Source organism: Xenopus tropicalis, chromosome 1 (genome assembly GCF_000004195.4).
Source record: "Xenopus tropicalis strain Nigerian chromosome 1, UCB_Xtro_10.0, whole genome shotgun sequence".
Taxonomy (NCBI): domain Eukaryota; kingdom Metazoa; phylum Chordata; class Amphibia; order Anura; family Pipidae; genus Xenopus; species Xenopus tropicalis.
The window spans coordinates 5,321,863-5,393,951 of record NC_030677.2 but is presented as its reverse complement, the minus strand read 5'-3'; the positions used below and the strand labels follow the sequence as shown (position 1 = coordinate 5,393,951).

Here is a 72,089-nt window from a genome sequence, read left to right as displayed (position 1 = left end):
TATAGTGTGCTCAGGTAGTGGAGTTAGTTTTGCTTTACCCATAACAAATCCAATGTGGCACTGTCCTTTGCAATCTACAGTCTTAAGGTAAGCAACGGCAGCTATCGCTTTGATTGAAGCATCAGAAAATATACAAAGCTTCCTTTCTTTTATTCCTGCAGCAGGAGTACAAGTGTATTGCCTTGGAATTTGAATGCTAGACAATGCTCCTAAAGAGTCTCTCCATTCTATCCAGACTTGTTCCTTTGCTGCTGGGAGAGGGGAATCCCAGTCACAAGATTCCACTGTTAGTTCTCGTAGTAGAGCTTTGCCTTGAACAGTTACTGGAGCTGCAAATCCTAGAGGGTCATACAAACTATTTACTGTAGATAAGACTCCTCTGCGAGTGAAGGGTTTCTCATCCTTGTTCACTTGAAATGTAAATGTGTCAGATTTCAAGTCCCAGTTTAGGCCAAGGCTGCGTTGTACAGGTAAAGTGTCTGTACCCAAATCTAGGTCTCTTAAATCATTAGCATGGTCTTGGGAAGGGAAGGCTTTCATTACCTCTATGCTGTTGGAGGCTAGTTTGTGCAGTCTGAGGTTGGAACAGGCTAGCATGTCTTGTGTTCTCTTAAGCAGACTGATTGCTGTCTCCTCAGAGGGTGATGACTTCAGACCATCATCTACATAAAAGTCTCTTTCTTGTGTGACATCTCTGCCATAGTCAACTTCTCCTTCCTGGGCAGACCGTCTGAGCCCATATATGGCCACTGCAGGGGAAGGGCTGTTTCCAAACACATGAACTTTCATGCGGAACTCTAGGACATCTTTTGCTGGATCGTTGTCTCTGAACCAGAAGAATCTCAAGAAGTTCCTATGATCTTCTCTCACAAGAAAGCTGTGGAACATTTGCTGGATGTCTGCTATAAAGGCAATAGGATCTTTGCGGAAACGTATGAGTACCCCCAAGAGTTTGTTGTTGAGGTCTGGACCTGTTAAAAGTACATCATTTAGGGAAACACCGTCATATTTGGAACTGGAATCAAACACAACTCTGATCTGACCTGGCTTCTTTGGGTGGTATACTCCAAAGATTGGCAAGTACCAGCATTCTTCTTTCCTTGTAATACTAGGAGCAGTTTCTGCATGACCATTCTCAAATATTTTTCCCATGAATGTAAAGAAATGTTCTCTCATCTCTGGTTTCCTTTGGAATGTGCGAGTGAGGGAAGTGAAACGTTTGAATGCCTCTTCTCTGTTATTAGGAAGGGAACGTCTATGTGGTTTGAAAGGAAGTGGAGCTACCTAGCTGTTAGCATTGTCTTAACACATACCTTGATCCATGATTTCCAGGAAGATTTTGTCTTCTATGGAAAGGGAAAGCTGATTGTCATTTTTGGATCTCTGGAACACGTTGCAACCCAAATGATCGTCATCCTTAGAGCAGGGATAGCTCTCTCCTAAGAGGTTGGTTAGATAAGTGTTATTCTGAATCTCTTTAATCAGAAAGCGATTTGGACATGGTTGAAAAAGAGAAGGGCGGCCATTCTCTAATGTGTTAGTATACAGAGTGTGGATGTTGGTTGGCCTGTGTACATCTCCCAGGCATACATCACCTATGATGACCCATCCAAGGTCTAGCTTCTGAGCATAAGGTGCATTGTGAGGACCATTTATCTGGTCCCTTGCTTTGTGGACCCATAGGATATCTCTTCCAAGAAGAAGCATTATCTGGGCCTTAGGGTCAAGTTCAGGGATTAAGTGCGTTATACATTTCAAGTGTGCATGGTGCAGTGCTGCATCTGGTGTAGGGATCTCAGTCCTATTATCTGGTATCCAACTGCACTCAGTTATAGGTGGCAAAGGCAAGCATATTTGTCCATCTATGGACTCTACTTGGTAGCCAGATGCCTTCCTCCCTGCTGTCTCAATAACTCCTGCACAAGTCTTTAAGGAGTAAGGAATGCTTGGGCCTTTGATATTGAATAAATCAAAGAAAGCTGGACAGGCTAGAGATCCATTACTCTGATCGTCCATGATTGCATAAAGTCTAATAGCTTTATCCCTTTGTCCTTTTGGGTATACTTTGACTAAGCAGATTTTGGAGCAGGATCTGCCACCTATGGCTCCTTTGCAGACTTCTGTACATTGTGAAGTGACCTCTGGTGTAGTTATAGCAGTGTCACCTTCCTCCCCGCCATGCTCGCTAGCACCCTTGTTGTGAGGTAATGTCCACGGGGCTGGCCCAGGGTGTAATGCTGTATTGTGGTGTGTGCTGTCACATTCTGTGCATTTTACACTGACCTTACAGTCCTTGGCAAGGTGAGATGTTGATGAGCAGCACTTGTAGCAGATGTGGTTTTCCTTTAGGAAGGCTTTGCGGTCATCTATGGACTTTCCTCTGAAGGCTCTGCATTTCAGAAGAGGGTGAGGCCTTTGGTGTAAGGGGCACTGCTTACCAGGGTCTTTGGTCTTTGTCTCCTCCTGAGAGCTGTCAGCAGATCTGTGGAAAGAACCTGAGGAGGAAACATTAGTTTTGTGAACTGTTACTGCTTTACGAGTATTAGGTACTGAAGGGGTGGCATGTGCCAGAGTGAGATCAAAACTGGGGTCATTCCTCATCTTGGCTTGCTGGTATACAAAGTCCACAAACACAGTGAAGGGGGGAAATGTGACATTGTATGTTTGTTTGAATTTAGACCCATGTACCATCCACCGTTCTTGCAAGTTGTAGGGTAGCTTTTGCACTATGGGGTTAACACATCTGGCTGTGCCAAGGAATGCAAGTCCTGGTAAGTCTCCTTCGGCTTTAGCAACCTGAAGTTCCATTAACAGGTCACTTAGTTCCCTAAGTTTCTGATAACCTTTATTGGATATTTTAGGGAAATCATCAATTCTTTTGAAGAGTGCATTCTCTACTACCTCTGCTGAGCCATAACACTCATTAAGTCTGTGCCAGATCATTTTGAGACCAGTCTCTGGGTGGTTTATGTTGATCACCCTGATCCTTTTGGCATGCTCTGCAGACTCAGTGCCTAAGTATTTGATAAGGAGGTCTATCTCCTCACTGTATGATAGGTCTAAGTCTCTGATAGTGTTTTGGAAAGAGGATCGCCAGGCTCTGAAGCCTTCTGGGCGGTCATTAAACTTTACAAGTCCTTTGGTGATTAACTCACGTCGGGCAAAGAACTTGGCAAAGTCCATTGTGGCCTGGTTGGCACCATGGTAGGTAGGTGGATGAGTGTTACAGTGAGAAGGTGTTGTGTAATCATACCTGTCTGGAGGTTCTTCTTTAGGCTGACTTGTGACATACCGCCTTAACATATCAGAGGAAGTAGTTGTAAAGTTACCCGTAGGCTTGGGTACCCAGCTGATGTGGGTGCCATAAGCAGGATCATTTTGCTCTGCGTTACCTCTCTGGTGCACTTGTGACTTGCTGCTGACTTCTTGAGTCGTATAGCGTTGTCGGTCTGGCTCTCGGGTAGCGTGTTGACCTGGTTCTTGTGCTGAAAGAGAATCTGTGTTTTGTTTGGAGTGCTGCTGGACATACTCAGAGGTGCGCTGCAGTGGGTCTTGACCTTCAATCTCTAGATCTGGTGCCCTGCTGTGTCTTTCGCTGTCAGGGTATACGATTGCCTCTAGAGCTTCTGCTTCAGCTATGGCTGCTGCAGCTTCCCTCTCTATGGCCAGCTTTCCTAAAGATGCTTCTAAGCGTGCATTCTCTGCATCTAGGCATGCTTTTTCTGCATCTAGGCGTGATTTCTCTATTTTTGCTTCCATCTCCCTTTCTGCAAAGGAGACTCGGGCTTTGGCTGCTTCTGCCTTTGCGCGGGCAATTGCGGCCGCATTGATGACAGATGAGCGCTGGGAGGAACCCGAGACTTGTGACCTTGTTGTTAGTGAAGGTGTCCGTTTCTGTGACATTAAGCAATAATGGAGAAGTTTTTAGCCTGCTGTAGCTGCTGTGGCTTCTCTGGGCTCCCGTGACTTAGTAGCAGTGGCTGAATTTAAAGATTGCCTGCACTTGCAGTGTAGCTCCTAACTTGTCCTGCCTGCTGGGCAGCAGTTGTTTTACTGCACTCGCAGTGAAGCGTTTAGGCAGTTCTACCCGCTGGATAGCCGTTGTTTCACTGTTCTGCCCTCCCTACGTATTACCCTGGGGCAGTGTGTAGTTCGACATACAGATAAACTCCTCCCTTCATCAACTCACTGAGACAGGTTGGTAGTCTTCCGTTTATTAATAAGGGGAAGGTGTGAAACTGGGGAAAGAGAAATATGCAGCATTTACTATACAGTAAACAAATACAGTAAACAAAACATTATGGTTTATGTATGTACAAACACATAAAGGATGAGAGGCATCTGAGTGGGGGGTAAGGCCTAGATGCCTGGGCAAGAACAGATGTGCCATGATATAACTGCACATAAACAATTATGAACCCACATTAAGGTATAAACATGGAAGATATATGTTTGTATTAATAACCTGCTTCCACGGGGCTGGATGGGGTAGGATTATGCAGGATTGCTATTGCACTGTAAATGCTGCTAAGATGGCAGCTATATTACCCATGGTCACATGGTAAAGTACGGTAGGCTGAAAAGGACATTTCTTTAAACAATCAAAACATATACCTCAAGAAACCACAAGGTGGTGCAATAAAACAGTAAAACAGTGCTGGAGGCATAACAGTAATTGTTATCCAACATCATGTATCAACAAATTTGATTACAAAATGGAATCTAATAGGAAAATTATTAAACCATTACAAGTGAACTTTGATCAGGCAAGTCACTAGTTTGGGGCCCACATTGACCAAACATCAGGGTATGATCATTAGCTGACTGGATCTGCCACTGAGCAGGAGATACATATTTAAAATTATACTTCAGGAAATGAATTGATTAAATTATAGTTTGGTAAAGTAAAATTGAAAGTGATAATCACACAAGTTCATGCAGCCCTATTATGCTCTTCTTACCCTGTAGAGCAGATCCTAACATGGACTTATTACTTGGGTATGAATGTAATGTAATTGCACAGATAACAACAGGGTTAGAGATATAGTAAAGGACAACTAAAGCCTAAAAAAGAATATGGCTAGAAATGTTTAGCTGTGTGTTTTGAGCCCTTGTATCAGCCCAACATCCCCAAAGCTCTATAGAAATAAACATTCATGCCCCTGAAGATGCCCACAGTAGCTCTCCATCTTTTGCCCAACTACTGCACATGCTCAGTCTGCTCTTGGCTGATGTCAGTGACCTGAGCTTAGGGATCCACTCACAATATTTTTCTTTCCCCTGCCTGCTTGGTCTGGTCACTATTAAACATGCATACTAGCCAACCAATCACAGTCCTGTCTGGCTGCTCTCTTAAAAACTAAAGGCCTTTTGAGCTTGGGGCGAGACTTTAGCTGAATCCTTAGTGGGGCTTCTCTTTCCACCTTGTAATGATCCCAAATACTGAGCTGTGTAACAAATATAAGTTACAAAGGTTGGAAACAGAGGCAGAAGCTGTGACAAAAGTTCCAGTCACTTTGCTGTTACAAACAGCCCCTCTGGGAATAAACTGCCCCATTGTAAATGTTTCTCTGTATGTAACACAGTGACTATATCTGCCCCTTACACTCCCCCCCAGGGCTAAGGTACAGAATATTACTAGCTTTAGCACTGGGGCTTGCTTGCTTGCTTTTTTTTGTTTTTGTTTTTGTTTTTTTTTGCTTTTATATACACCCACACAACAGACCAATAACTTCTGTCAAAGTGTTTATGAAGCAGTTGCATGGGGGTGTGTGTGCATTACACACGGGGAGAGGCCAAACTGTGCCAGTAGGTGTATAGGCAGAACAACATGTACAGGGGAACCTCTGCACAAACACTATGTTCCTTCCCAGGCATGCTGATTTGCAAAGTGACTGACACTGAGCTCAGAGTTTGTGTCTCACTATTATAAACAGGCTGTGTATGGCACCCCCAGGCTGTATGGCACCCCCAGGCTGTATGGCACCCCCAGGCTGTATGGCACCCCCAGTCTGTTTAGCAAGCCCTGGCTTTGGTTGTGTTACATAATAGAAATGATGGAGACTGTGTCTGGAAGTTTGTGCAGTAATGTAGCTAATGAGGTACAACTGAGGTGTAATTATTGCTAATTGTGATGAAGCTTGATGAAAGCGGAGGGGCTGTGTTCCCATTAGGGAAGAGCTGCCGGCTTATTTTTTGTGGTGGGCTTTGCACATGCTCATTATGCCTAATCAGCTTCACTTCCTTTGCCCCAGCCATTAGGCAAGAGGGAGGGATTTTTCCTTCCAGTTGCCAGTTGGAGCCTTACCAAGCCAATTAATGGCATTGCACCCACACACTTTTACACCTTTCTTGTGTTTGATTTGTGCACACTGGATAGGTATCATAGTTCTCTGGGCTTGACCCCAGGCCCAGACTTGGTGGGTCTCACCCTAGCTTCGGCGAAGGTGGATCTGCCCGCACATGCTGTTCATTGGCAAAAGCCTTGGGCACATGAGCATCGGAGCCCGTGCCTTCGGGTAGGACTCACAGGCAATGACTCAACATTGTGTCTGTAAGTTAAATTCTACATTTTCAGGTGAAGCCTGTATGTGGGGCTGGAGTAAATCTGGGATCTTTTGGGAAAGAGATACAAATGACAGAATTTGAGCTTCAGGTAAAAGACATTTTCTGCCTGCAGGATTATGCATTGCTTATATCATATGAGTTTCTATAATGTATCTGTGTGTGGGGATATTTTTGAAAGATTTAACATGAAACATGGCTCCTTTGGAGGTTTTGATGTGCTCCCGCTATACTTTATGGAGGAAAAACCTCCATGGAAACCTGAAATTTTGGGTGAAGCTCAGGCCTGACCCGGATGGCATTGGAGGGGTTAAGCACCTTCTGGCAAATGTTTCTATTGCTGGGAACAGGTTTTTTTTTGTATTACCCTTGCCAACCCAAGTACTCTAGGCAAGGTTTTACTTATGGCCATATCCGTGATGCCTGCCCTAAGGGTAAGTGCTGGGGCAATTGTGCTAATGTGGGCCATGAATCTGGTGCTTGCATGCAGCCAAGGTGGTGGGATATATGGGGAAGCCAGGAGCATCCGGCTAGAAACTGCCCCAGAGTTTGAGCAGCTGGGGTGCCCTATGCAGGGATTGTGAGAAGGGCTGAACCCCCTGAGGCTGAAGGGGTGAGGGGAATATGGGGGGGCTGTCTCTGAGGGACAATTCTGAAAATGTTGTAGCTGAAACGGAATAATTCCCTGTGATTGAGCCAATAGCTGAGGGGGCTACACTGGAGAGTGTGGGGGAGGGGCCTAGAGTGGAAGGGGGTGGGGCCCATGATGGGAGCCAAACTGCAGGTGTATTGGAGGAAGTCTTGATTGAAAGTGCTGAGAGTCCGCTTTATGATGGAAATATCCCTGGAGAGATTGTCTGGGACATGGCTGGGGATGAGGTGGAGGAGTCAATGGATGTGCAAAGTGGTAACAAAAATCTTGCCGTGCATGAAGTGTGTAGTCCGGCTAATAGAGCTAAACCATCTCCTCTCTTTACTGCTGGGGATTTGGGGGAGGGGGATCACTTCATGTTCCAGCCCCAAGACTCCTGCAATTTTCAGAGAAGCCGTACAATCCAAAGCTACTGGGAAAGTGAGAGTGTGGGGAACCCGCAGAATGTTTGTTTCTTCAGCTTTGGTTCTAGAGCAGGGGTCAGGAACCTTTTTGGCTGAGAAATCCATAAACACATATTTTAAAATCTAATTCCGTGAGAGCCATACAATATGTTTAGCCGCGGATGCTGCGGGGCAAGGTAGGGTGGGTCCCAAGGATGCCGGATGCGATGCAAAGGAGGGCGTGGCCTGCATTCTAATACTTAGAACACGTCTTCTATCCACCAAGCACAGGCCACGCCTCCGTTATTATTTTTATTAAAGATTTGGCAGTGAGCCAGATGCAACCATCAAAAGAGCCACATCTGGCTCTCGAGCCATAGGTTCCCTACCCCTGTTCTAGAGAATCCTAATATGCCTGCATGATGTAACAACTGCACATTTGCATGTCTCTAAGATAGTCTCCCTAAGTGTAAGGGGGTTTGTATCAGTGGGGAAGAGGGCTGCTGTGCTGGAATTATTTGCATAATTTGGGTGTGGGTGTTTTCTGTTAATGTGTCTTCAATTTTTTTAAGCACAGTTTCCCAGCACTGAACAAGTCTGTCCCTTTATCCCCATGTCTGATTCCTGTGCCATATAATGACGGGAAAATGCCATCGTTATCTCTATATGTAAGGTACCAGCAAGGGGCCTGACACAGGGCTGGGAATCAGATGCCACAAGCAATGTTACTGTGATTATATCAGTGAATTTGTCAGGGTCTAATTGTGTTGTTTATTTCAGGGGAAATCCAGGCATATCTTCCTCTCTAAGGTGGAGAATTTAGAGAAGGGGGAAAATGCAATTCCTTCTATAGGAAACTTCAATATGGCCGTACCCCCCCCGACAGAGCTGTGCAATGGGGCACCCTAAAATCAGTCACTTTGCATATGCAAATCAGCATGCCTGGGAAGGTATATAGTGTCTGTGCAATGGTTTCCCTGTACTTAGCGTGGGGTTTTGCCTATAGACCTTCTGCCTTTTCCCCCATGGTGAATGGACTGGGCACATGCTGGGGGTACTGTAGCAGGGATGTTTTATAACTGTATGAACAAGTGTAGTCTTCAGGCAAAGGTGCCTTTTGGCCTGTGGGTCAGGGATAAAGGGGTTTTTATAAGCCTTTGGGTGAATGTGAAGCCAACAACCTTTGTGCCTTTTGCGCTGTGTGTTGGAATAAAGGGGCTCTCCCTAACCTTCAGGTGAAGGTGAGTTAATGACCCTTTTGGCCTGGTGCTTGGGGATAAAGGGGCTTGCTCTAGCCATTGTGTGAAGGTTCCCATTGGCCCTTGCACCTTGCACCTAAGTGCCTTTTGGCCTGGGGGTCGTGGGATAAAGGGGCACGTCCTAGCCTTTGTGTGAAGGTTCCCATTGACCCTTGCACCTAAGTGCCTTTTGGCCTGGGGGTCATGGGATAAAGGGGCACGTCCTAGCCTTTGTGTGAAGGTTCCCATTGACCCTTGCACCTAAGTGCCTTTTGGCCTGGGGGTCGTGGGATAAAGGGGCTCACCCTAGCCTTTGTGTGAAGGTTCCCATTGACCCTTGCACCTAAGTGCCTTTTGGCCTGGGGGTCGTGGGATAAAGGGGTGCGCCCTAGCCTTTGTGTGAAGGTTCCCATTGACCCTTGCACCTAAGTGCCTTTTGGCCTGGGGGTCATAGGATAAAGGGACGCGCCCTAGCCTTTGTGTGAAGGTTCCCATTGACCCTTGCACCTAAGTGCCTTTTGGCCTGGGGGTCATAGGATAAAGGGGCTCACCCTAGCCTTTGTGTGAAGGTTCCCATTGACCCTTGCACCTAAGTGCCTTTTGGCCAGGGGGTTGTGGGTAAAGGGGCTCACCCTAACAGTAAGTCAAAAGAAAGTAAGTTTTGTGTATAGAGTTGCTGGGGTCTTGAACTGATTCCATAAGGAGCAGGTTGTAGTACAAGGAATACGGCTTCATCTAAAGCTGGGGTGTGCTATATTGGGGTACCTTTTAATGAGATATGGGGCAGTTTAATGGCTCTCTATTTTATATAAACTAAGGTGAATAAGTGCACTTGCCCCAGAGGCAAAAGAACCTCCTACAGATCCAGTCAGTTTATCATTGAAAAAAGACCAGTGTCCATCAAGTTCAACCCATCCAAGTAAACCCAGCACACAACCCACACCTACCAATCTATACACTCACATACATAAACTATAAATACACCCACTAGTACTAACTGTAGGTATTAGTATCACAATAGCCTTGGATATTCTGCTTGTTCAAGAACTCATCCAGGCCCCTCTTATAGGCATTAACAGAATCTGCCATTACCACATCACTAGGAAGGGCATTCCATAACCTCACTGCCCTCACCGTGAAAAACCCCCTACGCTGCTTCAAATGGAAGCTCCTTTCCTCTAATCTAAAGGGGTGACCTCTGGTGCGCTGATTGTTTTTATGGGAAAAAAGAACATCCCCCAACTGCCTATAATCCCCCCTAATGTACTTGTACAGAGTAATCATGTCCCCTCGCAAGCGCCTCTTTTCCAGAGAAAACAACCCCAACCTCGACAGTCTCACCTCATAGTTTAACCCTTCAATCCCCTTTACCAGTTTAGTTGCAGTCTCTGCACTCTCTCCAGCTCATTAATATCCTTCTTAAAGGACAACTAAAGCCTAAAAAAGAATATGGCTAGAAATGTTTAGCTATGTGTTTTGGGCCCCTGTACCAGCCCAAAGTCACCAAAGATCTATAGAAATAAAGCCCCATGCCCCTGAAGATGCCCACAGTAGCTCTCCATCTTTTGCCCAACTACTGCACATGCTCAGTCTGCTCTTGGCTGATGTCACTGAGCTTAGGGATCCACTCACAATATTTTTCTTTCCCCTGTCTGCTTGGTCTGGTCACTATTAAACATGCATACTAGCCAACCAATCACAGTCCTGTCTGGCTGCTCTCTTAAAAACTAAAGGCCTTTTGAGCTTGGGGCGAGACTTTAGCTGAATCCTTATTGTGGGACTTTTCTTTCCCCCTTGTAATGATCCCAAATACTGAGCTGTGTAACAAATATAAGTTACAAAGGTTGGAAACAGAGGCAGAAGCTGTGACAAAAGTTCCAGTCACTTTGCTGTTACAAACAGCCCCTCTGGGAATAAACTGCCCCATTGTAAAGGTTTCTCTGTATGTAACACAGTGACTGTATCTGCCCCTTACACTCCCCCCCCAGGGGAACCTCTGCACAAACACTATGTTCCTTCCCAGGCATGCTGATTTGCAAAGTGACTGACACTGAGCTCAGAGTTTGTGTCTCACTATTATAAACAGGCTGTGTATGGCACCCCCAGGCTGTATGTACATGGACCTTCTGCCCAATCATGCTTCCCTTCCTTTGCCCCAGCCCCTAGGCAGGGGGGAGCCTTACCAAGGCAGTTAATGGCATTGCACCCACACACTTCAGCACCCTTTTTGTGTTTGATTTGTGCGCTCTCAATAGGTGTCATGGTCTTCTGGGCTTGACCCCAGGCCAAGACTTGAGCCACGGGAGAAGCTTCGGCAGAGCTCAGTGTAGATGAGAGCTCCCCCTAGCTGCAAGGCAAAGGGGAATCCAACAACCTGGTGGGGCTCACCTGCCCATGCTGTTTGTCTGAAGAATAGAATCCAGAAGCCCTTTTGTTTAGAAAATGCAATTATATTCTAAACTGAGGGAAGGGTGTATATGATGTGCTGTAACCCAATGTGTATAATAGGGCAGCACTAGTTTATATGTACCTGTACCCATGATGCACCTGTGTCTCTGTGCCAATGGGGTAATTTGGCCAGTATCATTTATGGCAAAACCTCTTGCATTAATTTTTAGATCCCCCTAGTTCTCAATAGAGGTTGAAGAAAAAATTATAGATGCAAAAAAATTCTGATCAAATTCCCACCACTATATGTCAGCTATTTAAATATTATCTTACATATAGAGACAATGATGGCATTTTTCCCGTCATTATATGGCACAGGAATCAGACATGGGGATAAAGGGACAGACTTGTTCAGTGCTGGGAAACTGTGCTTATTGCTCCCAACTCCAATTGCAGGAACAGAGAACAGGGAGCCGGATTTACTCACATCAGCTGGGATTCTCATTGGAGGATTCTTTTGCATATTAATGCAGCCACTGGCTTTGTGCTGTTGTTCTGATAATTTACTACGTTCCCTAAGCTCCGCCTCCCAACAGCAGCCCAGAGCAAACTGAGCATGTGCAGGAGCCAGATCTTATAGAAGATGGTCTAACAAAGTAACAAGATGGCGCCCCCTGTGGACAACTTTGAAAGCATAAATCATTATTATAATTAGGCTTCTCAATCCCTGGGCTTGTGCAGTAAGTTCAGAATGTTTATGTTTATGTTCAGTATATAAAATACAGCATTTCTAATGATTTTCTATTTTAGGCTTTAGTTCTCCTTTAAACTGCTAGTGACCGAGTGTAAAAAGTTTGGGGACCCCCCTGTTATTACTGTGAGACTGGCAGCAGGTTGAATTTCCGCCAAATCAATAGGTAAAATCTGATTGGTGGATCACAGCTCCGCCCACTCTTGGGCATCCAATAATCATCATATTTTCATTCAGGCTGAGCCCATGACTATGTGATTCAAGTTTGGGGAGTGCAGCCTCAAAGCTGTAAGATTGGCAGCAGTTTCAATTTCCCCATTAAAGTCACCGATTAAAATTTGATTGGCTGTTGTTGGCCCCTCCCAATGTTGCTGTTTCATTCGGGGTGACCCCATGATTATGTTATTCAAGTTTGGGGGGCTGTAGCTTCAAAGCTGTAAGTGTGGCGGCAGTTTGAAAATCTTCCCTGTCAACAGCCTCTTGGGGTTTTCAACCCAATATAATGAAACATAAACAGAGAGATGCATGAAATCTGCACTAACCCAAACCCACTATAAAAGGTTGGGCCAAGTACCAAGCTCAATACAAAACCCTAATTATTATTATTAACATTTATTTATAAAGCGCCAACATATTCCGTAGCACTGAATTCTGAAAATACTCCTGTTTGAGCAGAATCAACAAAACTGCTGATAAAATGTTTCACAGTATCTGGTAATTGTCCCAGGGCTTTACAGTAAGAGCAATGCCCATTGCCCAAGTCTGGTGTTTGTCATACAATGGCTTTGGGCTATGGGCTGTGGGCTTTGGGCTGTGGGCTATGGGCTGTGGGCTTTGGGCTGTGGGCTATGGGCTGTGGGCTGTGGGCTATGGGCTGTGGGCTGTGGGCTGTGGGCTGTGGGATGTGGGCTGTGGGATGTGGGCTATGGGCTGTGGGCTATGGGCTGTGGGCTTTGGGCTGTGGGCTATGGGTTATAGGCTGTGGGTTATGGGATGTGGGCTTTGCAGGAGGGTCACAAAATGCTAAGAATAAATCCCCATTTATTAAGGAAGGGCCAGGACTCACAGGTGGGCTAGTGGCTCCTGTCCTTATTGTAATGTTGGGGCAATACAAATGGTCAGAATGTTACAGGGCGACATTGGTCTGAAAGTGCTGAGATTTATCTGAATCCCTAAATAAATGCAGGATGTTTAACAAGTTATACAGCAGTTACACTATTAATACGGAAATATTTCTGCAAACCTAAAGTTACGCACAGAGGAATGAGCAATTTGCACAGGGACCGCGTATTTATATATTTGTATTTATGAATCAGAAATAAACTCTGAGTATTTTAGGAATAATTCCTTTCCAGTAGCTTCAAGCCTCACGTAGCAAACAGGGAACGGTATAAATATAAGCACCGTGATACACAGAGCCACTGCCCTAATGAGCAGCTCCCTGTCTGTACAGAGACATTATTCATTTAAACTCTCTGCCAACAAGAAGTCGCTCGTCTCATCCTCATAATGTAACGATACGGGCGGCGCCGGCTGTACTGAGACTGAAGGAGCAACATCAGAACCGGAAGCTTCAGCGGCACAAAGGCAAAAATATTTGATATCTTATTGATAATGCAAAATCAAAGGTTGTTTTTCTGATTTTCATTCATCATTTCTTTATTTTAGTTTTTATGCTATGGTAACTCATATGTCCCTCTGCCTTCTCCCTCTAGTCACTGCCTACTCACTAGTAATCATGCATACACACTAACCAATCACAGTCCTGCTATGGTTCCTTATCCCTCTGCCTTCTCCCTCTAGTCACTGCCTACTCACTATTAATCATGCATACACACTAACCAATCACAGTCCTGCTATGGTTCCTTATCCCTCTGCCTTCTCCCTCTAGTCACTGCCTACTCACTATTAATCATGCATACACACTAACCAATCAGAGTCCTGTCTGGCTGCTTCCTATGGAACTACAGTCCTGCTATGGTTCCTTATCCCTCTGCCTTCTCCCTATAGTCACTGCCTATTCACTATTAATCATACATACACACTAACCAATCACAGTCCTGTCTGGCTGCTTCCTATGGAACTACAGTCCTGCTATGGTTCCTTATCCCTCTGCCATCTCCCTATAGTCACTGCCTATTCACTATTAATCATACATACACACTAACCAATCACAGTCCTGCTATGGTTCCTTATCCCTCTGCCTTCTCCCTCTAGTCACTGCCTCTTCACTATTAATCATGCATACACACTAACCAATCACAGTCCTGTCTGGCTGCTTCCTATGGAACTACAGTCCTGCTATGGTTCCTTATCCCTCTGCCTTCTCCCTTTAGTCACTGCCTACTCACTATTAATCATACATACACACTAACCAATCACAGTCCTGTCTGGCTTCTTCCTATGGAAGGCTATACACAGCCTTTTCCATAATCTGGATAAACCAGGAACGGGAATCCAGTCCCAAATTTTACAGTTTTTGCTTCTTACTAGGACTTAGCAAGAGAGAAGAATGGAAGGTGAGCACCAGAGCCCATTAGAGAAAAAAGCAATAATATTGCAGAGATGTAAATGGGCAATACAAAGGGTTTGGTTTCATATATACAGTATATAGAAGCACATCATTCAGTTGTAATAAATGAGTTTTGGGCAACTGGACACGCTTGTCTTTTATAGGAACTATAATTGGCTTCTAATTAATTAGACACAATATAGAAGAAATATTCTACAACATAACAGCAGAGAAGATTGTATTGTATGTGTGTCTCTTTGCCATGATTAAAAAACACATGCAAGAAATATTCTTTAGATGACAAAACAATGGCTTTGATTGTATTTAAAATTAATTTAGAATGGAATAACCTTTTTTAAACCGACTGTCCCTGTCAGTTATAACTTCTAATGCTCACAGACTACTGCAGCACAAATATGGCCGCCCCCTTATAGAGGAATATGGGGATCAGATAGGGAATGGAATAGCATTGGGCAAATACATTTAAGGCAAAATTATAAATAACATGCAAAGACAATTTTATAACAGCTGTAAAAGCAGTTTCATTGTTTAACTGGTGTCAGAATGTCTTTAAGTCTGGTTGTTAGACTCTCAACAAATAGAATCCTGTGTAGACATTAACCCCTGCATTTCCTGACCCCATCTCTTATTGCAGCCCTTATGTTTATTTGTAATTTGAGGTGGACACTGGGGATGTTAGTGCCAAGCCCTACCGGCTATTGGGTTGGAGTAGGGACCAAGGAGAACAGACTAAGTAGAAAATAATCCAATTTGTGGTATCCAGGGGTTTAGAAAGTTCATGGTTGTATCCAGGCAACAGATCAGGGCAGGCAGCTATCAGACGTACTCAGGAGACAGAGCAGAGAGGCCCAGCACCAGAAACCAGTCAAATAGGAATTATACTGCACCCAGGAACCCTCTCAGGTAGAAACTATTTTTGGGCATTGAACCTGGGGCCTTGGTGTCTATTTATTTAACATTTTCATGGCAAAACTCATGACACAGCGATACAATACCACTACACACCCATCGGCACCACCATCTTTGTTACGAAGTGGAGCGTTCCACAATGGGACGATCCTGACAGAAAATGTACAATTACAGACTTTACACGAATCACAGGAAAAGTGTAACCAGCCATATAATGTTTATAACTTTTTTAACTACAGCTACAAATAAGGGAGATGATACATTTTACTTGGAAGTGGTCCCTACCCAGAGGTCTCTCATCTGATCAGCTGAGAGTGATATTGTGCCTGGCAGCCATATGGGTAACTCCCTGCAGTACTGAGCTGAGTGGGTCAGACTCACCATGCCGTATTCCCATGACCAAGCCCAAGTATGAATACAAATACAGTCAGGGTGGAGATATCATCATTGGAGGAGTCTTCTCTGTAAACACTGCTGTAGTTCATATATCAGATGACACAGGGAAGCACATACCCCTCTGCATAAAGTAAGTGCTTCACCTTCATTCCAAAGTGTGCCTGAGTCTGAGCTTTCAGAAGGAGTAATAACACAAGAAAAAGGGAAAGTTGTGCTCAACCACTAAATTGTAAACCATTAGGTGGGGGTGCAATGAGGCTGTGACCACAAAATACATATAAACAACCGTAAAAAATCCTCTGCACTCACCCATTATCAATATGTAGAAATAGGACATTAGGACATTTCTGTGCATTCAGCTACTAAGAAATGCCTTCCCCCCCACCCCAAAAAGAGGGATTGTTTGTCCGTACATTGCAATATACTTCAAGCTGGCCAACTACGTCAAAGTCATCCCTTCTGGCCAGTCCTACACTGACTGACCTATATAATTAATTTAAGATTAGTACTGAGCAAAGGGACTAAGTTTTACCTGCAACATGCTTGCTTTCAGAAGGAGATAGCACTACATATTAGAACTGCTTTCAGCTAACCTATTGTTTCTCCTACTCCCATGTAACTGGAGGAGTCCCAAGCCGGACTTGGATTTCTTACTATTGAGTGCTATTCTGATACCTACTGGGAGCTGCTATTTTGCTCCCTTCCCATTGTTCCGCTGATCGGCTGCTGGGGGTGGGGGGATATCATTCCAACTTGCAGTGTAGCAGTAAAGTGTGCCTGAGTTTGAGCTTTCAGCCAGCGCTACACATTAGAACTGCTTTCAGCTAACCTATTGTTTCTCCTACTCCCATGTAACTGTAGGAGTCCCAAGCCGGACTTGGATTTCTTACTATTGAGTGCTATTCTGATACCTACTGGGAGCTGCTATCTTGCTCCTTTCCCATTGTTCTGCTGATTGGCTGCTGGGGGTGAGGGGGGGGGGATATCACTCCAACTTGCAGCGCAGCAGTAAAGTGTGAGTGAAGTTTATCAGAGCACAGGTCACATGGCTGTGGCACCCTGGGAAATGAAGAATATGGCTAGCCCCATGGGAAACAGATTACAATGCAGGATTCTGCTGGAGAAGCTCCATTAACTGATAGGTTTGTAACAAACAGGTTTTCTCATGACAGTATTCCTTTAAATTATGCCTATTGAATTGGTTCTATAAAATGTATTATTAATTTACAGTATATGCCTGAAAAAAAAGTATATATACGCACTGTGGGAATCATGTTGTGTTGCTATTGAAATGACATATTGCTGCTCTGCAACATCTGGAGCATTTAACATGCAGGCAAGCATTGGAGTGGTGTTTATATATAGTATTATTAGTATTAATTATAGACTGTAGGAATAGTCCAAATGTTTGAACCATATTATCAGTGGCTGCAAGCTCAAAGGCCGGAGTACTGGGATTATAGATGCACAGAGAGGGCCAGCATTTTCAAGAATTGTTGTTTAAAAAAATTGTGGAAAAATTTGCAAAAATATATTTATTCATTTCTGGGTTCTCTTTATCTTGAGGCAGTGATTTAATGAGGTTTTATTCCATTACCATCTACACCCCCTCCCGTTTATACACTAGGGTATTCCCATAACTGTCACAGGCCAAAAGGCACTTCCCAGGGTCTGATTACCCCCACCAGACAAGTCAAAGGAGTTGAGGAGACAACCTCACACGTATGCAAATAAGTCAAAAGGGATTCTGGGAACAAATTCCTTAAAGGACAACTAAAGTCTAAAATTAGAAATGCTGTATTTTATATACTAAACTATAAACATTATGAACTTACTGCACAAGCCCAGGGAGTGAGAAGCCTAATTAAAATAATGATTTATGCTTTCAAAGTTGTCCACAGGGGGCTGCCATCTTGTTACTTTGTTAGACCATCTTCTATAAGATCTGGCTCCTGCACATGCTCAGTTTGCTCTGGGCTGCTGTTGGGAGGCGGAGCTTAGGGAACGTAGTAAATTATCAAAACAACAGCACAAAGCCAGTGGCTGCATAAATATGCAAAAGAATCCTCCAATGAGAATCCCAGCTGATGTGAGTAAATCCGGCTCCCTGTTCTCTGTTCCTGCAATTGGAGTTGGGAGCAATAAGCACAGTTTCCCAGCACTGAACAAGTCTGTCCCTTTATCCCCATGTCTGATTCCTGTGCCATATAATGACGGGAAAATGCCATCATTATCTCTATATGTAAGATAATATCAAAATGGCTGATATAGTGCTGGGAATCTAATTAGCATTCTCATTGGTCAATTCTCTTGCATCTATAATATTTTCTTCAACCTCTATAGAGTACTAGGGGGACTCCCATAAATTATACTGGCCAAATGATCCCATTGACACACAGACACAGGTGCATCATGGGTACAGGTACATATAAACTAGTGCTGCCCTATTATACACATTGGATTATAGCACATCATGTACATACTTTCCTCAATCTAGCAGAAAACTATTGTACTTTCTGGACACTATCCTTCTACAAATATCTTACATTGACATTCATACCAAGCTGAGAGTTATAACTCAACCAAATCATTTTTCAAAGCAAAGGGCAGCTGTGCAGACTGGGGGTGCCGTGCAGACTGGGGGTGCCATACAGACTGGGGTGCCATACACAGCCTGTTTATAATAGTGAGACACAAACTCTGAGCTCAGTGTCAGTCACTTTGCAAATCAGCATGCCTGGGAAGGAACATAGTGTTTGTGCAGAGGTTCCCCTGTACATGTTGTTCTGCCTATACACCTACTGGCACAGTTTGGCCTCTCCCCGTGTGTAATGCACACACACCCCCATGCAACTGGCTACATATACACTTTGACAGAAGTTGGGGAGAGTGTAAAGTGCATTTGTACTGTAAGTCACTGTATTATATACAGACAAACCTTTACAATGGGAAAGCGTATTTTCCATAAACACTGTTACAGAAGTTATTGGTTTGTATCCCCACAACTAAAGCCAATAATGCTCTGTACATTGGGCATGGGGGAGATCATAAGTTGTGAATCAATATTTTACTTATAGAAAAGCCTTTGCAATGGGGCAGTTTATTCCCAGAGGGGCTGTTCTGTATAAGTAAAGTGACTGAAACTTTAGCCACAGCTTGTGTTCTCTATATAATAACCAGTCAGTGCAGGAATCTCCATTGACTTTGCTTTGTATACAATAAGTTGTGTTTTTATGTTATGTTTGTCCCCTATGTGGGAGGGGCATATGGTGTTTATAAGTGATAGCAAACTATTTTTATGTTTTAAAAAAATTGCGCTGGATTCAGTTTCTCTAAGTTCTGTCAATATTTCCATCCTTTCTAACAAGGGGGAAAGAAAAGTCACACAATAAGGATTCAGCTAAAGTCTCGCCCCAAGCTCAAAGTGCCAGAGCAGGACTTGAGTTTTATAGGGAGCAGCCAGACAGGACTGTGATTGGTTGGCCTGTATGCATGTTTAAGGGAACAGGCAGTGACTAGAGCAAGCATAGGAAAGAGGAATATTGTGAGTGGATCCCTAAGCTCAGTGACATCAGCCAAGAGCAGACTGAGCATGTGCAGTAGTTGGGCAAGGCAAAAGATGGAGAACTACTGTGGGCATCTTCCAGGGCATGGATCTTAATTTCTATAGAGTGTTGGTGACTTTGGGCTAGTAGAAGGGCCCAAAACACATAGCTAAGCATTTCTAGCCATATTCTTTTTTAGGCTTTAGTTGTCCTTTAAGGCTGTTTACATTTACATGGGTTTTTAAAGCAGAAGCCGGGATAATAGCTGATCAGATTCCCAACTACAGACTGGTTTCGCCCTTCTTGAGGCTCATCAGTGTAGCGCAGGGTTTTCTGACCAGCTTAGGGAGAGCCAGGAGTGGGGATTCATAAACAAGTCAAAAGGGTTAAGGCTTTCAGCTAGTAATTGATTATACCTATGGATTATTCTAGAACTTCAAAAAATGTGGTGAAGTTTTACATTTGTTTAACCAGTTTATTCATCTCTAATCTTTCCCTGTAAGTAGAAAAGCCCAACTGGGAAATCCTTGTGAAATACTTTCTTAGTAACAGAAATAATCTTTTCACAGTCCCAATGACGATTACTACACAGAAATTCACACCTTACTATATGGTATTGATGAGATCAACAGGAACCCGGATCTGTTACCCAACATCACCCTGGGATACCGTGTATATGATTCCTGTGGGGATCCCCGTCTCGCTATAGGGAGTGCCCTGCAGATATTATCTGGCCCTGGGAATGTGGTGCCTAATTACTCCTGTAGGGGCAAAGGGGAAATTGCTGGATTTATTGGAGATCGCTCAACTGTAACATCCCTGCCTATAGCCCAGCTACTGGGGGTATATGGATACTCACAGGTGTTTATATACAAGATACTGTACAAATATTCTTGTTCAACTGTTACTGCTATTTATTTAGAAAGGAAACTTTGTTTTCTTGTTGACTTTTTATGCATAATATTCCCCAAAAATTGAAACTGAAATGAGTGACATATTTTAAAGCACATTAGATCATAAATGGCTAAATACAATAAATATATTGCACTTTAAAAGAGATGGAAAGGTATTTTGGCATTTTACTGCCAATAGATTAGACACAATAATGCAAATTAGAACCCTATATTTATTCTGCAGAAAGCTTTACCATACCTGAGAAACAGCCCTAGGACCTCCCTCTGTTTGTTCAAGATAGTTGCCATTTTAGCTTGGTCTTAGTAGCTTCCATGCTGCAGCTCTAGCTGCTGGTAGCTAAGATTACACAGAATTGGGAGGGGGAGCAAATTCTGATGGGAGGGGGAGTGTATTCTAAATGGAGATGGAGGGTATTCTAATGGGAGGGGGAGCAGGAAAGGGGAGAATGAGAGGAGCCCTGAAGGATTTTTCTGATAAAAGGAAGTTTGACACAGAAGAACATGTGTACACAAAAGAAGAAAGGAAATCCTTTCTGTGACTTTTTCTGATAAAGCTTATTAGTTTTTACCTTTCCTTCTCCTTTAATGGTTATCTAAATCCTCTACATAAAAACATAATTAAAGATGGAAGACCATTCAATGTTACGGTTGCTGGATGAGGTAGACTGGCATTGCAAGAGTTAATGAACATATAAGCTGAAGAAATGGGGGAAATGATGGAATTTTCTGCCAGTAGTGCATAACATGTCATATCAGCGCAAAGATGGTTTACAGTGCCCATCAGCTGGAACAGACACAACAGTACTGTGCTTACTGCCTGAGTTAACTCCTCCTCGTTTGTTCTCATTGACACCCTTACCCACAGTAGTTGGCTCAAACATTAGTCATGGGCTGCAAATTAGCCCTTTTCTTTTATAAATTTGCCAGACTAATCTATTTGCCTTCTGCAAGGTGGTGAGCATAAACCAAGACAGTGGGGATGGTAGTGGATGTGATCTACTTAGATACTGCAAAAGCGTTTGCTACAGTACCACACAGAAGGTTACTGCTTAAATTAAGGAATATTGGCCTGGAACATACTATTTGTACTTGGATAGAGAGCTGGCTGAAGGATGGATTACAAATTTTAAAGATTATTGTGATGTGTAACCAAATGTTTATTTCCAAATTGTGTGAATATAGCGAATTTAGGAAGAATTGTTGTCTTTTTTTAACTACCTATATGATAGTGGATTGTAAGAGAGAAGGTCTGAACTTGGCATTTCTTAGCCTTTTTAGCACTGATAAACAATATAGAGGTAATTTAAGAAGACCCTAAAGGCACAAAAACACCTCTTTATTGCTTTTTAAAAAAATATTTGTGTCTAGGGTAAATAAAGTACTCACACTTGGCAGGATCCCACTTTACCTCTGTGACAATTTTAATTAACCTGGATCACCATCCACTATGATCCCTACACTAACAGGCAGCTTCACCTGAGAGAGCTACCTCATATCTACCACCTAATGTTGGAGATCAGAACTGCTCTTTCCAGCTCAGTCCATCTGCCTTACACTCCTAGAGTGGTACTATAAGAGGAGCTCCTCTACCTCTATCTACCTACCTCATTCATGTTGTACCTGTACCCCCTCTTACACCCCTAGAGTGGTACTATAACAGGGGCTCACCTACCTCTATCTACCTACCTCATTCATGGGGTCCCTGTTCCCCTCTTACACCCCTCGAGTGGTACTTTAACAGGAGCTCCCCTACCTCTATCTACCTACCCTATTCCCCTACTTCACTAAGGGTGCACCTCACTTAGGACTTTTTAGACCTTGAAGGCCCAGGCTGTCCAGCAGACATTCCAGGAGATGGATTCCAAAGGGGAAGAGCTCTGGGCTTGCAGTCAGTATATTAAACTACAACACAAAGTGGCCACCACTCACCAGGCAAATTGGGAACACATCCCGCCCCTGTTATCCAGGTTACAGATACCAGTATATCCTTTATAAAATAGAAGGAAACCATAAAAAGGGATTTTCCAAACCAGTAGGGGATTTAACCCTATGGGTTCCTTTACACCTTTATACAATCCAGGTAAAATAAAGGACAAAATAATAAGTGTGCATTCTGTCCTTGATTTTTCCATTAGACATACACAAAAAGGAAAAATAGGATTTATTACTGATATCAAACACTAACATTACATACTGTATGTGTGGCACAAGTGAAGTGGAATCAGCACACAGATCTCATATGAGAATATATATAGTACATTACCTGTAGCATATTAACCCCTCTAAATTTTTTGTTTCCAATTAGATTTTAGTTCTATTCATTTCAATGGCATTTACATCTCTGTGTCAATGTTTCCAGATCAGTTATGGTGCCACAGACCCAGTACTGAATGACAGAACCCTATATCCACACTATTTTAGTACAGGACCAAATGAGCACTTTCAGCACATTGCTATAGCAGAGCTGGTGGAACGTCTGGGTTGGACCTGGGTGATCATTCTGACAACTAGTAATGATGGGGGACAGAACCTCAAGAACGAGATCAACAAACATGGCGCCTGCGTTGACCTCATTGGCACTCTAACGGGAAATAATGACACAGATAAGAGAACATTAGAGAAAATACAGAAATCTACCGCAGAGGTGGTTATCTTGTGTGGGGGGCATTCTTATGATCCTTATTTAGCATTCGTCTTAGAAAAAATGCTAAACAATAAGATGGTGGTGGTTCCAGTAACATGGGTTTTCATCCCACACTATTTTCTATATAACGGCTGTCTCCAGTTCCAAGATACAAACATGGTGTTTAATGATGATGCTGAAGAAAAGTTCACTAAACATATGTTTGCACCAAGAGAAGACGAGTTACTTAAAGACTTATTGGCAAATGATCATTTTTGTTTGACACACGATAAAGAGAAGGATGATTTGTTTCAACGGGTTTATGAACATCTCTATAGAAACTGCTCAAACATAACATTGCCGATGCCTTATTATTATCCGTATCACAGAGTGACCAGAGCAGTCAATGTGTTGGCACGAGCACAGCACAACTTGCTTTCTTCATCTGGGAAACACAATAACACAGGATTACCCACAATCATTCACAGGAAACAGGTAACAAGTTAGACTTGCTCATATAAGTATAATAGTAATAATAATATATTTCTTAATGTTTATGAGAGATTTGATGGGACTGCCTGACTATGTGATAGGGCTGAACATTTTTAAAGGTGAAGTAAAGGTATCTTGGCATTTTGTAATTTATGTAAATATAGGACAAGACATAGCACTACGTGTTTTGTGCTTTAACCCTTTAACCGCCAGCCGTTTTGAACAATTTGCACTGTTTCACTTTAGGGGCTTTTCCTAGGGGGGACTTTTAGTTTACCCAGGAAAACTATATATTGTTTTTTCAGGACAACCTAAGCTTTCAAAATATGGTGGAATTTTTGTGTAATTCCAATTCTGTAACAAGATATAAGCTTCTACATGTCTAAAAAATGAAAAAAATTAATATTTTCCATAATATAAACACATACACCACAAACAAAACTTATTTTATGCACAAAACTACAACTGATTTAGAAAGTTCCATGTCTCCTGAACATGCCAATACCAAATATATATAGTTTAATGGAGATTTCTCACTGACATAGATCAAAAACTCCCAGCAGTACACTACCAAATTTCCAAAGCACTGCTCTAGAAAGCTGCATACTTTAGATTTCAAGGTCACAAATTCCACTTTATCTCTCAAAATTATACACTTTATCCCAGAAAATTATACATTTTTAGAAAGAACTGATTCTGTGGAATCCAGAATAGATAGAACTGTCTGTCTACTCCAAACTACCAAGTTGCAATGCTTTCCTAAAGTTATTGGTTTTTATCAAAATTTGTGAAATTTCTTAAAAATCGCTTCAAAGCTTCCTGTCTATAGTATCTTATCTCCTACAGGTCATAAAGTAACCAGATAAAACACCCTAAATATGAATGCCAGGGGTCCACTGAACAGTTTGATACCCAATATGTATAGGTTTACCTAAGTATGTGGCATGTAGGAGCCCCAATATGAACATACCCCCATATGATGAATCATTTCTGTCATTCCAGCTTCTGCAAAATCAACACATTTACATCCTTTTGTGTGGGATAACGCTACAAAAAAGTATGCTCACCCCAGAAAGCCATATATTTTTGGAAAGTACACATTCCCCTGAATCTAAAATGGGTACCTGTGTCTTTCTACTCCAACGTACCAAGCAGCAAAGCATTTCTAAAGTTAGCAATTTTGATGACAATTCCAAAAATCCCCTCAAAGCTTCCACTTTGCAGTATCTTATCTCCCACATAGCATTAGGTACCAAGATAAAACACCCTAAATTTGAATGCCAGGGGTCCACTGAACAGTTTGATGCCCAATATGTATAGGTTTATCTAAGTATGTGGCATGTAGGGGCCCCAATGTGAACATACACCATATGATCTGCCATTTCTGTCATTTCAGCTTCTGCAAAATCAACACATTTACATCATTTTGTGTGGGATAATGCTAGTAAAAAGTACACTCACCCCAGAAAGTCATATATTTTTGGAACATACACATTCCCTAAAATCCAAAATGGGTACCCATGTCTTTCTACTCCAAAGTACCAAGCCGCAAAGCTTTCCTAAGTTTGCCAATTTTATTACATTTCCAAAAATCACCTCAAAGCTTCCAATATGCAGCATATTATTTTCTATAGGTCATTAGGTACCAAGATAAAACACCCTAAATATGAACCCCAGAGGTCTACTGAACAGTTTGATGCCCACTGTACATAGGTTTATCAAAGCACATGGCACTTAGAGACCCCAAAATATACCTTGTGCACTCTAATTTCATGGCTTACCTTTACCTAATTCATAAACACATGGCAGTTTTATGTGGGATAGAAACTGCAGAAATATAGGGTGACCCCTGAAAACCATATATTTTTGGAAAGTACACGTTCAGACAAATCCAACATGGGTAAAGAGTCCTTTCTCCATCAAAGTACCAATCTGCAAAGCTTTCCTAAAGCTAGTGGTTTCTATGACATTTCAGAAAATCTACTAAAAATGTTGCAATTTGCCGCATTTATCTTACACAAAGGAAAATCACCCCAAATAAGAACACCAGAGGCCTACTGAACAGTTGCCTCTATATGCATAGATTTACCAAACTATGCAGAGTACAGGGGCACCCAAATAAAAATAGTGCATATGAATTTTCACGAATGACGCTCCGGCTCATGCAGTTTTTGCACCCGGTATGTGTATTATGTGCCATAAGACCCCCTAACAGTATGGAGACCCTAGAAAACCATAAATTTTCTGAAAGTACACATTCTGACAAAACAAAAATGGGTAAATACATCGTTCTACTGCAAACTACCAAACTACAAAGCTATGCTAAACAGAACGGTTTTTAGGACATTTCTGAAAATCATCACAAAGATTGTATTTTACCTCATTATGTACCCCCACAATTTGTAACGTATCAACATAAAACACACTAAATATGAACACTAGGGGTCTACTGAACAGTTTGATACCTTCTATGCATAGATTTACCAAACTATGCGGAGTACAGGGGCACCCAAATGAAAATAGTGCATATGAATTTTCACGAATGACGCACCGGCTCGTGCAGTTTTTGCACCCGGTATGTTTATTATGTGCAATAAGACCCCCAACAAAATGGAGACCCTAGAAAACCATACATTTTCTGAAAGCACACATTCTGACAAAACAAAAATGGGTAAAAACATCTTTCTACTGCAAACTACCAAACTACAAAGCTATGCTAAACAGAACAGTTTTTATTACATTTCTGAAAATTGTTACAAAGCTTGCATTTTGCTCAATTATGTAGCCCACATTTCATAACGTACCAACATAAAACACCCTAAATATGAACGCTAGGGGTCTACTGAACAGTTTGATGCCCAATATGCATAGATTTACCAAACTAAGTGGGGTACAGAGGAAGCCAAATTGAAATACAGCAGACAAAATGTCCATGTGCAAGACAAGTAACAAAGAACAATAAGAAATGCAATAAAATCGCTAAAATAACAAAAAAAACTAAAATCAATGTTTTGTTTTGTCCCTAGTGATTTCTGCAGTCAGAATCACAGTTTGAATATTTAGTTTTACAGACAAAGTCAAGCGAACAACAACTTTGCATAACTAAAAATGCAATAAAATGTCTAAAAATGCAATAAAATTACTAAAAATGCACCAAAATCACAGAAAATGTAATAAAAACACCAAAATAATACACAAAAGGTATTGTGCAGTGCGGCTAGCGAATACACTATCCGCAATGGCAATAAAACCAATTTTGTTCAAGCTAGAATAAAAACGATGCAATTAAAAAAAAAAATACAAAATTACATGTGTGTAAGTGAGTGTGTACACAAAACGTGTTTTGAGCGCATGTGTGTGTGTAAGTAAGTGTGAGTGCTGTAAGTGCTGTGAATGTGTGAAGCCCCTTAACCCCCCCAAAATGTATGTGTGTGTGTAAGTATGAGTATAAGTGTGTATTAGTGTATTATGTGTGATTGTTGTGTATGTAGCACTAACCTGGGGTCAGAGGAGCTGAAGATTACAGGAGAAGATAGGAGACGCCGGGACAGCAGCTGCAAATGGTGAGTAGCATTACAGGAAGCGGGGGGCAGAGGGGGGAGTGCAGGAAGTGAGGGAGGGAGCAGAAAAAGTCGGGCATGTAGAATCTACATGCCCGACTTTTTCTATGGGGCCCCATGGCGATCGTGCCCCAGTGGCCACTAGTAACCCCCCTCCACTTGTTAGTTTGTGAGCACAGAGAATGAGCGCAAAGTAAAGAAAACGTAGCTCCTACATGCTGGGCATTCAACACCTTTTTATGCCAGCACGAAGGAGCTACGTCTTTGGCAGGGGAAGGGTTACGCACTTAATCATAATCCGAACAAACATTTAGTATACATCAAGTATATATACCCTAATCCCACCAATCAGTATGGTTCATTGATTAGCCAATAGGGCACAAAGGGGAGGGGCAATAAAACAAAGCAATTTAAACAGGACAAAATGAAAAAGGTATTTTTTAACTACAAAATGATTCATTGTAACGAGACACATCAAAATCTGAATTTAGTCCTGAAGGTTTTTCAAAGTTTTTAAAACAAAATTCAATTTTACTTTCCTCCTGTTTAACAAAGTAGACAGATGACCCCCTCTAGACCCCAGCATGCCCCTCTCTATGCCCATTACAGAAAGGAAGTTCATGTTCCTATCTGAACAAAATTAAAAATATCCAGGTACATAAATCCCCTTATTTCATTTAATATCTTATATATGCTCACCTATGTGCTCCTTTAACCCTTTCCCTGCAAAGACGTAGCTCAACAAAAGGTGTTGAACGCCCAGCACGTAGGAGCTACGTTTTCTTTACTTTGCGCTTGTTCTCTGTGCTCGCTGCTTCATCCGAGCGCAGAGACCGAGCGCAAAGTAAAGGACCCCTTAGGGAATGAGCAGAGGGGGGGTTACTAGTGGCCCCTGGGGCGCGATTGCCCAGGGGCCCCATAGAAAAAGTTGGGCACGTAGATTCTACGTGTCCGACTTTTGCTTCTCTCTCCCTTACTTCCTGCTCTCCCCCCTCTGCCCCTCCACTTCCTGTGCTGGATACTCACATCTCCTGCTGCTGTCCCGTCGTCTCCTGTCTTCTGCAGCGATCTCCAGCGATCTGCATCTCATCTGACCCCAGGTTAGTGCTACATACACACACAATCAAACCTAATACGCTAATACACACTTATACTCACACATTTTCTGTGATTTTGGTTCATTTTTAGTCATTTTATTGCATTTTTAGCCATTTTATGTGAGTGAGTCTCAATATGCGTTCCAAAGACAGGAAGTGAGTCACTATTGTGTTCCAAAGGGCAGGAGTGAGTTTGTGATACCTTCCTCCTGCCGGGGGGGTGAAATTCTTGGCATTTTCAGTGCCAGCGTGTTCCCTGTTTGTCTGCCTGTTGGAGTTTCCAGCTCCTGCTGCATTTATTGCCTCACTTTCCTGTTCGGTAGGTCTTTGCCAAAGAGTGTGTTTTTTGTGTTATTGCATTGTTTGGCTCATTTTTTGTTGGGTTTCTCTTAGTTTTGGGGTACTTCTGTCTTCCTTCATGGATTCCTCAGCCTCAAATGCCTCTGCTCTCCAAGCTAGGTAGGTCCCTCCTTCTTTTTCCTCTTCTTCTATTCTCTTTTTTCCCTTCCTCATTACTGTTTTTCTCTCTCTTTCATCAGCTTGCCACTAGATGGTCTTTCTAAAAAGCGCAAAGTCCAAGCTAAGACACCGTCTTTACCTAGTGTGTGGGTGTTTTCAACACTCCGCTAATGGGGAGGGAGTTCAGGATTCATTTTATTTTTCTCTAGTCTCTCCATTGTTCAAAGCCTTAGGAGTGGAGCAAGAGTCGGACAGTTCCAAGACACTCAAGGTTCTGCCTACTCCATCCAGACCTTTCCTCTCTTCCAGGAAGTATCGGATATCATCAAAGCCGAGTGGCAGAAAGCCTCTAAAGGGTTTCTTTTGTCTCCCAAGGGACAAGGTTTCTTAAATCTTACCCTTTTAAGGAGTCTAAAGTGCAGGAGTGGATCACAGTCCCTTCCATTGATCCAGCTGTCATACATTTAGCTAAAGATTACCCTTTACATAGATGACTGTTCCTCTCTTAAAAACCCCATGGACAGACGTGTGGAGTCTGATTTGAGAAAGAGTTTTTTGGTGGTGGGGCAGCTTGTAAGTCTGCTGTAGCCTTGATCTCAGTGGCCAAAGCTATGTCCTTCTGGATTGATGAAATTGACAGAGCCATAGTGGAAGGTGCTGATGTTGAAGAGATCTCTTGAAGTCTGGCAGATCTTAAGCTGGCAGCTCAGAGGGTGTGGTGGATCTCACTAGGCTGGCAGCGCGTTCTATGGCCATCTCAGTCTTGGCTCGTCGGGCTCTCTGGCTAAGATCCTGGGCAGCCGTCATTTCTTCCAGAATGAGCTTCTGCTCTATTCCCTTCGAGGGTCTTTGGTTATTTGGCCCAAAGTTGGATGACGTTTTCTCTAAGGGGGGATAAAAGCCTCTTCTTACCCCTAGAAAAGAAGAAACAAAAACCTTTCCATTCAGGTCCTCCAGCTCCCACGGTCCAGGGAAGGACAGGCCTTCTTATTCTTCTGGTTCAGCAGGAGAAAATTTCAAGCCTTTGGCCTGGAAAAAGGGCCATGCCACCTTTCTTAAAGGTGACAAGTCAAGGCCCTCTCAGTCATCTAAAAGTCTTCCTGACTAGTCGTTCGTAATCAGTGAGGTAGGGGCCTGGAGAATTTCTAGATGACTGGAACTCCCCCATCTCAGATCACTGGGCCCGGGATGTTTTCAGAAGGGGCTTTCGGCTGAAGTTCATCTCTCTTCCATCAGTCGACCATTTCGTAGTCTCCTCTTTTCTCAACTCAGGAAAAAAAAGAGAGGTTCTGTCCCATTATGTAAAAGGTCATCTACAAGCATCTGAGGGTCCAGAAACTCTAGATGGAGTCCATCATCTTGTCTATCCTTCCAGGGGATTGGCCCTTTCCATCGTATTGAGAGTTGTATCTCAATATTCCGATCTCAGCGGCCCATCAGTGCTTGACTTCCCTTCACTCAGTCCATGGCTCTGAGGGTGTTCTCCAAAGTGTCAGTCACCCTAGTGGCAGCCTGAGACTGGAAGGTACTTTCATATGGCATTATTTGAATGACATCCTCCTCTCAGCATGAAGCAGAGAGTTTCTGTTGATTCATCGTGACAGAGTCATCTGTTTTCTGGAAGTTCATGGGTGGCTTCTGAATATGGAGAAGAGCCAGCTGACTCCAACACAGTCTCTCGTGTATTTGGGAACTTGGTTCAACACCACTGAGAGGTCGGTTTCTCTCCCTCCCCAGAAGATTTCGGCCATCATCAGTCTTGCAAGTCTTTTCTGCAGAAGTTCAGGTCTCAGCCAGAGAACTGATGTCTCTCCTGGGCGCCATGGCTTTTACTATCCCAGTCACCAGGTGGGCCTGGTGGCACATGAGGCTGGCTCAATGTCTTTTCTGAACCAATGGGACAGATCAAAGAGGGATTGGAATCAGTCCATTCTTCTGACACAGTCTTTCAAAGATTCAATCCAGTTGTGGCTCTCCATGCACAATCTAGAGAAGGGTTTACCTCTCTTTCATCCCCAGTGAAAAGGGTTAGTTATGGATTCCTCCACCCTGGGCTGGGGTGCCCACCGGGGCTCCAAATGGGTTCAGGGGATGTGGCCGGTCAGACAGTCAGGAGTTCCTTCCAACATCCTAGAAATCAGGGCAGCAAGTTGGCCCTTCAGTCCTTCTCCAGGATGCTTCAGGCCTCTGCTGTCAGGATTCTTATATACAACACATTCTCAGTCTCTTACATCAAGAGGCAGGGGGGAACAAAGAGCAGTTCACTGCTTCAGGAAGTTATCTTGGGCAGAGAAAAATCTATTTCTTCTGATGACGGAATACTTACCTGGGGTGGAAAACCAAGGAGCAGAATTTTCAAAACTCACGACTGGAGCCTGAATCATCAGGTCTTCCAGGAATTTTCCAGGAATTTTCCAGGAAGTAAAGACCTTTGGCAGTCAACCTCATGGCTACCCATCTCAACTCTCTGTTGCCGAAGTTTTTCTCCAGGAATTTTTGCCCAGGGTCAATGGGCATGGATGTTCTTCTCCGGGATTGGTCATTCAGCTTAGCTTTTGCCTTCCCCCTTTTTCCCCTCATCTTCAGAACACTTCTGGAAGTCATTCAAGAGAGGGCGGAATTAGTCCGGGTGGCTCCGAACTGGTCTTGCTGACCATGGTATCCACTGCTTCTGAAGCTCACAGTAGCCCCTCTGTGGCCCCTTCCCATGAGGAGAGATCTGCTGAATGAGGGTCCTCTCTTTCATACAAACCTGTCTACTCTTTCCCTCCAGGCTTGGAGGCTGAGTACAAAAGACTCAGGGCTAGGTCTCTCCAAAAATGTTGTTGATACCCTGTTAAAAGCTAGGAATCCTTCCACCTCTGTGACTTACTACAGGATTTGAGAGTGGCTCCTTCTCTGGAAGATGCAGAGTATCTTGCTATTGGAGGAAGTGTCTCTTCCCAAGTCTTAAGTTTTCTACAGAAGGGTCTAGACAAGGGATTGCAGTACAGAAACCTCAAGGTTCATGTCTCAGCACTGTCAGCCTTGTCTGGAAGATCCTGGGCCAAAGACTCCATGATCTAGAGATTCTTCTCAGCAGTTCTCAAGGTCCGTCCTCCAGAGGTCAAGTCTCCTCCTCTATGGAGTCTCCCTTTTGTTTAAAGGGCTCTGTCTCTTTTGGCCTTTGAGCCTCTTGAAACCATTTCCACCTGGCTTATCACTCTAAAGACTCCATTCCTGGTGGCTGTAGCATTGGCATGTAGAGTGGAAGATTTACATCCCTTTCATGCAGTCCGGGGTATATCTCTTTTCTCCAGTCAAGCCATTCCTGCCTAAGGTGGTTTCAACTTTTCATCTAAAAAGATAAATATCCTTACCCGTTTTCTGTGGATGTCCAGAATTTGGAGGGATTACAGAAGATTGACGCAGTTCCTTGCTTCAAACATTATCTGGAGGTCTCTTGTTCTTACAGGAGGTTGGACAAGTTGTTCGTCATCCCTGCAGGGTGTCAGAAAGGTCTGAAAGCTGCTACTTCCACCATTAGCAGATGGATTACAATTGCATTGAGAAGGCTTATCAAGTCCAAGGCAAGCTAGCTCCAGAGACTCTGAGGGCGCACTCGTCCAGGGCTGTGTCAACCTCTTGGGCAGCATGGGCAGAGGTACCTTCACACAGATCTGTGAGGTGGCTTCATGGGCTATGGTCAGGACCTTCTTCAGGCATTATCATTTAGACCTGTCCAAGTCCAGTAGTCATGCCTTTGCGTCAGGCTCTCTTCTGGTTTTTTGCTCATTTAATTAATTTTTGCAGTTTTCAAGTCTGTTTTTGTTCCCATCCCATTGGGTTCAGCATGGCTTGGTAGATCCAATTTTAATGCTGATATGGAGTGACCAGGAAAAGGGAGAATTGTTTTCATACTTACCATAATTCTCCTTTCCTGGTCACTCTCCATATCAGCATTTCCCACCCTTGTAGTCTGGTACTTGGTAAAAGATGAGGTAGGTTGGTACATATGGGTGTATTTAAAGATTTTGAGAGGGAGGGACAGTCTGGGCTGTAGGTGGGGGTTGGAGGAGCCTCCCAATTTTAATGCTGATATGGAGAGTGACCAGGAAAGGAGAATTACGGTAAGTATGAAAACAATTCTCTCTTTTACCCATGTTGGATTTGTCTGAATGTGTACTTTCCAAAAATATACGGTTTTCAGGGGTAACCCTATATTTTTGCAGTTTCTATCCCACATAAAACTGCCATGTGTTTATGAATAAGGTAAAGGTAAGCCATGGAATTAGTGCACACAAGGTATATTTTGGGGTCTCTAAGTGCCATGTGCTTTGATAAACCTATGTTCAGTGGGCATCAAAGTGTTCAATAGCCCTCTGGGGTTCATATTTAGGGTGTTTTATTTTGGTACCTATCACCTATATGATTTTTGGAAATGTAATAAAATCAGCAAACTTAGGAAAGCTTTGCGGCTTGGTACTTGAGAGAAGAAAGACAGGGGAACCCATTTTAGATTTTGGGGAATGTGTACTTTCCAAAAATATGACTTTCTGGGGTGAATGTACTTTTAACTAACTTTATCCCACATATAATGATGTAAATGTGTTGATTTTGCAGAAGCTAAAATGACAGAAATGGCAGATCATACGGGGTATGTTCACATTGGGGCCCCTACATACCACATACTTAGGTAGAACTATACATATTGGGCATCAAACTGTTCAGTGGACCCCTGGCGTTCAAATTTAGGGTGTTTTATCTTGGTACCTAATGATACATGGGAGATAAGATGCTACAAATTGGAAGCTTTGAGGGGATTTTTGGAATTGTCATCAAAATTGCTAAATTTAGAAATACTTTGCGGCTTGGTACTTTGGAGTAGAAAGACACAGGTACCCATTTTAGATTTGGGGGAATGTGTACTTTCCAAAAATATATGACTTTCTGGGGTGAGCATACGTTTTTGTAGCGTTATACCACACAAAATGATGTAAATGTGTTGATTTTGCAGAAGTTGAAATGACAGAAACTACGGATCATATGGGGGTATGTTCACATTAGGGCCCCTACATGCCATATACTTAGGTAAACCTAAACATATTGGGCATCAAACTGTTCAGTGGACCCCTGGCGTTCAAATTCAGGGTGTTTTATCTTGGTGCCTAATGATACATGGGAGATAAGATGCTGTAAACTGGAAGCTTTGAGAGGATTTTTAAGAAATATTATCAAAATTGCCAACTTTAGGAAAGCTTTGCGACTTGGTACTTTGGAGTAAAAAGACATGGGTACCCATTTTAGATTTGGGGGAATGTGTACTTTCCGAAAATATATGGCTTTCTGGGCTGAGCATACTTTTTTTGTAGATGTAAATGTGTTGATTTTGCAGAAGCTGAAATGACAGAAATGGCAGATCATATGGTGTATGTTCACATTGGGGCTCCTACATGCCACATACTTAGATAAACCTATACATATTGGGCATAAAACTGTTCAGTGGACCCCTGGCGTTCAAATTTAGGGTGTTTTATCTTGGTACCTATGTATGTGGGAGATAAGATTCTGCAAAGTGGAAGCTTTGAGGGGATTTTTGGAATTGTCATCAAAATTGCTAAATGTACAAATGCTTTGCGGCTTGGTACTTTGGAGTAGAAAGACACAGGTACCCATTTTAGATTCAGGGGAATGTGTACTTTCCAAAAATATATGGCTTTCTGGGGTGAGTGTACTTTTTTGTAGCGTTATCCCACACAAAAGTATGTAAATGTGTTGATTTTGCAGAAGCTGGAATGACAGAAATGATAGATCATATGGGGGTATGTTCACATTGGGGCCCCTACATGCCACATACTTAGGTAAACCTATACATATTGGGTATCAAACTGTTCAGTGGACCCCTGGCGTTCATATTTAGGGTGTTTTATCTGGTTACTTTATGACCTGTAGGAGATAAGATACTATAGACTGGAAGCTTTGAAGTGATTTTTAAGAAATTTCACAAATTTTGATAAAAACCAATAACTTTAGGAAAGCATTGCAACTTGGTAGTTTGGAGTAGACAGACAGTTCTATCTATTCTGGATTCCACAAAATCTGTTCTTTCTAAAAATGTACAATTTTCTGGGATAAACCTTATGTTAGTGGAATTTGTGACCTTGAAATCTAAAGTATGCAGCTTTCTAGAGCAGTGCTTTGGAAATTTTGTAGTGTATTGCTGGGAGTTTTTGACCTATGTCAGTGAGAAATCTCCATAAAACTATATATATTTGGTATTGGCACGTTCAGGAGACATGGGACTTTCCAAATCAGTTGTATTTTTGTGCATAAAATAATTTTTGTTTCTGGTGTATGTGTTTATATTATGGAAAATATTATTTTTTTTAATTTTTTAGTAATTTAGAAGCCTATATCTTGTTACAGAATTGGAATTATGCAAAAATTCCACCATATTTTGAAAGCTTAGGTTGTCCTGAAAAAAACGATATATAGTTTTCCTGGGTAAACTAAAAGTCCCCCCTAGGAAAAGCCCCTAAAGTTAAACAGTGCAAAATGTTCAAAAACTGTCTGGCAGTAGAAGTTCCACTTTGTTCAAAACGGCTGGCATTGAAAGGGTTAAGTTGCTAAAATTTCTGGGCAACTGCTTCATAAAAAATAAACAATTCAAATACTATAAAATATTAAAGAATGAGGACCACTTTCATTTTCTCAAAATATCAGTCTTTACATCCTACTAAATGTATTGTAAAAGTGAGCAGCCCCTTTAAGGCTCTAGAGGTCCTCTCTATCCTCTATCTGTCCCACAAACAGTTTACCACACTTCATACATGTAAGCACATACATTCATTTTTTTTAGAGTTTTTTTAGAGAGATTTTTGAATATAGTAGCTGATTGTGTAGAGGAGACCATCCTGGGTACAAGAATAGTTCCATGGGTTCTACACCTCCTCATTATGAACTTACAGCCATCTTCCAGTATATTGTCAGGAGCAGGGTTGGTCTGGAGAACAGAGAGGTTTCTCCTACTTTTTGTACTTATTGTTCAAGCCTGCAAACCAGCCAATAACAGGGCTATAAATACAATTACTAAGAAGCCACGGACCCAACTCCAGGCAGGGGGCATATAGGGAGTGGGAGGGGCCTACATACCCCTCCCTGTCCCTCACATGTGCAGTGCTCCGTAACGCAGTCAGCACTGTATTTGTACAAAAAGTTGCAGGTCTCTGTGCTCTAAAAAGCTGATTTTGAGTAACCGAGATAAGAAGCCTGAGGCTATAAAAGGGCAGTGTGCAAACATGGCCAAATGCAGCCTTTTTGGCACGTTGTATATTGCATTTAGCTTAGCGAATGAGCCCTTTTTGTATTTGTATTTACATAGACCTTTCTGATAAAGCTTACTTGGTTTTTACCTTTCCTTCTCCTTTAACCAGAGATGTGGAAAAAGGTTTTGCCCAAATTTAAAAACTGGAAACAAATTTCCAATTACAATAGTTCATTGCACTGAAATCAAACTGCAGGGATTCATTCCACTAAAACTTTATCCATTTACTGGTATCTTATCTTAAGCTTCATTCTTTCTTCAGTTACACCGATACCTACAAAATGTTCTAAATGAACAAAGAGAATTAGCTTATCGTGAGGCGTATGTGATTCACTCCTTGTATAATGATTCACAGTTAAAGGGGCAAGAAATACATGTTGGCGAATATACGTGGTCAGAATCTGGAAGTTCCCTTCGAATCAATACTGAAAAGATTGTCTGGAAGAAAGGCATTAAAAACCAAGTAGGAAGAAAACACTTATATATTTGTTATTATAAATAATAGCCTGACACAATAAATGTTTCTGTAATTTTTCACTAAGACCTGTGAGTGCGGCATCTGTTCTATTTTTCTACTATACCATTTTGTATACTGCACCCAGGCACCCCTTTTCTCTGTAATAATAAAACAGTACCTGTACTTGATCCCAACTAAGATATAATTACCCCTTATTGGGGCAGAACAGCCCTATTGGGTTTATTTAATGGTTAAATGATTCCCTTTTCTCTGTAATAATAAAACAGTACCTGTACTTGATCCCAACTAAGATATAATTACCCCTTATTGGGGGCAGAACAGCCCTATTGGGTTTATTTAATGGTTAAATGATTCCCTTTTCTCTGTAATAATAAAACAGTACCTGTATTTGATCCCAACTAAGATATAATTACCCCTTATTGGGGCAGAACAGCCCTATTGGGTTTATTTAATGGTTAAATGATTCCCTTTTCTCTGTAATAATAAAACAGTACCTGTACTTGATCCCAACTAAGATATAATTACCCCTTATTGGGGGCAGAACAGCCCTATTGGGTTTATTTAATGGTTAAATGATTCCCTTTTCTCTGTAATAATAAAACAGTACCTGTACTTGATCCCAACTAAGATATAATTACCCCTTATTGGGGGCAGAACAGCCCTATTGGGTTTATTTAATGGTTAAATGATTCCCTTTTCTCTGTAATAATAAAATAGTACCTGTACTTGATCCCAACTAAGATATAATTACCCCTTATTGTAAAAATGGGGGGGCGTGACCTACCTGCGCGCCGCATGGTGGTGTGAACCTGGCTCCGTTGGACCCCAGCTCGGCTATGTGGCAAAGAGACAGGCAGAGATGGGGAAAACCCATAAGCAAAGAGCGGAGAAAGACACGCTCCAAGAGAAAAAACAACCTGAATCCCGAACTGAATTAGCACCTCTGTTTCTGAGGAAAGAGAGCAAACGGCTGAGGTCCAAAATGGCGCTGACACACGAGCTACCGGAGGGTTGAGCGGAACAGCGGCGGGACTCGTCCGAACCAGAGAGTGAAACAGAGGGGGAGAACGATATAACTACATATTTAGCCAACTTACCTTCCAAGTCGGATATTAAAGAAATGCTCCATGAGGTAAGGCCACGCTGAAGGAGGAACTTCAGGACATCAGGAGAGATCTGATTACGCTGGCTGGGAGAGCAGAGGACCTGGAACAAAATCAGAGTAAGCTGATTAAAAATCAGAAAAGTATGCATGCAACAATCTTAATGCATAATAATATGTTGACTGAGTTACAGAGACAGCTTGAAGATCATGAGAATAGGGGGAGAAGAAACAATATTAGAATCAGAGGGTTGCCAGAAGCTGTTAAAAAGGAGGATATTATACCTGTGCTGCTACAATTATTTAATAAAATTTGGGAAAATGACCCTGCAGTGGGTATTGAGATAGAAAGAGCGCACAGGGTACAGAAATCGAAAATGGCACCACCAAATGCCCCCAGAGACATTTTATGCTGTCTGAATAGCTTTACGCTTAAAGAAGAGATTATCAGTAAAGCTAGAGAAATATCAAACCTTACTCATGAGGAATCTAATATACAGTTATTTCAAGATATTTCCCACTCCACTCTAATAAAGAGAAAGTCACTTAAACCTTTGATGGATATATTGAGGGAAAAAGGTATACAATACAGATGGGGATTCCCCTTTTCCCTAATGGCAACCAAAGATGGATTACAAGCAAAGATACGTTTACCTAAGGATATTGACATTTTTTGCCGCAAATTGCAATTACCACAGATGGAGATCCCTGGGTGGACTTCTACTGATCCATGCCCTATGGATTGGAACTTTGACAACCAAGGAGAATGGAGGCAGGTGTACACACCAAGCCGAACCCCGCTGGCTTCAAAAGCAAGAGGCTCTAGAGATAGACCAATCCCTTCATAGTGGTTACAGGTTAAGAATACTGACCTGCTGCGGACGGTAACTATGGTAGTTGGGAAAAGAGAACTTTCTTATGCTAGGCCATAAGACTGGGCAAGGACTTTAGGGGGAAATATGATTTATATTGTCAAACCCCCGGTTTGTGTTTTTCTTTTCTTCTTTTTGTGATTTTTTTTTGTGTTTTTTGGTTGCTATTAATGCTATGATTACATGCTAGATTTGGGGTTGTTTTGCCTTTGTTTTGGAAAGTTTCTGGAGCTGAGCTGGGGAGCTATAACGAGACCTGGTCTGGTTAATTTGGTTTTAGTATCATAAGGTGTACAGGTGTTTATTGCCCCCCACAATTGAGTGCTACTGCACTAGCCGCATTGTATATATTACGGAATGAGGAAGAGTATTCCTACTTTCTGTCGCGGCATCAAATTTCTACCCTTGATACAAGGTTTGTATCACAACCTATCTACCCTATCCTACCCCCCCCCTCCCCAAACAGAAGTATAAGCAGGCAATAAGGGAAAAGATTATCTGTTTATGTAAAAATGGCTTCTGTGGTGTGTAAAGTAATCAGCTATAATGTCAATGGACTTAACGAACCAGTAAAAAGATCACAGATTTTCCAGGAGTGCAGCAAATTGCAAGGCAGTATAGTACTTCTGCAAGAAACTCATTTTAAAGAGGGGCATTTACCTTATTTGGCATTAAAACGGTATTCCCAAGTATATACTAGTAATAATCCACAGAAAAAAGCTACTGGGGTAATGACCCTGATACATAGAGATTTACCATTTAAGTTAAAGGACAAAATAAGTGATGACGAAGGGAGATTTATTTTTTTGAAAGGACAGATTGCGAATTTAAGGGTAACTATTGCTAATATATATGTACCCAATCAAGCTCAGCTCTCCTTTATATACAGGACTTTAATTAAATTAGAGGAGTTCAAAGAAGGAATGTTGATTCTGGGTGGCGATTTAAACGTAACGATGAATCCTTTGATTGACTCTTCGAGTAAAAAGAGTCCGATTTCATATAAAGGTTTGAAAAAGCTGAAACAAAAATTGGCGGGAGCTGGTTTAGTAGATACCTGGAGAATAATGCATCCGAAAAAAAAAGACTACGCACATTTTTCAAAAACTCATAAAGTTTATTCCCGAATTGATTATATTTTTATTTCACAGAATTGGTTGCATTTGGTTAAAGATTCCTCTATAGAATGTAGTTTATTATCAGATCATTCTCCAATTAAATTTTCATTTATAGTTCCACGGACGGTGGTAAAGGAAATGGTTTGGAGATTTAATGATTTGTTACTACACAAAAAAGAAGTAATATCTAAAATAGGCGAAATGATTGACCAGATAGTTAAGGACAATTCTTCTCCAGAGATCTCACCTGCTTCATTATGGGAAACGAAGAAATGTGTTTTGAGAGGTCAACTGATTGCATTGTGTAGTAATCTGAAAAAAGAAAGGGAGAAAGAGGTTAATAACTTATTACAGGAGATACGAAACTTGGAACAATTACATAAGGCCAGTTTAGCACAAGATAATTTTACAGCATTGGAGGATAAAAGAATTCAACTTAAAGCGATATTAGATAAACTTACCTATAAAGGGTACTTAAATTGTAGACAGAAGTATTATGAATTAGGTGATAAATGTACTAAGCATTTTGCTAACATGGTTAAAAAATTACAACCTTCCACTCATATAATGTCAATTAAAGATACTAGGCAAAAAGTACATTACGATACTATAAATATAGCAAAAACTTTCCAAGAATATTATCAGGTATTATATAACTTAAATTTAAAAAAAACTCAGAAATATGAAATAGAGAAAATAGAGGGGTTTCTTGATCAGGCAAAAGTACAGTTAATAACAGAAAAACAGAGAGAGGTAATAGATAAACCCTTTACAATTCAAGAGATAGCAGATACTATAGATACACTCGCAGTGGGGAAGAGTCCTGGGCCAGATGGTTTCAGCTCTTTATATTATAAAACCTACAAGAAGGAATTGTGCCCGTTACTAAATAATTACTATAATTATATTGATGGAAATAATAATTTCTACAGACAAGCTAAGGAGGCACATATTACAATAATTGCAAAACAAGGAAAAGATCCTCAATTATGTTCTAGTTATAGACCTATTTCATTGATTAACATTGATTTAAAGATATATGCCAAAATTATAGCGAATAGGCTTAAACAATTCTTACCTCTTATTATCCATCAGGATCAGGCTGGTTTTGTGCCTAAAAGGGAGGGAAAGGATAATGTATATAAAGTAATATCATTAATTAATCATGTACAAACTAAAGGTATTCCAACTATATTACTTACTACTGATGCAGAAAAAGCATTTGACAGGGTTTCCTGGCCATTCCTTGAAAAGACACTAATCAGATTTGGTCTAGGAAATAAAACAGGATATGAACAGGATATTAGCACTGTATCATGAACCATATGCGAGGATCAAAGTAAACTGAATACTTTCCCCAACAGTGCAAATCCATAATGGCACACGGCAGGGATTTCCTCTTTCCCCAATTTTATTTGTATTAGTTATGGAAACCTTACTTTGCCAGCTTAGAAAAGATCCTAATATAGCTGGTATTACTGTAAATAATAAGGAATACAAGATTGCGGCTTTTGCCGATGATCTTTTGATGTTCATAATGAACCCTACGATATCATTGCCTAATGTATTGAACTTGATTAACAAATTTGGCTCCCTTTCTAATTTTAAAGTTAATTTGTCTAAATCAGAAATTTTAAATATAAACATTTCTAAATCAGTAAAGAAATCTTTGAAGATGAATTTTCCATTTCGGTGGGCTAGAGAGGCAATTCAATATCTGGGAATACAAATTCCAGCAGATCTATCGCAATTGTACCAAAAAAATTACCCTCAACTACTGGATTCTATAGCAAAGATAAATAACTCTTGGTATAGTTTGAATCTTTCATGGTTAGGTAGAATCCAGGCAGTTAAAATGTTCACGATGCCGCGAATCTTATATTTAATGCAAACTATTCCGATTTCATAATTACAAGTTTTGTGTGGGCCAACAAGTTGGCAAGAATTCAATATAAATTATTGATTCTCCCAAAAGAAAGGGGAGGGCTTGCCCTCCCGGATGCCCGACTCTATTACGCAGCGATTCAACTCGCTCGTATTAAGAGCTGGACGTGTGTAACAGAGGAAAAAAAAATTTGGGTAGAGCTGGAACAAGAGGGCTCACTAGCCCCTCTTTCGAATTATCTATAGGGGGGAAAAATCTTTAGTAATTAAAAGATTGAAAGAACACCCATTAATAGGGGCCACCTATACGTGGTGGTTCCAAAATAGACAAGGGATGAATCTTATAGCAACCCCATACATTTTGCAACCTTTGGTATGGAACCCATTGTTTATTCCTAGTATGGAAAAGGGTGCTTTTAAAAACTGGCAAGTAAAAGACGGGCTCCCCACTAAAATAGCGGATTTCATCAAGAATAAAAAGCTGATTCCTCTGGCCGAGATACAAGAAAAGTGGGGGAGGAACCCCCGGGACGGGTGGAACTACCAACAGATTTATCATTACGTTTCCAAACACAAGGAGGAGGAGTGGGATAGGGCCCTTACAAAATGGGAAAGGCTTATGGAGCAACCCAGTCCAATAGACAAACCAATTTCGTTGTTATACAAATTACTTATTCAAAATATACCGATGAGGAAACAGGCATTTCAGTTAGAGTGGGAAAACAACTTAAAATTAGAAATAAATGACCGAGACTGAGAGAAATTTTTTTCTATAATCCATATATCCTCCCGTGCTGTGAGAGTGAGAGAAATGAACTATAAATTGGTTACGAGATGGCACTACACTCCAGAAAAATTACGGAAAATGTACAGAGATAGCCCAGACTCCTGCTGGAGATGTGGGTCTGATTAAGGATCTCACTCACACATTTGGCTCACTTGTTCTTTATTAAGGCAATTCTGGGCTAACATTATCTCATCAATAGCCAATATTACTGGGACTGCACTACAAGATATAGAGGGCTCAACGATTCTTTTATATTTTAGCCCCCGAGAAAAGTCAGTTTTATCTGACCCACTCACTCTTCACCTACTACATGCCGCAAAAACACTGATCCCACGCAATTGGAAATCGGTGGTACCCCCATCCTTCACGGAGTGGGTTAACTTAGTGGAAGACACTAGAAAAATGGAAGAGATCACCCACATTTTACATAAAACAAGCATGCTCAACTGGAAAATATGGGAACCATGGCATAATTTTATTAAATCAAATTCCCTTTCATTAATATACTAAGATAGCCATTGACTAGTATATTAGGATAGCCATTGACATAAACAGAAATTATACGATAGAAACATTGGGCAGTGTGAATTTACATTTGTTGATAGGAATTAATGTTAAGGAAAAGCCTGCTGTTATGTGATTTGTTTTGACTGACCTCCTCCCCTTTCCCCTTTTTTTTCCTTCTGTATCCCTTTTATTTGTTCAGAAAATCAATAAAGAAAGAATATATAAAAAATTACCCCTTATTGGGGGCAGAACAGCCCTATTGGGTTTATTTAATGGTTAAATGATTCCCTTTTCTCTGTAATAATAAAACAGTACCTGTACTTGATCCCAACTAAGATATAATTACCCCTTATTGGGGCAGAACAGCCCTATTGGGTTTATTTACTGGATAAATGATTCCCTTTTCTCTGTAATAATAAAACAGTACCTGTACTTGATCCCAACTAAGATATAATTACCCCTTATTGGGGGAAGAACAGCCCTATTGGTTTTATTTAATGGTTAAATGATTCCCTTTTCTCTGTAATAATAAAACAGTACCTGTACTTGATCCCAACTAAGATATAATTACCCCTTATTGGGGGCAGAACAGCCCTATTGGGTTTATTTAATGGTTAAATGATTCCCTTTTCTCTGTAATAATAAAACAGTACCTGTACTTGATCCCAACTAAGATATAATTACCCCTTATTGGCTGCTTCCTATGGAACTACAGTCCTGCTATGGTTCCTTATCCCTCTGCCTTCTCCCTCTAGTCACTGCCTACTCACTATTAATCATGCATACACACTAACCAATCACAGTCCTGCTATGGTTCCTTATCCCTCTGCCTTCTCCCTCTAGTCACTGCCTACTCACTATTAATCATACATACACACTAACCAATCACAGCCCTGTCTGGCTGCTTCCTATGGAACTACAGTCCTGCTATGGTTCCTTATCCCTCTGCCTTCTCCCTCTAGTCACTGCCTACTCACTATTAATCATTCATACACACTAACCAATCACAGTCCTGCTATGGTTCCTTATCCCTCTGCCTTCTCCCTCTAGTCACTGCCTACTCACTATTAATCATTCATACACACTAACCAATCACAGTTTTATAAACTTTTTTCTACCCTTTTAAAACTTTATTATAAAAAGTATATATATATATATATATATATATATATATATATATATATATATATATATATATATATATATATATATATATATATATAAATGTAAATATGTGGTCCTTTATTATGGGATAAAATGTTTAACATTCAAATTTGATTTTTTTTCTACTGCGATGCAAGTAAGGGTTCTGCCTCCCTATACTGTAACTTGTGCATCATTTAGATTGATAAGTTAGGGAGGTGATGATGGGAGAGACCTCTGTAGAAAGTCTTGTGTTTTCCACCTCTGCCTCCTTCCCTAGATGTGTGGGTAGGTTCTCTACAAGCAACCTCACAAGGTAGGTGAGTGACTATACTATAACCTGCCAGCACTGACTGAGGTGTCACTGATAATTTAACACAAACTGTAGTGTACTCACCAATTCCTCTTGTTTCATTTAAATATGCAAAGCTGAATAATTAATACATTGTGAAAACAAAACAACTTTTTATTTCTTATTTTTAAATTTCACTTTGTAGATTCTAAAGTCCCAGTGCTCTACAAACTGCCCCCCTGGCTACAGGAAAGTCCCAAGGAGAGGAGCCCCACCCTGCTGCTATGACTGTGCCCCCTGCTCAGAAGGGGAAATCTCCAATTTAACTGGTAACTAGATACTGACTGATACAGGCATTATAATGTGAGTTGTTGCCACAACAATTATACAACTAATGCATATTAATTTCATATTGAAGTAAATGATATGTACAGTATTCCAATATTGTTCTTACTCACAATTTTAGCATTACATGTTAAGAGATTTATTTTTTTTCTTGCAGATATGGATAATTGTCTAAAATGTGGGGACTATGAATGGCCCAACCCAGAGAAAACTGTATGTATTGAGAAGCAAATCCAGTTTCTGTCATATGATGATTCTCTTACTCTGGTCTTTATTGTCCACTCTCTGGTGTTTTTTATAATAGCAGCAGTTATACTGGGAATCTTTATTTCATTCCGAGACACCCCAGTAGTGAGAGCCAATAATCACACTCTGAGCTTTATTCTCCTTGTCTCCATCAAGCTGAGCTTCCTCTCTGTGTTTCTGTTCCTCGGTCGCCCTGTGGATATAACCTGCATGCTCCGGCAAACCTCCTTTGGGATCACCTTCTCCATAGCTGTGTCTTGTGTCCTGGCCAAGACTATCATGGTTTGTGTTGCTTTTAAAGCCACCAAGCCAGGGAGTCCCTGGAGAAAATGGGTTGGAGTCAAGGTGGCCTACTGTATTGTTCTTTTTTGTTCAATTATCCAAATACTAATTAGTGTTATCTGGTTGACCATTTCTCCTCCATTTTTGGAGCTAAACTTCCTTTCTGAACCTGGACAAATCATCATTCAGTGCAATGAGGGCTCAGTAGTTGCCTTCTGGTTTGTCCTCTCCTACATGGGGCTGTTGGCATCTGTGAGCTTCATTGTAGCTTTCTTGGCTCGGAGCTTACCGGACAGTTTTAATGAGGCCAAGTACATCACTTTCAGCATGCTGCTCTTCTGCAGTGTTTGGATCACAATGATCCCGGCCTATCTGAGCACCAAAGGCAAATACATGGTGGCAGTGGAAATATTTGCCATCATCTCTTCATCCTGTGGCCTTCTCTTCTGTATATTCCTACCCAAATGTTACATTATTTTATTCAAACCAGAGATGAACTCAAAACAATATTTATTGGGAAATAATAAATAGATAATCATAATAAGTAATTGTTGAGTATTTTATGATATTTGTACATTATGTCTAATTATTTGTTTAATTTCTAACTCTATTTGCTAGAGGATACAATGCATATTTAGCTGAAACAGAACTGCCTATATGTAATTGTTATCCAACATCATGTATCAACAAATCTGATGACAAAATGGAATCTAATAGGATAATTATTAAAATCAACCATTATAAGTGAATTTTGATCAGGCAAGTCACTAGTTAGGGGCCCACATTGACCAAACATCAGGGTATGATCATTAGCTGACTGGATCTGCCACTGAGCAGGAGATACATATTTAAAATTATACTTCAGGAAGTAAATTGATTAAACTATAGTTTGGTAAAGTAAAATTGAAAGTGAAAGTCACATGCAGCCCTATTTTGCTCTTCTTACCCTGTAGAGCAGATCCTAACATGGACTTTATACATTAGGAATGTATGTAATGTAATTGCACAGATAACAACAGGGTTAGAGATATATTAATGGGCAGTGAATATCAGGACACACATAAACCTCTCCACCTTATCTAAAGAGCATTAGGTTTGCTCTTAGAGAACATTTTATTTGATTATGTGGCTACCTAACTACAGATAAAGGATCTAATTCATTTTGCATGGATTTCAAGCAGAGCCAATCAGCTGAGAATGATATTCTGGCAGCCATATGGGTCCCTGCAGTACTGACCTGGGTGGGTCCCCTCACCAAGCCTGAGTATGAATACAAATACATTCAGGGTGGAGATATGTTAATGAATGTTATGTTATGAATTTGGAAGATTCCATACAGGCCAACCAATCACAGTCCTGTCTGGCTGCTCACTATAAAACTCAAGTCCTGCTCTGGCACTTTGAGCTTGGGGCGAGACTTTAGCTGAATCCTTATTGTGGGACTTTTCTTTCCCCCTTGTTAGAAAGGTCGGAAACATTGACAGAACTTAGAGAAACTGAATTCAGCACAATTATTTTAAAGCATTGAATTCTTAATGAAACCTAAACATAGGTTGATTCTATAACTAACGCGTGCTAATCAACGTATCGCGCACAAATAGTCACCGCGTGCAAAAAACCACACGCCATATTAGCCATACACGGCATTACTTTCATAAAATGACTTTTCCTGCAAACTGGCGGCTGCATCACTCTGGGGCCAACACAGACTGAATAAATCCCACAGCAAAGTCCATATTGTGTTGCCAAAAGCTCATTAACTGTACTTTTCTATAATTACCACCTGCCCCAAGTAGGGGTTAATTTTTGCATAGACTAATGGGATATTTAGCGTATCTAAGTGTTTGTGAATCATGCGTTAGTATTATTTTGGCGCGCTAATTAACGCAATGTGGTAAAATTAATGCATGTGGTTGCGCGTAAATTAATGCACGCGATAATACTATAGTGAATCACACATTTTTTTTGCATCAATTTTAACGCAAAAAACATGCAATAAAACTTATCGACCTTTAGTGAATCAACCCTCTTGTTACTTTGTTAGACCATCTTTTGAAAACCAGGTTTTTGCCCTTCTTACTGGGCTCTGTCCTGCTGTCAGGAGGCGGAGCTTAGGGAATGTAGTAAATTATCAAAACAAACAACACAATTCACATAATATCTGCCATAGAAGCTGATACAGCAAAGCTGATTAATAATAAGAATCATAATATGCAGCCTGCACTGGTTCCTGTGTTGCCCTGTAATGTAATGTGGGGTTTAGAGTTTTTGCATTGTTTAATGAAACATTTCCCAGCTCTCCAGAGCCAGTGGCTGCATTAATATGCAAAAGAATCCTCCAATGAGAATCCCAGCTGATGTGAGTAAATCCGGCTCCCTGTTCTCTGTTCCTGCAATTGGAGTTGGGAGCAATAAGCACAGTTTCCCAGCACTGAACAAGTCTGTCCCTTTATCCCCATGACGGGCAAAATTATGTAATTTTCTATGTATGTAAAATAATATTATATAATAATATAAATAGCTGACATATAGTGGTGGGAATCTAATAAGAATTCTTTTGCATCTATAATTTTTTTATTCAACCTCTATAGGGGGCTAGGGGGATTTAAACATTTATCCTGGAGGTTTTCCCATAAATGATACTGGCCAAATGACCCCATTGGCACAGAGACACAGGTGCATCATGGGTACAGGTACATATAAACTAGTGCTGCCCTATTATACACATTGGGTTACAGCACATCATATACACACTTCCCTCAGTTTAGAATATAATTGCATTTTCTAAACAAAAGGGCTTCTGGATTCTATTCTTCAGACAAACAGCATGGGCGGGTGAGCCCCACCAGGTTGTTGGATTCCCCTTTGCCTTGCAGCTAGGGGGAGCTCTCATCTACACTGAGCTCTGCCGAAGCTTCCCCCGTGGTGCAAGTCTTGGCCTGGGGTCAAGCCCAAAGGGCTATGACATCTATCCAGGGTGCACAAATCAAACACAAAAAGGGTGCTGAAGTGTGTGGGTGCAATGCCATTAACTGCCTTGGTAAGGCTCCCCCCTGCTTAGGGGCTGGGGCAAAGGAAGGGAAGCATGATTGGGCAGAAGGTCCATGTACAAAGCCCCTGAAAAAAATAAGCAATATACTCTCCCTCATGAGAACGCAGCTCCTCTGCTTTCATCAAGTTTCCACTTAGCAATCTAACAACCAGATAAGTAAACTTTTTCTCTTTCAATCCAACACTTAACCTTAGCCAAAAAGCTAAAAACTATAGCACAGAAAAGACACATCAAAACAAAGGGGTGCCATGCAGCCTGGGGGTGCCATACAGACTGGGGGGTGCCATACAGACTGGGGGTGCCATACAGACGGGGGGGTGCCATACAGACTGGGGGGGCCATACAGACGGGGGGGCGCCATACAGACTGGGGGGCCCATACAGACAGGGGGGCCATACAGACTGGGGGGGCCATACAGACTGGGGGGGCCATACAGACTGGGGGGGCCATACAGACTGGGGGTGCCGTACAGACTGGGGGTGCCATACAGACTGGGGGTTCCATACACAGCCTGTTTATAATAGTGAGACACAAACTCTGAGCTCTGTGTCAGTCACTTTGCAAATCAGCATGCCTGGGAAGGAACATAGTGTTTGTGCAGAGGTTCCCCTGTACATGTTGTTCTGCCTATACACCTACTGGCACAGTTTGGCCTCTCCCCGTGTGTAATGCACACACACCCCCATGCAACTGCTTCATAAACACTTTGACAGAAGTTATTGGTCTGTTGTGAACTGTAGTTCTGTACCTTAGCCATGGGGGGGGGGGGGAGTGTAAGGGGCAGATACAGTCACTGTGTTACATACAGAGAAACCTTTACAATGGGGCAGTTTATTCCCAGAGGGGCTGTTTGTAACAGCAAAGTGACTGGAACTTTTGTCACAGCTTCTGCCTCTGTTTCCAACCTTCAGGGGCATGGGGCTTTATTTCTATAGAGCTTTAGGGATGTTGGGCTGGTACAAGGGCTCAAACTCACAGATAAACATTTCTAGCCATATTCTTTTTTAGGTTTTAGTGTCCCTTTAAGATATGAAGATCAAAATTACAGAAAGACCTCTTATCCGGAATACCCTTGGTCCCAAGCATTCTGGATAATGGATCCTATACCTGTATAAATTAAAGGGGTTGAGGAGCATTTCCTCCTTTAAGCATTCACAGAGAGCTGTTAATGGTGGGGTATCGGGAATCTACTGGCACCGCACTGAGAGCCACAAACAATAAGGGGCACTGTGTCACATAGTAACATAGTAACATAGTAACATAGTAAGTTGGGTTGAAAAAAGACATACGTCCATCACGTTCAACCATAATGCCTATATATAACCTGCCTAACTACTAGTTGATCCAGAGGAAGGCAAAAAAACCCATCTGAAGCCTCTCTAATTTGCCCCAGAGGGGAAACAATTCCTTCCTGACTCCAAGATGGCAATCGGACCAGTCCCTGGGGCAACTTGTACTAAGAGCTATCCCCCCTACCCCTGTATTCCCTCACTTGTACTGAGAGCTATCCCCCCTACCCCTGTATTCCCTCACTTGTACTGAGAGCTATCCCCCCTACCCCTGTATTCCCTCACTTGTACTGAGAGCTATCTCCCTACCCCTGTATTCCCTCACTTGTACTGAGAGCTATCTCCCATAACCCCTGTATTCCCTCACTTGTACTGAGAGCTATCCCCCCTTCCCCTGTATTCCCTCACTTGTACTGAGAGCTATCCCCCTACCCCTGTATTCCCTCACTTGTACTGAGAGCTATCTCCCATACCCCTGTATTCCCTCACTTGTACTGAGAACTATCCCCCTACCCCTGTATTCCCTCACTTGTACTGAGAGCTATCCCCCCTACCCCTGTATTCCCTCACTTGTACTGAGAGCTATCTCCCATAACCCCTGTATTCCCTCACTTGTACTGAGAGCTATCCCCCCTTCCCCTGTATTCCCTCACTTGTACTGAGAGCTATCCCCCTACCCCTGTATTCCCTCACTTGTACTGAGAGCTATCTCCCCTACCCCTGTATTCCCTCACTTGTACTGAGAACTATCCCCCTACCCCTGTATTCCCTCACTTGTACTGAGAGCTATCTCCCCTACCCCTGTATTCCCTCACTTGTACTGAGAGCTATCTCCCATACCCCTGTATTCCCTCACTTGTACTGAGAGCTATCCCCCTACCCCTGTATTCCCTCACTTGTACTGAGAGCTATCCCCCCTACCCCTGTATTCCCTCACTTGTACTGAGAGCTATCCCCCCTACCCCTGTATTCCCTCACTTGTACTGAGAGCTATCCCCCCTACCCCTGTATTCCCTCACTTGTACTGAGAGCTATCCCCCCTACCCCTGTATTCCCTCACTTGTACTGAGAGCTATCCCCCCTACCCCTGTATTCCCTCACTTGTACTGAGAGCTATCTCCCTTACCCCTGTATTCCCTCACTTGTACTGAGAGCTATCTCCCCTACCCCTGTATTCCCTCACTTGTACTGAGAGCTATCTCCCCTACCCCTGTATTCCCTCACTTGTACTGAGAGCTATCCCCCCTACCCCTGTATTCCCTCACTTGTACTGAGAGCTATCTCCCCTACCCCTGTATTCCCTCACTTGTACTGAGAGCTATCTCCCCTACCCCTGTATTCCCTCACTTGTACTGAGAGCTATCTCCCTACCCCTGTATTCCCTCACTTGTACTGAGAGCTATCTCCCCTACCCCTGTATTCCCTCACTTGTACTGAGAGCTATCCCCCCTACCCCTGTATTCCCTCACTTGTACTGAGAGCTATCTCCCCTACCCCTGTATTCCCTCACTTGTACTGAGAGCTATCCCCCCTACCCCTGTATTCCCTCACTTGTACTGAGAGCTATCTCCCATACCCCTGTATTCCCTCACTTGTACTGAGAGCTATCCCCCCTACCCCTGTATTCCCTCACTTGTACTGAGAGCTATCTCCCATACCCCTGTATTCCCTCACTTGTACTGAGAGCTATCCCCCCTACCCCTGTATTCCCTCACTTGTACTGAGAGCTATCTCCCATACCCCTGTATTCTCTCACTTGTACTGAGAGCTATCCCCCCTACCCCTGTATTCCCTCACTTGTACTGAGAGCTATCTCCCATACCCCTGTATTCTCTCACTTGTACTGAGAGCTATCCCCCCTACCCCTGTATTCCCTCACTTGTACTGAGAGCTATCCCCCCTACCCCTGTATTCCCTCACTTGTACTGAGAGCTATCTCCCATACCCCTGTATTCCCTCACTTGTACTGAGAGCTATCCCCCCTACCCCTGTATTCCCTCACTTGTACTGAGAGCTATCTCCCATACCCCTGTATTCCCTCACTTGTACTGAGAGCTATCTCCCATACCCCTGTATTCCCTCACTTGTACTGAGAGCTATCCCCCATAACCCTGTATTCCCTCACTTGTACTGAGAGCTATCCCCCCTACCCCTGTATTCCCTCACTTGTACTGAGAGCTATCTCCCATACCCCTGTATTCCCTCACTTGTACTGAGAGCTATCTCCCATACCCCTGTATTCCCTCACTTGTACTGAGAGCTATCCCCCATACCCCTGTATTCCCTCACTTGTACTGAGAGCTATCCCCCCTACCCCTGTATTCCCTCACTTGTACTGAGAGCTATCCCCCCTACCCCTGTATTCCCTCACTTGTACTGAGAGCTATCCCCCCTACCCCTGTATTCCCTCACTTGTACTGAGAGCTATCTCCCATACCCCTGTATTCCCTCACTTGTACTGAGAGCTATCTCCCATACCCCTGTATTCCCTCACTTGTACTGAGAGCTATCCTCCATACCCCTGTATTCCCTCACTTGTACTGAGAGCTATCTCCCATACCCCTGTATTCCCTCACTTGTACTGAGAGCTATCTCCCATACCCCTGTATTCCCTCACTTGTACTGAGAGCTATCTCCCATACCCCTGTATTCCCTCACTTGTACTGAGAGCTATCTCCCCTACCCCTGTATTCCCTCACTTGTACTGAGAGCTATCTCCCCTACCCCTGTATTCCCTCACTTGTACTGAGAGCTATCTCCCCTACCCCTGTATTCCCTCACTTGTACTGAGAGCTATCCCCCATACCCCTGTATTCCCTCACTTGTACTGAGAGCTATCCTCCATACCCCTGTATTCCCTCACTTGTACTGAGAGCTATCTCCCATACCCCTGTATTCCCTCACTTGTACTGAGAGCTATCCTCCATACCCCTGTATTCCCTCACTTGTACTGAGAGCTATCCCCCATACCCCTGTATTCCCTCACTTGTACTGAGAGCTATCCTCCATACCCCTGTATTCCCTCACTTGTACTGAGAGCTATCTCCCCTACCCCTGTATTCCCTCACTTGTACTGAGAGCTATCCCCCCTACCCCTGTATTCCCTCACTTGTACTGAGAGCTATCTCCCCTACCCCTGTATTCCCTCACTTGTACTGAGAGCTATCCTCCATACCCCTGTATTCCCTCACTTGTACTGAGAGCTATCTCCCCTACCCCTGTATTCCCTCACTTGTACTGAGAGCTATCCCCCCTACCCCTGTATTCCCTCACTTGTACTGAGAGCTATCCCCCCTACCCCTGTATTCCCTCACTTGTACTGAGAGCTATCCCCCCTACCCCTGTATTCCCTCACTTGTACTGAGAGCTATCCCCCCTACCCCTGTATTCCCTCACTTGTACTGAGAGCTATCCCCCCTACCCCTGTATTCCCTCACTTGTACTGAGAGCTATCCCCCCTACCCCTGTATTCCCTCACTTGTACTGAGAGCTATCTCCCATAACCCCTGTATTCCCTCACTTGTACTGAGAGCTATCCCCCTACCCCTGTATTCCCTCACTTGTACTGAGAGCTATCCCCCCTACCCCTGTATTCCCTCACTTGTACTGAGAGCTATCCCCCCTACCCCTGTATTCCCTCACTTGTACTGAGAGCTATCCCCCCTACCCCTGTATTCCCTCACTTGTACTGAGAGCTATCCCCCTACCCCTGTATTCCCTCACTTGTACTGAGAGCTATCCCCCCTACCCCTGTATTCCCTCACTTGTACTGAGAGCTATCTCCCATAACCCTGTATTCCCTCACTTGTACTGAGAGCTATCTCCCATAACCCTGTATTCCCTCACTTGTACTGAGAGCTATCTCCCCTACCCCTGTATTCCCTCACTTGTACTGAGAGCTATCCCCCCTACCCCTGTATTCCCTCACTTGCTAAGAATCCATCCATCTCCCATGGTACCAGTTGCACTCCTTGCATTAGTAACATACATTTACTCCTGGTACCGGCCCGTTCCCTCAGATACCCAGTACCAGTACCTCCAGCTCCCCCAAAGCAGCTGCCCCATCATCATTGAGGTGCAGCCCATCCCTGGCAAAGAGCTTGTAGCCAAAATCAGCCCAGTTCTGGAGAAACCCAAAGCCCTCCTCCCTACACCAATCTCTCAGCCACGCATTAATCTCCCTAAGCTCCCGCTGCCTTCTTAATGTTGCTCGTGGCACAGGGAATATCTCTGAGAAAATTACCTTGGAAGTCCTCGCCCTCAACTTCGCACCTAGCTTTTTAAAATCGTTCTTGAGGTCTTCCCCCCCTCCTCTAACTTTGTCATTGGTACCTATGTGTACCCCCAACCGCCGGGTCTTCCCCCCCTCCTCTAACTTTGTCATTGGTACCTATGTGTACCCCCAACCGCCGGGGCTTCCCCCCCTCCTCTAACTTTGTCATTGGTACCTATGTGTAGCCCCAACCGCCGGGTCTTCCCCCCCTCCTCTAACTTTGTCATTGGTACCTATGTGTACCCCCAACCGCCGGGTCTTCCCCCCCTCCTCTAACTTTGTCATTGGTACCTATGTGTACCCCCAACCGCCGGGTCTTCCCCCCCTCCTCTAACTTTGTCATTGGTACCTATGTGTACCCCCAACCGCCGGGTCTTCCCCCCCTCCTCTAACTTTGTCATTGGTACCTATGTGTACCCCCAACCGCCGGGTCTTCCCCCCCTCCTCTAACTTTGTCATTGGTACCTATGTGCACCAAGACCGCCGGGTCTTCCCCAGCCCCTCCCAACAATGTGCCCACTCGTTCCTCCACATGCCGAACCCTAGCACCAGGCAAGCAACACACAGTTGGGCATGTAGGGTCTTTGAGACAAATTACCCTATCCACCTTTCTAATAATTGAATCCCCTACAACTATAGCCTGCCTTCCCTCCCTAGCACTATTCCCCCCACCTGTATTAGAGGTGCCGGCTCCCAGGGTGCTCTGAGAGTCAGCCCGCTCCATACATGCCAGCTCAGAGCTGCCTTCCCTCCCTAGCACTATTCCCCCCACCTGTATTAGAGGTGCCGGCTCCCAGGGTGCTCTGAGAGTCAGCCCGCTCCATACATGCAGGTCAGAGCTGCCTTCCCTCCCTAGCACTATTCCCCCCACCTGTATTAGAGGTGCCGGCTCCCAGGGTGCTCTGAGAGTCAGCCCGCTCCATACATGCAGCTCAGAGCTGCCTTCCCTCCCTAGCACTATTCCCCCCACCTGTATTAGAGGTGCCGGCTCCCAGGGTGCTCTGAGAGTCAGCCCGCCCCATACATGCCAGCTCAGAGCTGCCTTCCCTCCCTAGCACTATTCCCCCCACCTGTATTAGAGGTGCCGGCTCCCAGGGGCTCTGAGAGTCAGCCCGCTCCATACATGCAGCTCAGAGCTGCCTTCCCTCCCTAGCACTACTCCCCCCACCTGTATTAGAGGTGCCGGCTCCCAGGGGGCTCTGAGAGTCAGCCTGCCCCATACATGCCAGCTCAGAGCTGCCTTCCCTCCCTAGCACTATTCCCCCCACCTGTATTAGAGGTGCCGGCTCCCAGGGTGCTCTGAGAGTCAGCCCGCTCCATACATGCCAGCTCAGAGCTGCCTTCCCCCCCTAGCACTATTCCCCCCACCTGTATTAGAGGTGCCGGCTCCCAGGGTGCTCTGAGAGTCAGCCTGCCCCATACATGCCAGCTCAGAGCTGCCTTCCCTCCCTAGCACTATTCCCCCCACCTGTATTAGAGGTGCCGGCTCCCAGGGGGCTCTGAGAGTCAGCCTGCCCCATACATGCCAGCTCAGAGCTGCCTTCCCTCCCTAGCACTATTCCCCCCATCTGTATTAGAGGTGCCGGCTCCCAGGGTGCTCTGAGAGTCAGCCTGCTCCATACATGCCAGCTCAGAGCTGCCTTCCCTCCCTAGCACTATTCCCCCCACCTGTATTAGAGGTGCCGGCTCCCAGGGTGCTCTGAGAGTCAGCCTGCCCCATACATGCCAGCTCAGAGCTGCCCCCCAGCATCTTCACCTAAAGCGGCAAATCTGTTGGTTTGTACAAGCTGTGAACCAGCCCCCCTACCCTTGTGTCCCCTACTGCCCCTCTTAACTGTTACAAATTTGTCTCCCTCATTAACCCCCACTGTCCCTTCTCCCCCCCCCACTACACCGGCCCCTGCCAGTGGTTGCTCAGTGAGCCTCCTGTTCTCCCCCATGTTTGCCCCCTCAGTGCTGCCAGTTCCCCCCTTAGATTCTGCCTTAAAATGCTTGTGCTTCTGATAACACCATTCCAACCATGGAAAGGGGTGTGGTTTTGGAAAGTTTAACTTGGGGCGTGGCCACATCGTGGGTGTGGGCAGCAGATTATTTTGTCCCTCTTTCTTAAACTGGCCATACACGTACCGATAATATCATACGAAACCTCATTTAATACGATATTCGGCGCGTGTATGGATAGTCGACTCGCCGATTGGGCCAGTTAAAAGATTATGATCGGGCGCCATAGAAGGCACCTGACCAAAATCTGCCTTCAGCGCTGAATCGGCAGAAGGAGGTAGAAATCCTATTGTTTCTCCTTATCTGCCTGTTTCAGCCCTGAAGGTTAGTGGTGGATCAGATCATGTGTGGCCACCTTTATTCTGAAGAGTTGGGAGGGAAGGGACTGAGAGGAAAGTCAGGAGGCTGAGTGATCCCCAAAATAAGTATTGTGAGTACTGGTCTGAGCCCCAACATTGGTTTCTGTTACTGATAGCCCACAAGGGGAGCAGTGTAGGGAGGGAACTGTAAGAGGGGAGCACCCAGTAGGCAGCAGTTATATTATAATTTGTGTTTTCATGGGGGGCTGGTAGCACTGGGGGGTCTCAAATAGAATGAAACATAAACAGAGAGATTCTGAAAATACTCCTGTTTGAGCAGAATCAACAAAACTGCTGATAAAATGTTTCACATTATCTGTCAACCAGATCTGTCTTAGTAATTGTCCCAGGGCTTTTAAGTTACTTCGCAGTAAGAGCAATGCCCATTGCCCAGTTCTGGTGTTTGTCATACAATGGCTTTGGGCTATGGGCTGTGGGCTATGGGCTGTGGGCTATGGGCTGTGTGCTGTGGGCTATGGCCTGTGTGCTGTGGGCTATGGGCTGTGTGCTGTGGGCTATGGGCTGTGTGCTGTGGGCTATGGGCTGTGTGCTGTGGGCTATGGGCTGTGGGCTATGGGCTGTGTGCTATGGGCTGTTTGCTATGGGCTGTGTGCTATGGGCTTTGGGCTGTGGGCCTTGGGCTGTGGGCCTTGGGCTGTGGGCTTTGGGCTGTGGGCTGTGGGCTGTGGACTATGGACTGTGGGCTGTGGGCTATGGGCTATAGGTTGTGGGCTTTGGGCTATGGGCTTTGCAGAAGGGTCACAAAATGCTAAGAATAAATCCCCAGTTATTAAGGAAGGGCCGGGACTCGCAGGTGGGCTAGTGGCTCCTGTCCTTATTGTAATGTTGGGACAATACAAATGGTCAGAATGTTACAGGGCGACATTGGTCTGAAAGTGCTGAGATTTATCTGAATCCCTAAATAAATGCAGGATGTTTAACAAGTTATACAGCAGTTACACTATTAATACGGAAATATTTCTGCAGACCTAAAGTTACGCACAGAGGAATGAGGAATTTGCACAGGGACCGCGTATTTATATATTTGTATTTATGAATCAGAAATGAACTTTCAGTATTTTAGGAATAATTCCTTTCCAGTAGCTTCAAGCCTCACGTAGCAAACAGGGAACGGTATAAATATATATATATAGGCACCGTGATACCCAGCCCCACTGCCCTAATGAGCAGCTCCCTGTCTGTACAGAGACATTATTCATTTAAACTCTCTGCCAACAAGAAGTCGCTCGTCTCATCCCCATAATGTAACGATACGGGCGGCGCCGGCTGTACTGAGACTGAAGGAGCAACATCAGAACCAGAAGCTTCAGCGGCACAAAGGCAAAAATATTTTATATCTTATTGAAAATTTTTGGCAAAATCAAAGGTTGTTTTTCTGATGCATTTTCATTCATTATTTCTTTATTTTAATTTTTGTGCTATGGTAACTCATATGTCCCTCTGCCTTCTCCCTCTAGTCACTGCCTACTCACTATTAATCATACATACACACTAACCAATCACAGCCCTGTCTGGCTGCTTCCTATGGAACTACAGCCCTGCTATGGTTCCTTATCCCTCTGCCTTCTCCCTCTAGTCACTGCCTACTCACTATTAATCATACATACACACTAACCAATCACAGTCCTGCTATGGTTCCATATCCCTCTGCCTTCTCCCTCTAGTCACTGCCTACTCACTATTAATCATGCATACACACTAACCAATCACAGTCCTGCTATGGTTCCTTATCCCTCTGCCTTCTCCCTCTAGTCACTGCCTACTCACTATTAATCATACATACACACTAACCAATCACAGTCCTGCTATGGTTCCTTATCCCTCTGCCTTCTCCCTCTAGTCACTGCCTACTCACTATTAATCATACATACAAACAAACCAATCACAGTCCTGCTATGGTTCCTTATCCCTCTGCCTTCTCCCTCTAGTCACTGCCTACTCACTATTAATCATGCATACACACTAACCAATCACAGTCCTGTCTAGTCACTGCCTACTCACTATTAATCATACATACACACTAACCAATCACAGTCCTGTCTGGCTGCTTCCTATGGAACTACAGCCCTGCTATGGTTCCTTATCCCTCTGCCTTCTCCCTCTAGTCACTGCCTACTCACTATTAATCATGCATACACACTAACCAATCACAGTCCTGTCTGCCATTTCCTTTATTCACTGCCTATTATCTATTAATCATACATACAAACAAACCAATCACAGTCCTGCTATGGTTCCTTATCCCTCTGCCTTCTCCCTCTAGTCACTGCCTACTCACTATTAATCATGCATACACACTAACCAATCACAGTCCTGTCTGCCATTTCCTTTATTCACTGCCTATTATCTATTAATCATACATACAAACAAACCAATCACAGTCCTGCTATGGTTCCTTATCCCTCTGCCTTCTCCCTCAAGTCACTGCCTACTCACTATTAATCATACATACACACTAACCAATCACAGTCCTGCTATGGTTCCTTATCCCTCTGCCTTCTCCCTCTAGTCACTGCCTACTCACTATTAATCATGCATACACACTAACCAATCACAGTCTTGCTATGGTTCCTTATCCCTCTGCCTTCTCCCTCTAGTCACTGCCTACTCACTATTAATCATACATACACACTAACCAATCACAGTCTTGCTATGGTTCCTTATCCCTCTGCCTTCTCCCTCTAGTCACTGCCTACACACTATTAATCATACATACACACTAACCAATCACAGCCCTGTCTGGCTGCTTCCTATGGAACTACAGTCCTGCTATGGTTCCTTATCCCTCTGCCTTCTCCCTCTAGTCACTGCCTACTCACTATTAATCATACATACACACTAACCAATCACAGCCCTGTCTGGCTGCTTCCTATGGAACTACAGCCTTACTATGAAGCTTTGGGTCTTAGCTCATGACTCACTGTGTAACATTTTGTGTGGGGTCACAAATAAACTGTGTGGCTTTTCTCTATGTCTTATTATGAGCAAACTGTTAAATTTCCCTCTCCCTATGTTATCCTGAATCCAGATATAGGGAGCTTACATACTGGGAGATAATATATGTAAAGGAGTAGTGCTCTTTTTTAAACTGCAAACTATAAAATAAACCCAATAGGGCTGTTCTGCCCCAACAAGGGGTAATTATATCTTAGTTGGGATCAAGTACAGGTACTGTTTTATTATTACAGAGAAAAGGGAATCATTTAACCATGAAATAAACCCAATAGGGCTGTTCTGCCCCCAATAAGGGGTAATTATATCTAAGTTGGGACCAAGTACAGGTACTGTTTTATTATTACAGAGAAAAGGGAATCATTTAACCATTAAATAAACCCAATAGGGCTGTTCTGCCCCCAATAAGGGGTAATTATATCTTAGTTGGGATCAAGTACAGGTACTGTTTTATTATTACAGAGAAAAGGGAATCATTTAACCATGAAATAAACCCAATAGGGCTGTTCTGCCCCCAATAAGGGGTAATTATATCTAAGTTGGGACCAAGTACAGGTACTGTTTTATTATTACAGAGAAAAGGGAATCATTTAACCATTAAATAAACCCAATAGGGCTGTTCTGCCCCAATAAGGGGTAATTATATCTTAGTTGGGATCAAGTACAGGTACTGTTTTATTATTACAGAGAAAAAGGGAATCATTTAACCATTAAATAAACCCAATAGGGCTGTTCTGCCCCCAATAAGGGGTAATTATATCTTAGTTGGGATCAAGTACAGGTACTGTTTTATTATTACAGAGAAAAGGGAATCATTTAACCATTAAATAAACCCAATAGGACTGTTCTGCCCCCAATAAGGGGTAATTATATCTTAGTTGGGATCAAGTACAGGTACTGTTTTATTATTACAGAGAAAAGGGAATCATTTAACCATTAAATAAACCCAATAGGGCTGTTCTGCCCCAATAAGGGGTAATTATATCTTAGTTGGGATCAAGTACAGGTACTGTTTTATTATTACAGAGAAAAGGGAATCATTTAACCATGAAATAAACCCAATAGGGCTGTTCTGCCCCCAATAAGGGGTAATTATATCTTAGTTGGGATCAAGTACAGGTACTGTTTTATTATTACAGAGAAAAGGGAATCATTTAACCATGAAATAAACCCAATAGGGCTGTTCTGCCCCAATAAGGGGTAATTATATCTTAGTTGGGACCAAGTACAGGTACTGTTTTATTATTACAGAGAAAGGGGAATCATTTAACCATGAAATAAACCCAATAGGGCTGTTCTGCCCCAATAAGGGGTAATTATATCTTAGTTGGGATCAAGTACAGGTACTGTTTTATTATTACAGAGAAAAGGGAATCATTTAACCATTAAATAAACCCAATAGGGCTGTTCTGCCCCAATAAGGGGTAATTATATCTTAGTTGGGATCAAGTACAGTTACTGTTTTATTATTACAGAGAAAAAGGGAATCATTTAACCATTAAATAAACCCAATAGGGCTGTTCTGCCCCCAATAAGGGGTAATTATATCTTAGTTGGGATCAAGTACAGGTACTGTTTTATTATTACAGAGAAAAGGGAATCATTTAACCATTAAATAAACCCAATAGGGCTGTTCTGCCCCCAATAAGGGGTAATTATATCTTAGTTGGGATCAAGTACAGGTACTGTTTTATTATTACAGAGAAAAGGGAATCATTTAACCATTAAATAAACCCAATAGGGCTGTTCTGCCCCCAATTTGCTTAAAATAGGCTCTATGAGATGGTCTTCTATAATTCAGAGCTTTTTGGTTAAGGGTTTCCATAATAAGGGCTCCATGATGCAGTTTAGAGGATACTATTTGCCCTCTGCCCTGTGTGTGATCCCTATAATGTGCATATAGAGAGGCCAGTTCGACTTTTGGATGGATATTTTGGGAACATGTGTAAGTTCTATGAGGTGCATTAGAGAACACATTGAAGCACTGGGGGGCTCTATACAGGCTTTGAATTAGAATTGTCTCATCCTAATATTTCACAACTACCATCTCAATTAATGGTATATACTATGATAAATGTGAAAAGTAAGAGATATTAGAGATTTATCATATTCTCACAATGTGTTGTTATAAATGATCATTCATAGTTATATCATCATATTGTGCATTAGGGTCAGTTGTGCTTTTTATAAAGTAAAATCAAACAGGTCCCTTATTAGAACTGCCTTGGTATAGTGAGTATAGTGAGTATAGTGAGTATAGTGAGTATAGTGAGTATAGTGAGTATAGTGAGTATAGTGAGTATAGTGAGTATAGTGAGTACGGTGAGTACGGTGAGTACGGTGAGTACGGTGAGTATAGTGAGTATAGTGAGTATAGTGAGTATAGTGAGTATAGTGAGTATAGTGAGTATAGTGAGTATAGTGAGTATAGTCAGTCTCTTCATACTGTATATATATCAGCACAGGTATTGATTGCAAGCTCCATTCTAGTTTTTCTAGTTAGGGAACCCTTCTCATTGAATTTGTAGCCAAGTGAGCACTAAATCCACTGGCCAAGGATCTTGGGAAAGGAAAGCTCTAGAGATCTGTCAGTGTTTTTGAAATGTATTACCCAATAGCATTATAAGAACTACCCCACTACCTATATGCAAATGATCTTTCATCCTTAAGAATGAGGTGCTTGACATTATGGGGCCTTAGAGACCTGGCAAAATGAAGAAATAAGATAGGAGACCTGTTAAAACCCCAAAAGAAGTCAGTTTAATGAGTCTAATGACTGGATATGGGTAGGCAGTAGAAACACACATTTGGATCTCCCTGGTTCTCCTGGACTGAGCGCTAAGAGAGATACCAGAAGGTACTGCTACCATGGCTGAGACAGCACTGGCACCCAAAGTGGTCACCCTGCCCCGCACCACAGGTAATCATGACATTAGTACCCCACTCGCTGCCTGGAACTGATTCCTTTATGAGTAAAGTACGGAATACATACACAGCCTTTTCCATAATCTGGATAAACCAGGAACGGGAATCCAGTCCCAAATTTTACAGTTTTGCTTCTTACTAGGACTTAGCAAGAGAGAAGAATGGAAGGTGAGCACCAGTGCCCATTTAGTATTAAAGACAGAGAAAAAAGCAATAATAGAGGTAAATGGGCAATACGAAGGGTTTGGTTTCTTATACACAGTATAAAGAAGCACATTATTCACACAATTCGTATTTGACAAGAGGCCTTTTTTGCCATTGGGCAACTGGACACCCTTGTTTTTTATAGGAGCTATAATTGGCTTCTAATTGTACTTATCATAGAAACACAATATAGAAGAAATATTCTACAACATAACAGCAGAGAAGATTGTATTGTATGTGTGTCTCTTTGCCATGATTAAAAAAACACTTGCAAGAAATAATCCAATTTGTGGTATCCAGGGGTTTAGAAAGTTCATGGTTGTATCCAGGCAATAGATCAGGGCAGGCAGCTATCAGATGTACTCAGGAGACAGAGCAGAGAGGCCCAGCACCAGAAACCAGTCAAATAGGAATTATACTGCACCCAGGAACCCTCTCAGGTAGAACCTATTTTTGGGCATTGAACCTGGGTCCTTGGTGTCCATTTATTTTCAATTTTTATGACAAAACTCATGAAGCGGCACTATGACATCACTACACACCCATCGGCACCACCATCTTTGTTACGAGGTGGAGCGCTCCACAATGGGACCATCCTGACAGAAAATGTACAATTACAGACTTTACATGAATCACAGGAAAAGTGTAACCAGCCAAATAATATTTATAACTTTTTTAACTACAGCTACAAATAAAGGAGATGATACATTTAACTTGTAAGTGGTCTCTAACCAGAGGTCTCTCATCTGACCAGCTGAGAGTGATATTGTGCCTGGCAGCCATATGGGTAACTCCCTGCAGTACTGAGCTGAGTGGGTCAGACTCACCGTGCCGTATTCCCCTGACCAAGCCTAAGTATGAATACAAATACATTCAGGATGGAGATATCATTATTGGAGGAGTGTTCTCTGTAAACACTGCTGTAGTTCATATATCAGATGACACAGGGAAGCACATACCTCTCTGCATAAAGTAAGTGCTTCACCTTCATTCCTCAAAATATTGCATTCATTTTTTAAGGAAAAATATGACAATGTTGAGCAAAAAAAAACTTAATTTGTATAAAAATTAATTGTTTCTGCATAATAAAGCTGTATAATAAAAGTCCTTTATCAATATAGACATGAAACACAAGTTATTTTTCTATGGAAAACATTGATACCTATTTAGTTTGATCACTAATCTCTAAATGCTCCCAAACATTCTAAAACTGAATTTATCTTCAGTACTATCTGTTTGAGATTGAGGGGGATATCACTCCAACTTGCAGCGCAGCAGTAAAGTGAAAGTTATATTGACAAGTTTCAAATTTAAATGAAATAATCTGCTGCTTTATACGAGCGATATACAATGCAATGGGTTTTTAAAGTAGAAGCCGGGATAATAGCTGATCAGATTCCCAACTACAGACCAGTTCCGCCCTTCTTGGGGCTCATCAGTGTAGCGCAGGGTTTTATCAGCTTAGGGAGAGCCAGGAGTTGGGATTCATAAACAAGTCCAAAGGGTTGAAGCTTTCAGCTAGTAATTGATTATACCTGGATTATTCTAGAACTTTAAAAAATGTGGTGAAGTTTTACATTTGTTTAACCAGTTTACTCATCTCTAATCTTTCCCTGTAAGTAGAAGAGCACAACTGGGAAATCCTTGTGAAATACTTTTTAGTAACAGAAATAATCTTTTCACAGTCCCTATCACGAATACTACACAGACATTCACACCTTACTATATGGTATTGATGAGATCAACAGGAACCCGGATCTGTTACCCAACATCACCCTGGGATACCGTGTATATGATTCCTGTGGGGATCCCCGTCTCGCTATAGGGAGTGCCCTGCAGATATTATCTGGCCCTGGGAATGTGGTGCCTAATTACTCCTGTAGGGGCAAAGGGGAAATTGCTGGATTTATTGGGGATCAGTCCTCACTCACATCCCTGCCTATAGCCCAGCTACTGGGTGTATATGGATACTCACAGGTGTTTATATACAAGATACTGTACAAATATTCTTGTTCAACTGTTACTGCTATTTATTTAGCAAGGAAACTTTGTTTTCTTGTTGAATTTTTATGCATAGTATTTCCCAAAAATTTGTTTCTACTGAAATTAAATTTTTTATAGCACATTAGATCATAAATGGCTAAATATATCTATTGCACTGTAAAGGAGATGGAAAGGCATTTTGGCATTTTACTGCCAATAGATTAGACACAATAATGCAAATTAGAACCCTATATTTACTCTGCAGAAAGCTTTACCATACCTGAGTAAACAGCCCTAAGAGATCCCTCTGTTTGTTTAAGATAGCAGCTGCCATTTTAGCCTGGTCTCAGTAGCTTCCATGCTGCAGCTCTGGCTGCTGGTAGCTCACATTACACAGAGTTGGGAGGGGGAGCAAATTCTGATGGGAGGGGGAGCGTATTCTAATGGGAGATGGAGCATATTCTAATGGGAGGGCGAGCATATTCTAATGGGAGGGGGTGCAGGAAAAGGAAGGATGAGAAGAGCAGCGGAAAAAACTGAGCAGACTCGTGCCTGTGCCCTGAAGGATTTTTCTGATAAAAGGAAGTTTGACACAGAAAAACATGTGTACACAAAAAAAGAAAAGAAATCATGTGGGGTGTTTTTTTATAGAGGACTCAGTGCAGCGTTTCTGTGACTTTTCTGATAAAGCTTACTTAGTTTTTACCTTACCTTCTCCTTTAATGGGTATCTAAATCCTCTACATAAAAACATAATTAAAGATGGAAGACCATTCAATGTTACGCTTGCTGGATGAGGTAGACTGGCATTGCAAGGGTTAATGAACATACAAGCTGAAGAAATGGGGGAAATGAGGGGATTTTCTGCCAGTAGTGCATAACATGTCATATCAGCGCAAAGATGGTTTACAGTGCCCATCAGCTGGAACAGACACAACAGTACCGTGCTTACTGCCTGAGTTAACTCCTCCTCGTTTGTTCTCATTGACACCCTTACCCACAGTAGTTGGCTCAAACATTAGTCATGGGCTGCAAATTAGCCCTTTTCTTTTATAGATTTGCCAGACTAATCTATTTGCCTTCTGCAAGGTGGTGAGCATAAACCAAGACAGTGGGGATGGTAGTGGATGGGATCTACTTAGATACAGCAAAAGCGGTTGCTACAGTAGCACACAGAAGGTTACTGCTTAAATTAAGGCACATTGGCCTGGAACATACTATTTGTACTTGGATAGAGAGCTGGCTGAAGGATAGATTACAAATTGTAAAGATCATTGTGATAAGTAACAAAACGTTTATTTCCTAATTGTGTGAATATAGCGAATTTGGGAAGAATTGTTGTCTTTTTTTAACTACCTATAGGCTAGTGGATTGTAAGAGAGACGGTCTGAACTTGGCATTTTTTAGCCTTTTTAGCATTGATAAACAATACAGAGGTCATTTAACCCTTTGCCTGCCAACACCGTACGGTGTACAGAGTGCCAGCGACGTACCTTGTATGTTTTTTGGCAGGCAGGCGAATCCGGTGCTGCTGCGGCTTTCTCTGCATCCAAAGTCCTGCCAATCACTGCAGAACCCCCTCGGCAATGAGCGCTGGGGGCTGGAACAGTCGCAGTTGCCTCAGAAGACCCCAGATGACCCCTTGAGCAGCAGCATACGTCATCAACATGTGCCTGCTGCTGGGGTATTTAAACTCAGCCCCCTGGTGCCGCCCCCTTCTTCTCTGCTGGCCCTGGATGTTGCTGGAGCCCTCCTGCTGCCTGCTGCGATCCTCCTGTGGTCCTTGGCTGTGAGATCTTCTGTGCCTGCCCTCAGGTAATCCATTTGCATTTACATTACACACTCACTACACACTTATTACACATTTTGACATCTTAGTACATTAATTCTTAATTTTTTGCAGATTTACACTTTTCTTCAAACTTACATTTGTACTCACATACACTTACACACATACACTTACACACATACACTTACACACATACACTTACACATCTATCTAACTAACATAAAAATATTATTTTGCTTTTACGCTTTTGGTGTTGTGCCCTCTTATCACTGTTCACTGATTTATTTTATTGGCTTTATTGCATTTTATTGTGATTTTATTGATCTTTTCTGCGTTGCTCTTTTATTATATACTTTGCTTGTTACCATCATTTCGCAGCGTGACTCTTTTCTGATTATTAGTGATTTTATTGTTGTTTGAGTTTTGCTTTGCTCTATTTACTGGTTGTAACTTGTTTTTGGTTGTACTTTGCATTTTCAGTTTTATATTACTGTTCATTGCTGGTTATTTTGATTTTCAGTGATTTTATTGAATCTTGAGGTTTGCATTGTTGTTATAACTGGTTCTAACTTGTTTTTGCTTGTGCTTTGAATTTTTAGTTTTATATTCCTATTCATTACTGGTTCTCTTGATTCTTTAGTGATTTTATTGCATTTTTTGTATTGTGTCGCTGTTGACTGTTCTTTTTTGCAGTCTGACACACCTTATTATTGTTGAATTGTTTGTTGTTGCTGATCATTACTTGTTCAATAATTGTTCATTATTTGTTCAGTATTTGGCTAGCTAGCTGATAGGGTTTTTGTTCCAGAAAGTTCCAGAGAGTTGAGCTTATAGCAGTTTTTTTTTTCTTGGTCTGATCAGTTGTGTTTATTTGGGTCTCCGCCTATTTTATTGAATTGTATTTCTGTGAATTTTATTGCATTTTATTGTTCATTTTCAGTTTTGTATTGCTGTTTATCACTGATTCTTTTCTGATTATTAGTGATTTTGTTGTTGTTTGAGTTTTGCTCTGCTCTGATTACTTCTGACTAGCTCTTGCTTGTACTTCCAGTTTTATATTGCTTTTCATTACTGGTTCAATTGATTTTCAGTGATTTTATTGCATTTTGAGTCTTGCTTAGTTCTATTTACTCAGTAATTCCATTTTATATTACTGGTCATTGCTTGATTTGTAACTTGTTCTTCTTTGTACTTTGGATTTTCAGTTTTATATTGCTGTTTATTGCTCTTGATTTTCAGTGATTTTATTGAATCTTGATTTTGCATTGTTGCTATAACTGGCTCTAACTTGACCACTAGTTACTAGTTCTTTGGCTAGTCTAATAGGGTTTTTGTTCCAGAAAGTTCCAGGGAGTTGGGAGAGTTCAAGAGTTTTTTTTTTCTTGGTCTGATTTGTTTATATTATCAGTTGGGTTTTATTTCTCAAGTCTCTGCTTTGCCTGTTGCAGTTTTACAAGTAATTCATCTTTTTTTTGGCTGTGAAATTTTATTGCTTGATTGTTAGTTCTTTGTCACTGATTGTGAGTTTTAGATTAGCCGGTACATATTTTGTTTGCAACATGGCAAAAAGGTTTTATTCTGCTGAAGAAGCTGCTGCACTGTGCATGGCCTCTAGCTCAGAGGAGTTTAGTGACTCTGATTCCCAGTATGTGCCCCTGGGTCAGAGAGTGACTCACCTACTGAGGAGTTGGGGTGTAGCAGCAGCCCTGTTAGTGCTCTCGAGGAGCCTATGGAGGTAGATGAGGATGTGGAGGATTTGGAAGCGGGCGATAGGGCGGATGCTGCAGCTGGAGCAAAGCCTGCGTGGGGGCCTCCTTGTAATTTTCCCCTTGAGATCCCCCCATTTACTGAAGTCCCTGGTGTCAAGGTGGACACCAGTAATTTTGAGCCCATAATATTTTTTTAATTATTTATGACTGAGGCCATCCTACAGGATATGGTCCTCTATACCAATGTATACGCTGAGCAGTATCTTACACAAAATCCCCTACCTAGGTATGCTCAAGCTCATGCATGGCATCCCACTGATATTAACGAAATGAAGAAGTTTGTGGGACTCACTTTAGCTATGGGTCTCATAATTCTTTGGAGTCCTACTGGGATCCCACTACAGTGTTGTCTATCCCTGTCTTTTCTGCCACAATGCCTAGAAACCGGTATCAGCTACTGCTCCAGTTTCTGCATTTCAATAACAATGCAACGGCTGTACCCCCTGATGTGCCCGGCCATGACAGGCTGCATAAATTAAGGCCCCTAATAGACAGCCTGTCTGAGCGCTTCGCAGCAGTATACACTCCCTGCCAAAATATTTGTATTGATTAGTCCCTTCTCCTCTTTAGAGGGCACCTACAATTCCATCAATACATCCCAAGCAAGCATGCCCGCTATGGGATCAAATTTTATAAACTTTGCAAAAGCAACTCGGGGTACACTAGCTATTTCATGATTTATGAAGGCAAGGACTCCCAATTAGATCCCCCTGGTTGTACCCTTGACTTGACTGTCAGTGGAAAGATTGTATGGGAGCTCATCTTTCCACTTTTGGGCCAAGGTTACTGCTTATATGTGGATAACTTTTATTCTAGTACCCCCTTGTTCACTGGCCTATATTGTTTAGATACCCCAGGCTGTGGCACCATAAATCGTACCTGAAAAGGATTGCCCAGGGCTCTGCTTGATAAAAAATTGAATCATGGAGGGACTTATGCCCTTAGAAAAAATGAGCTCCTTGCCATTAAATTTTTTGACAAAAAAAATGTTTTCATGCTGACAACAATCCACGATGAGTCAGTAATTACAGAATAAAGAGTTGGTAGCCCCCCCCAAAAATAAGCCTCTCTATAGCAAGGAGTACAGTAAGTACATGGGTGGTGTTGATAGAACTGACCAACTCCAACATTATTACAATGCCACCCGTAAAACAAGTGCCTGGTACAAGAAAGTTGGTATATATTTGATTCAAATGGCCCTCCGAAATTCATACGTTGTATATAAGGCAGCAGTACCAGGCCCCAAATTATCCTATTATAAATACTCCCTGCCCTGCTGTTTAGTGGCATAGAGGAGACAGTACCTGAGATGCCCCCTAGTGACAATGTGGCCCGACTGATTGGGAAGCACTTTATAGATACGCTCCCACCCACACCTGGCAAACAGAGAGCCCAGAAAGCCTGCAGAGTGTGCCGCAAAAGGGGTATAAGATGAGATACACGGTACTATTGCCCTAAGTGCCCTCCCAACCCCGGGTTATGTTTCAAACCATGTTTTGAATTATACCATACACAGCTGCACTACTGAAAGGTTTATAAATTGTGTATTGATTTGGATTGGATTTATAGTAAGCATTGGTATCCCACTTTGTGCAAAATTTATATAGTATACTATGGGCCTGATTCACTAAAGAGCGATAAAACGTGTGCTATTTTTATTGTGCGCTAAAATTTTTACCGCGTCTTAATTTTGGCGATTTTTCGCACGATTCACTATAAGCATACTCGCGCTTTTTTACGCGCGATATTGCATGCGTTATTTAACTCGCGAAGACTATTTCAATGCGGTATTTGCCAGTACATGCGCTAAATTACGCCTGTGAATAGTCGCCGCATATGAATGGTAGCTTAGAAATAGTGTATAAAAATTGTCGCCGCATATAAATGGTGTATATAAATATTAGCCACATATAAATGGTAGCATATAAATAGTAGCATATAAATAGTAGTATATAAATAGTAGCATATAAATGGTAGCCGCATATAAATAGTATCATATAAATGGTAGCATATAAATAGTAGATGCTATAAATAGTAGCCACTAGTGATGAGCGAATGTGTTCTGGTTTCTTTAGTGAAAAATTAGCAAATCTTTCGAAAGATCCACGAAACTGCAAAAATGTTGTGCGGGCAAAAAAATTGTTGCTGTGACTATTATTTTTTGACGCTTGTATCAATTTTTGTATGTGCGGTGAATTTTTGCGTGGCAAATTTTTTCATGCGTTTTGCCATTGGCGGATTGTTTTGCGAAACGCATGAGAAAAATTGCCACGAAAAAATTCAACGCACGTCCAAAAATTTGCTGCGAATCCATGCCTGGCGAAACATTTCATCACTTGTAGCCAAATAGAAATAGTTGCGCAAATGAACGCACGCCATGTTAGCCATACACGCCAATACTTGCAGAAAATTACTGTATTAAAAATGAACATTTCCCTGCAAACTGGCGGCTGCGTCACTCTGGGGGAAACACAGACTTGAATAAATAACACTGTAAGTCCATATTTTATTGCAAAAAATCATTTACTGTACTTTTGTATAATTTTTCGCCTGCTTGTAGTAGGTGTTAATTTTCGCATAGCCAAATGCGATATTTAGCGCGCAAAAGTTATAGTGAATCATGCGATCGTATTCTTTTCAGCGCGGAAATTAACGCATGCGGTAAAACTAGTGCGAGAAATAACCCATGTGAAAATGGCGATTTTTTGCACGCGATAATACTATGGTGAATCACGCGCAAATTATTTTGCGTTTTTTAACGCAAAAAGGCGTGCGATAATTTTTATCGCCCTTTAGTGAATCAGGCCCTATGTATTCAGGGCAGTTGTGGTTATTTTGGAATTTTTAGTACCCTAATATATTGCTTATTATGGATGGCACTGGGGGTATAGCCAATTGAGGTGTTAGGTAACGCACTGGGCCCCTACAAATTTGTGGTGCGTGATGATTATGATGATCCATCTTGCCTGCTGATGCCACAAAGTTTTTTTTTTCTACTGACACCTCATAAGCTGCCCTTGCTATCTGTTTTTTTGGACAATATTTTACTAGTTTATTGGGTCCCCCTGAAATCTTGTATTTTGTTATGGGCTCCAGCTTTTTGTAAAGTGATTTTTGGATGTTTAGGGTTTTTGTTTGCAGTTGTGAAAGTAGTTATGGTTTGCTGATAGATGGGGACAGTTTGCATTTCAATACTAATCAATTATCTACTAATCAACTAATTCAATGCTAATTGTAGTCTTTCTCTTTATATGAATATTAGTACTGAGCTGAAGGCATAACAGTGAAAGGAACATTGATTGACAACTTACTGAGGCTATCTTTAATTTTGGGAAGTATATATTTTGTTCTTAGTCACCTAGCACCACAATTTTGCAAAAAGTTGAATGTTTACATCAGGGGTCCTCAAACTTTTTAAGCAGGGGGCCAGTTCATGGTCCCTCAGACTGTTGGGGGCCAGACTAAAGTCCTCCCCCCCATGTCCTCATACTATAGGCCACTCTGGCTGCTTCCTTCCACTCTCTTTCCGCTCTCCGCTGTGTCATTCCTCTCTCCGCTGCATCCTCGCATCAGATCATAGTGGGGAATGGGTAAATTATCTTGGGGGGCCACATCAAGCCCAAGGGCTGTAGTTTGAGGATGCCTGGCTTACATGAACAGCGAGCATGATCAGACTTGACGTTGCTAATGCAAGCTTTATTGTTAGCATCTCAAATGCTCACAATTCAGTGAAGTACAGATGAAACGAAAGGGCCAAAAGATGTTCAACTAAATAGATAAACGTAAGTAGAATATATTTGGGGCTAAATTGGGCAGGGTGTTTTAGTCATTATTGCAGTTTCAGGGAGAAATCTAACTTTGGATCTTTTTTATCCTTTATTTTAGGCCAAACTGCAAAGTTTTTCGAGAACTGTGTCCACAATTCTTTATGTAGGAAAGCAAGGATGGTTTTCCTGAATAGTTGTAGATGAGCACTATCAAGGAACATATAGTTTGTGGGGGTATTTTCAAGGTAAGGGGGTTGTTAAGACTCAAAATCTAACAGATGTGCACTTATGGTGTAGCCACCAAATTTAGCTATTGCCCCAGTTTTAGGGTGTTTGGTGGGTGTGCCTTTTGATACTCCCATATATATGGGGTATCGTTTGATTCAGGAGAAGCTGCAATTTTGGGGAGAAATGTAACTTTGGATCTTTTTTTTCTTCATTCCAGGCCAAACTGAAAACTTCTATGAAGAGCTGCGTCCACAGTTTTCCATGTAGGGGAACAAGGATGGCACTGCTGAATAGCTGCAGGTGTACACTTTCAAGAAATATATGGTTTGTGGGGGCTATTTCACAGGTAGGGGGTGTTTTGACTAAAAAACTGCAAGGAGTGCACTTAGAGAGTAGCCCCAAACTTTCCAGCTGAAATTGCTCTAATGTATTGCCCCTGTTTTGGGGTGTTTGGTGGCCCCATCTTTAGGTGCACACTTGCATGTGGGCTATTGTTTTGTTCGGGAGAAGTTGCAGATTGATAGTGAGTAGGTTCTTTGTAGTTGTCATGGCAATTTGGGGGAGAAATTTAACCTTGGATTTTTTTTTTCTTCATTTCAGGCCAAACTGCAAACT

At 42.4% G+C, this 72,089-nt stretch overlaps 1 protein-coding gene across 1 annotated transcript; it reads left to right on the top strand.

Annotated features, from left to right (window-relative positions):
- Positions 1–44,683: 44,683 nt before the first annotated feature.
- Positions 44,684–45,196, top strand: LOC101734033 (vomeronasal type-2 receptor 26; the record flags this gene model as incomplete). Its single annotated transcript, XM_018089585.2, has 1 exon — positions 44,684–45,196. A coding segment is annotated over one exon (513 nt), but the record flags the coding sequence as incomplete, so codon positions are not given.
- Between the last annotated feature and the right edge of the window lie 26,893 nt (positions 45,197–72,089).